The 60,948-nt window shown below is 46.6% G+C and overlaps 1 protein-coding gene across 1 annotated transcript; it reads right to left on the bottom strand.

Annotated features, from left to right (window-relative positions):
- Window positions 1-227: 227 nt before the first annotated feature.
- VWA1 (von Willebrand factor A domain containing 1) lies at window positions 228-29,607 on the bottom strand. The gene is made up of 6 exons (XM_087702271.1): window positions 29,248-29,607; window positions 12,921-13,484; window positions 4,587-4,865; window positions 2,442-2,714; window positions 1,621-1,890; window positions 228-488 (listed from the first exon to the last, which is right to left on the bottom strand). Exons 1-6 carry the CDS (start codon window positions 29,318-29,320, stop codon window positions 448-450), a joined length of 1,500 nt encoding a protein of 499 aa, XP_087558397.1. The 5' UTR covers window positions 29,321-29,607; the 3' UTR covers window positions 228-447.
- Between the last annotated feature and the right edge of the window lie 31,341 nt (window positions 29,608-60,948).

The following is a 60,948-nucleotide window of genomic DNA, read 5'->3' as shown; positions in this document are numbered from 1 at the left end:
CTTTTGAAGCAGAAGGACAGTTCTTAGAATTCAGAATGCAGATTAGAAGGTGAAGGGTCTCACTTGTAGGTGAGAAAGGAACCAAGGTCTTTTGCTTATTCTCCTCCCTCCCATTTCATACAAAACACAAATAAATAACAATGCAAAAGAAGCTGGACTTGAGTCTTTCGCTGCCATTCCAAGGAAAGGAAAGGAAATTCCGTGAGCAAAAAGTCATTTTTTTCCCCTAGCAACATCCAATATCCCTGTGAAGCTGTTTTCTGTAACCGAGCCAAATTGGGGGGGGGGGGGGCTTTTGTAGGCAAGTCAGTTGCAAAAGAGAACAGGGTGGGTAGCCAGAGGTTAAAAAGACTTGGGGCTGTAGCCTCCCTCTTCCTGGTGTCCTGATAACTTTGTCCCAGGCTGTGTCCTTGTCTTCTGACCCACAAAAACTTAGTTCACAAATTCTCACGCTTTCTTCCGGTTCCTGTAGCTACCTGCGGCTGAAGCTGCGAAGAGAAAGAACCAAAGAATCAGCGTCCTATGGACAAATAAAGGTTGCCTCGCAAGTCTCTTATTTGCAGAATAAGCTGAAGCAGGAGAAAAGTTTGCAAGTAGCTATATATATATAAAAAAAAGAAAAGAAAACGCGGGAAGTACGGTAGCATATTTCACGGGGAACTTTCCTGGGACAGCCACCAGGGGGAGCACGTTCCTTGCAAATTCCTTATCTGAATCTGAATTTCTTAATCTGCTCCATGCTGAATTGTGTGGCTGCGTTTGGGATTTAAAAACAAAAAAAAAACTTGTGCCATGTTTCTTCCTCCTGCTTAAAACTGGAAATGAAATTATCGGTTTTCTTCCTGGCACAACTAGAGACCTTCGGAAACAGAAGCCCCAATTTTCTTAGAAGAAAAAACTAAATTTCTCAGGCCACCTTACACTTATTCTAAGGAGCCATGGAAAAACATTGTCCTCACCTCCAAACCATTGTCTTTCTTCCTCTCTGCTCTATTTGGTTAGAATATCTCTTTAAAAAATTCATTCAAATAGGCTCAGCAACCATAGAGCGTGTTTCCCCAAAAATAAGACAGGGTCTTATTTTCTTTTGGCCCCTGAAATAAGCATTTGGCCTTATTTTCGGGGAGGCCTTATTATTTTAGAGGTAGGAGGTCCCTCAAACTTGGCCTGTGGATAAGCTGATCCAGAGAGGGGCAGAGGTTCTCTCTCTGTTTCTGGCGCACACTTGCCAGCCTTACCGTCGCTGGGCTTGCCGTTCTTTTTGTGGCCACCACTAAGAGAAGGGGCATGGTAGCTAGGGTTTGCGGCAGGTGCATGTGGGGCGCATGGGGCCTGTTTCCCCCTTTCCCCCCCAGGAAATGCCAGGGACCAGCTACGTATGCGTTTAAATATTTTAGGGGTGGGCTTATTTTAGCGCATGCACTCAAAAGCCCGATTTGGCTTATTATCCGGGGAGGTCTTATTTTCACGGTACAAGCAATGGTGCATTTAAAAAAATAGCAAGGACCACTCCTCTCTCACATTGCAGCCTGCTTTGTCTACCCTCCCTCAATCCTAGAGATACCAAGGTCAATCAATAGGCAACAGAACCTAAATTACTTCCTTTCCTGTGTCTCTTACCAGGCTGCCGATGGACCATTCGACACAGTCCTTTCCCAGGATGGGTTCTGTAGACAGGCTTCACACACACTTTGTTGTTGCTGCCAGGGGTCAGGTCTGACAGCAGAACGCTGTGGATCTGTGATGAGACGCTGAGGAGGGTTGAAGGGCCAGCTTGCCGCCGACACCGAACACGGTACCCCAACACATCTCCTCCTGCTGAATCCCAGGAGGCCTTTACAGAGCTGGGGCTCAGATCTTCAAAATGGAGGTGCTTTATTTTGTAGTAGTCTGTCCATTGGAGAAAAGGAAAGCAAAAAGAATGAGGATGATGCATGGGCCTTCTCCAGGCCGAAACAGGGAAAAGAAAATCACAGTTGGTGCTGGGATTAGCCAAGCAGGCAACGTAGGAGGAAGTTAGGCGAGGGATGTTGGCAGTTGTAATACTAATCAAAAAAATCCACCAGCTTTATTCTGCAGCTCTTTAGGATCCTGTGTGCCCAGTTCTTCTATCAGAGTGTGCGCAATGTGATTATGTGAGACAACCCAGGAGCAAATACAGTAAACATAGTTTTGTATTTAAATAGTGGTTTTATCTACAAAGGCTATATACATACACATACTTTAGTCAGATCTCAAACAATCAGCAATTACAGCATGAAAGCACACATGGAAGAAGAGATATGCCCCAACAGGGCCTCTTCTTATTACAGGCTCTTAAAGTGATATGAGCCCAAAAACCTTGCTGACTCATTCCTAGCATCACAGCATTGTAGCAGCTGGCCAGCTCTTAAATCATTACCCTGACATCTTCCCTCCCTCCTTCCTTCTTTCCTGCTCACCTTCCCGTGTGCAGGCTTTGGCTGAGAGGGCTTTCTCCTTGCCAGACTTATAAATGGCGGAGACCGTCACCAAGTAGCTGGTGTTGGCCAGGAGGTTTTCCAGGACGGTGCTATTGAGCCTCCCGTCCACCTCTTGCAGCTGGACCAAGTTGTCGTTCAGGGGGCCGTACATGACTTGATAGGCAGCCACGCTCTCGAGGATGGGAGACCAGCTGACACGGAAGCTGTGGGGTTTGGACTCCGAGATAAGAATCTGGGCTGGGCTGACCACATCTGTGGAGAGAAGCAATGCAATAAAGTTAAAAAGGGGACCTGATCAAAGCGATCTGCAAAATAGGCGCTACCTGTATTCTTGTGACAACAATTTTTACTGAAGACATTTTTCACCAGAGAAAAGGAGTACAAATGATAGAAAAGAAATAACACTGAACAGCTAAGAAGGAAAAATGCCTCCTGATCTTTCTGACAGCCGTTACAAATGTGCAGAGTCCTTGACTTACGGCCGCAGTTGAGCCCAACATTTCTGTTGCTAAGTGAGACAGTTGTTAAAGTGAATCTTGCCCCATTTTACAACCTTTCATGCCACCGTTGTTAAGTGGATCACTGCACTTGTTAAGTTAACAGCACGCTTGTTAAGAGAATCTCGCTCAGAAAATCGCAAAAAGTGATCACATGACCCCGGGGCACTGCAACCGTCATAAGCATGAATCAACTGCCAAGCATCTGAGTTTTGATCACATGACTGTAAGGTTGTAGGCAAAAACCGAACACAAGTCGCTTTTATTCAGTGCCGTAACTTTGAATGGTCACTAAATGAACTGTCGTAAGCCGAGGACTGCCTGTATTTATATTTTACTCCGAGTTTTCATCAGAATCATCTCCTCCTTCCATCAGCTACCCTTTCTAATTGCCAGACCCATGAATCCACAAGTTCTTTTTTCTGTTTTTTTCCAGCCAAAAGTCCATATAAGAGATTTCCATTGGGAAACTTGAACATTAGGATGTGGACTGTGGAAAGGCTCACTTCTTGGCACATCCAGCCAAAACAACCAGAAATTAATGCTTCATCCACCACCGGTAACAAGAGCTATCATAATTAACAGTGACGAGGCTGGGCTGAGCCTGTTAATCCTTTGTTGTTGTTAGTCGCGAAGTCGTGTCCGACCCATCATGACCCCATGGACCACGTTCCTCCAGGCCTTCCTGTCCTCTACCATCCTCTGGAGTCCATTCAAGCTCACGCTGACTGCTTGGGTGACTCCATCCAGCCACCTCCTCCTCTGTCGTCCCTTTCTTCTTTTGCCCTCCATCTTTCCCAGCATGAGGCTCTTCTCCAGGGAGTCCTTCTTCCTTCTCATTAGGTGGCCAAAACATTTGAGTTTCTTCTTCAGGATCCGGCCTTCTAAAGAGCAGTCAGGGTTGATCTCCTCTAGGACTGACCGGTTGGATCGTCTTGCAGTCCAAGAGATTCGCAGACTAAAACATATGAAGAACGGTTGCAGGAACTGGGTGTGTCTAGTTTAATGAAAAGAAGGACTAGGGGAGACATGATAGCAGTCTTCCAATGTCTCAGGGGTTGCCACAAAGAAGAGGGAGTCAAACTATTCTCCAAGACACCTGAGTGCAGAACAAGAAGCAATGGGTGGAAACTAATCAAGGAGAGAAGCAACTTAGAACTGAGGATAAATTTCCTCACAGTTAGAACAATTCATCAGTGGAACAGAAGTTGCCTCCAGAAGTTGTGAATGCCCCAACACTGGGAGTCTTTAAGAAGATGTTGGGTAGCCATTTGTCTGGAACGGTATAGGGTTTTCTGCCTGGGCAAGGGGTTGGACTAGAAGACCTCCAAGATCCCTTCCAACTCTGCTATTGTATTGTATGAGTCTTCTCCAGCACCAGAGTTCAAAGGCCTCCATTCTTTGGCGCTCAGCCTTCCTTATGGTCCAACCTTCACAGCCGTCCATTGCAACTGGGAAAACCATCACCTTGAGTAGACACACTTATGTTGGCAGGGTGATGTCTCTGCTTTTTAGGCTTCTGTCTAGATTTGCCATAGCTTCCCTCTCCTAGTTAATGCTAGTCAGATGTATCTTCTTAAAAATTAACACCGCCCCCCACGGGAAAATCCCCCCTCCCTTTTCTTACCTTCCAGAGTGGTGACCCTTGTGGTTTGTGGCGGGATGTATTTCTCATTGGATTCTGGGATGAGGACAACCTCATAGGTGGTTTGCGAGGCTAGCTGAGCCACCACAATGCTGGTGTGGTCGCCAGTGAGTTGTCTGGATACTTTCCGCCGGGGTTCGCCACTCGGGGCGTACTCCAAAATGTAGTAGCCGGTGTCCTGCGTCAGAAGCTGGGGCCAAGTGAGGCGGAAGCTGCTAGCGGAGACATCTGTGGCTCTGAGACGCTTGGCTTGGATGACGGCTGGAAGGAAAAGGAAGAAAACTCTTAGCTGTGTTCCTGCCACACAATTAACTTAGATTAAGGTCTCCATACTTGGCAACTTTATGTTCTGACCGAGGCTTCCCAAGAGCCTGAAGCAAACTCCTTGTCCCGACAAAAAACCCTTTTATTGATTTACTGTGAATTCTGCTCATTCACATCCAGCAAAGTCTTTCAAGGGAGGATTTACGGCCACAGACCTTATCTGGCTTGGAGAGCTGCCAGGCCAATCTCTGCAAAACTTGGCCAGGAGTCTCAAAGAGTCACAAACAACTTAAGTGAACTAATGGTCTCCTGCAAACTCCACTCCCCTTTCTCTACTCTTTTATTTCCTCTGGGAGGGGCTGTTCATCATCCACCAGTGACCTTACTCCCAAGTCCATCCACTCTTGGGTATCTAGTGCTTCCTTCCCTTTCTGAGGTCCGAGGGCCCTATAGCTTCTAGAGAAAGCATGTCCCTTGCGTGCAAACCAACAGAGCTAACTCCAGTTTGGGAACTTGCTGTGAAAAAAAAGGAACAAATTAGGAAGGGCCGAAATGTAATCTGCATTATATGAAATATAGAAAGATGCTTTTAGAAAGCACGTGTTTATCTCTGATCTCGCCAGCAGATGGCAGCAAAGACAGCGGCTGCAAGGATGGGAAGAGTTCCAAACTTCCCTCTTAGCCAAAAAATGTAAACATTAAACAAAATGCTAGAGTCTTACCATCATCTACCGGATTGAAATGTCTCCAAGTCCCAAATTAGATCTCCAAGGAAATGTTTGTTAAGTGTGTAAGTCCCGTATTATGTATGTAGATTTATATAAGGCATGCCATCTGCGTAATCTTTCGTCCTATTTCTGGTTTGTAGTTTTACTTGGTCTGAGTTTTAGACTTCCTTATAAGCCCCTGAGAGCAGATACATACCCCCACAGAGAATTCAGCCGTACAGTGGGGGTTTTAAAAACAGCCACCAGATTCTTTAAGTCTTGTTTAACCTCTTAGCCTTGTTTAAAGTATCAGGTTTGCAAGCAGCCCAACTTTGAGGGTTTGCTACAGAAGCATTGTTTTTATTTAACAAGCTACTTTCAGAAAGATCCATGGCACTCACTTGCAAGGAAGGAAGGAAGGAAAGGAAGGAATGTCCATCCGGGTTCAGCTCCAAGTGGGGAAAAAGACACTGGAAACATGGAGACTGCTTGGAAAGAGTTTAGAGTTTAGAGTTTTTTTTAGAGTTTTATTTCATTTGTATGGAAAGATGGTTTAATGGTGGACAGGATCACATGGCTTGAACAGAAAAGGGGGATCCCATGTTTCCAGATGTTGGGTGAAGAAGAAAAAAATGCTTGCTGAGTTTTTTCTACTCTCTGTTCGGCCCCACCTCTCTGTTTCCTGTTCCTGTGTAAGAAATGTATTCAGATTGGTTGTCAGACTCCCAGGGGTGGTGTGTGTGTGTGTGTGTGTGTGTGTTAGCTAACTTTGTAGGTTGTGTGTCTTTTGAGTCCCAAGCTTGGTTGAGTTTCCAGATGCCACATGGTGAGTTTCTGTAGAAGGCCAATCCTACCTTTGGCATGTAGAGTAGACTAGCCCAGGCTTTAATGGCCCATTGACAAGGGGGGGGGCTTATAAGAGTGAATCTGTTTCCTGCCTAAAAACATGTTTCTCCATTTCTTATCCAGAGAAAATATAATATTATGCCTTTTCAATATTTCCCAGGATATTTCATTTTTCTAGGAGAGGGGTGGGTTTTAACTTCCTACAGAAGGAAGGAAGGAAAACCAAAAATATCTTGTGGCATTTGAAGGAGCCTTATTATCGGTTTACTATCAGATGTGCTTTTCTGTATTGCTATTTATTTATTTGTCAACACGTACACGGTAACAGGTGTTAGTATAGACATGGACATTTTCACATGAGTTTGGTAGAAATGGATGGATATAAATAAGTATAACATGACCACGAACACATAAAATGAGTACATATCAATGGGGACAGTAGGGCAGGGACCTCTTAGGAAACGTGTGAGCTCCACGGTGGACAGTTTAAGGTTAAAGATATGGCATTGACCAAATCGAGTTTGGAGCGGTTTACTTTGAGTTTGTATCTATTGTTTGCCCGTGTATTATTGCGGTTGAAGTTGAAGTAGTCTTTGACAAGTAGGACGTTATAGCAGATAATTATTATAATTATTATAGCAGATAACTCTGCAGTGATTCTCTGGACTAACAGAAACACCACAAAATGAATGGGTTTTTTTCATCCACAGAAGAAGGAGGGGGAAACTTTCCCTCTTGCCAATGAACTGTTGCTTTTGGTTCCCACCAATATCTTTGGCAGCTAACTGCAGGAAAGTTAATGCCAATTAGCCGTGGCCCCCGAAGTCCAAACCATAAAGCCAGTTTGGGGAGCTGGGAGGCCTCTGTGTCTTGAAAGCAAAATTATAGGTTTAGGATGAATTCGAATGACCTGCGTTTGTTTTGGATGAAGCTGTTGCTTCCCATCCTCTTGGCCTTCGCCTGGCCCAGAATATTCTAACCACATCCCCGCAGGCCCTGGATTTGTAAGCTTCCCACCCAAAGAAGCAGGAGGGGCTGAACATTTACTCAGGTCTGGTTGCTGAAAGCTCTCCAGGTCTGCACAGTTTAAAGCTTCAAAGTGCCAGGTTTGGCTCCCACCTCAGAAACAAACTGCGGTGGATCGCAGCACAACACCCATAGCCCAATTCGGTGTGCTGGATGAAGTCGAGTAGGAGATGGATGTTATCAAAGGCAATAGAGGTAGTCCTCGACATACAACAGTTCATTTAGTGACTGCTCAAGGCTACAACAGCACTGGAAAAAACGTGATCAAAATTCAGATGCTTGGCAACTGGTTCATATTTACAACGGTGCTCTGAGCTAAGCTGCCCAAGAGCCCGAAGAAAACTCCTGGTCCCGACAAAAACCCCTTTTATTAATTGACTGTGAATTCTGCTCATTCACATCCAGCAAAGTCTTTCAAGGGAGGATTTATGGTCACAGACCTTCTCTGGCTTGGAGAGCTGCCAGGCCGAGATCTGCAAAACGTGGCAAGGAGCCTCAGAGAGTCACAAATCAATGAAGCGAGCTAATGGTCTCCTGCAAACTCCACTCCCCTTTTGCTCCTCTTTTATTCTCTCTGGGAGAGGCCATTCATCGTCTACCTGTGGCCTTACTCCCAAGTCGACTCCTGTTCTTTAGCTCTTCCCTTCATCTGACAGCTCTGCGCATGCACAGACTGGGAACAGGCTCCAGCTGTTTGTCTGTCTCACTGATGTCTGACTCTGAAGGCAGCTCATAACTGGCATCCGACTCTGGCCCTCTCTCTGCCTCCGACAAAGAGCCCTCATCAGAGCCTTCCCCAGACTCCAGGACTGGCTCTGGTTCCTTCCCACGCCCTCACTCTCCGACTCTGCTGCCAGCTCTACAGGCCGCTGGCAGACAGTTGCCGTGTCCCAGGGAGTCACGTGATCCCCTTTTGCGATCTTCTGACAAGCAAAGTCAATTGGGAAGCCAGATTCACTTAACAACCATGTTACTCACTTAACAACTGCCAAGGATTCCCCTAACAACTGTGGCAAGAAAGATCGTAAAACGGGGGCGGGGGGGGGGGAATAATCGCTTCACAACTGCCTGGGCTTAAGCAACAGAAATTTTGGGCTCCATAAATGGGGAGGACTTCCTAAATTCAACAACATCTGGAAGAGCTTAATGTTTCTTCACTCTGTAATAATGGGGAGAAATAGACTCCTTTTCTTTTCTCAACGTGGTTCTTGAGAAAAAATGGCAAGATCCGTATCTGTGAAATGCTTTGGAGATGCCAAACATACCAACAACATTCCCATTAAACTTTAGCCTAAACGCGCAACGCATCTGTTCGGAGACAAACTACACGTGGCTCAAAGAAATAAAGTACAGCTGAAGAGATGTACTTCCAAAAAAAAAAAGTCATCTCAGAATTACAGAGAAGAAAATAAAAATGTCAAGCCGGAAGGAACTGCAAGAGAGGAAGGCCGAATCTTTTAAAAGAATTTGGATGAAGCCTTGCCAAATGTTTTTTCTTTTTTTTTAACCGAGAGGAAAAAAAAGAATAGAAAGGGAACGACGGTTGAAGAACGTGGAGCAGAAATAAGCTGGGGAAAAAAATACTTAGGAAGGCAGCCTTTCTCTCTTTGGAAGCTGGCATGGTCAGGCCGATTAGGAAAACGAATGGCTGCAAACACCTTCAACTGCAAGCCAGAAGGGTGAGATCACCCAGGGGAGTTACCGTGGCATAGAAAAGAGAACAGAACCCCCCCTCCCCAAAAGAGACCACAAGCTAGTAAGAAAAGGGAGGAGAACAGGGAAAACCCTGGGGAAAGGTTCCAGAAAAATAAACATGAATACTCTGAAGAAAAGATACTACAACCTTAAAAACAGGAAAAAAGAAATTAGGAGAAAGGGGGGGGGAGAAGAAAAATGATTAAAAGTGGAATGTGGGAGCACCCAAGAGAAAATGGATAAAAAGAGGAAGAAAATGGGAGAAAGAGTTAGTAGATTAAAGGGAATAGTAGTATGATTGGTGTTGTGGCCCAGCAGGAGCCGTTGGAGTTGCCACCAGACTCCGACAGTGAGGGGCCCTATGAGTCGGCTCTGGACCCTGGACAGGGTTCTGACTCCAAGCAGGGCGCAGAGAGGCTGGTTGGCCACCAGGAGGCACCTGAGCCTTGGACCAGTGGGGAGGAGAAAAGTGAGAGTGAGCCAGACGACAGTAGTGAGTTGTTCCTGGATGCACGCCATCGAAGAGCTAATAGGCGTCAGGAATAGTTGCGCAGTTACAGGAGGTAATTGCACTCAGCTGGTGGTCATTAGGCTCCTCTCCAGACTATAAAAAGGCTACTTGCGCACATGCCCCTCTTTGCAGAAGTCAACACAGGATCGAATGTCGGAGAACATTGTATGAGCTTGGCAGGCTGGATTGCTGCCAAGCCTTATCTGTGTTTATTGCTGCCCAAGCTTGTCTGTGCCGGGTTGTTGCCAAGGACCTGTTTGTCTGTTAATTAAATGCCGTAATTTATCTCTGGCTCGGAGTGTGTTTTGGTGTGGAACGAGGGGGGTCAGAACAGATTGGTATTGTTATAAAAACTAATAAAGAAATAAAGAAATTATAGTGTATTGTTAATTGTAAAAAACATTGAAAGAAATGCTCTCTGTGTCAAAACGTAACCAGGGGTGGGTTTCAAAATTTTTTACTACCGGTTTGGTGGGCGTGGCATGTGATTGACTGGGAGTGGCCAACTTGATGTCACTCATGCACACTCAGTCACATGACCCCCTCACCAAGCCATGCCCACCGAAACGGTGGTGAGCCATGCCCAGCCTTGCCGGAGCTAAGGGAGTGCCTGCAAACTACCCAGTAAGAAAAACAGTTTTGTCCTCCTTGACCCCCAGGAACATTCTGCAGGCTTCAGCAGGGCTAGGGGAGGGAAAAAGACCCCCGTTTTTCACCCATTTTTTTCAAAAACGGAGGCATTTTTGCCTTTCCCCAGCCCTGCTGAAGCCTGCACAGTGCTTCTGGAGTCTGGGGGAAGGCAAAAACGCCTCCGTTTTTTTTATAAACAGCCCATCTCTGGGACCTCTCTGGGACTGACATGCACACACCATTATTAAAAAAAAAGGGGGGGGGGAATTACATTTTTTCAATGAAGATTGTTCTGCACATGTGCAGAACAGAAAATAAAGATGGTGATGCCCAGGATAGAAACGGTACTGTCATTTGCCCAGCTGAGTTACTACCTATTCAGTCGAACTGGTCCGAAGCGGTAGGAACCCACTTCTGAACGTAACTAGGGGGGAGATTATATATATATATATATATATCTTATAGTAAAATAGACCAATAGAGAAATATGAAGTGATAATTTGGTGTACTTTTTGAAGATACACTTATTAAGAAAAAACGAGTATTAAAAATGGGAAAAAATCTCTCTCTCTCTGTTTCTCTGTCTCCCTCTCTCTCTCTCTCTGTATCTCTCTCTGTGTCTCTGTGTCTCTGTGTCTCTGTGTCTCTCTTTGTGTGTGTCTCTCTGTCTGTCCCTCTGTGTCCCTCTTTCTGTCTGTGTGTCTATGTGTGTGTGTGTCTCTCTGTCTCTCTGTCTCTGTGTCTCTATCTCTCTCTGTCTCCCTCTCTCTCTCTGTCTCTGCCTCTCACTGTGTGTGTGTCTCTCTCTCTGTGTCTCTCCCTCTCTGTCTCTGTCTCTCCCTTCTCCATCTGAGCGCTGCTTTTGGCCCCTAAGCCTTGGTGTGATCAGCCTACCCAACAAGATCCCGCATTCCAGAGGGGATGGGCAGGCGGTTGGGTCTCCACAGTTCCTCCAAAGGCTGCCAGCACTCCATTGGCAGATGTGAGGCATTCAAGAGAAAGACAGAGAAACAATGCCCTTCTGTGCTACTACAAAGGGCGCCTTTGACAAAGATCTCATATGATGTGATATTGCAGGGCCATTTCTGGGCCTCTTCCCGAGTTGCCAAGTTTTCCAGCCCCGGAGCCCAGATTCCAGCCTTCCATCGCTTTGTGCCCTTCAAAATGTACATATGGGAACTGGCTGGAGTCGGGAAAAACCACAGCCTTGGGACAGAAAAGGAGAGTGCTCGGCTGTCTTGGATCCAAGTGGAGAATCCGAGAGGAACCTCCCCGAGGGCCTGTTCCCTGATGCGATGAGAACTATAGTTTTATCTTTTTAAGATAGCTACATCAACTACATAGTGAAAGGGCCTGTTTGGGTTCTAAACTGGGCTCTGAATATGAGACAATGACCAACGCAACATTGGGATTTGTGCTGGCCACGAGGCAGCCGAAAGCTTTTGTGGCTGTGGAACAGCCAAGTGAAAGTCGAGTTTAATGAAAAGAAGGACTAGGGGTTGACACGATAGCAGTAGTCCAATATTTGGGGGGCTGCCCCAAAGAAGAGGGAGTCAAGCTATTCTCCAAAGCACCTCAGGTTAGGACAAGAAGCAATGGATGGAAACTAATCAAGGAGAGAAGCAACCTAGAACTAAGGAGGAATTTCCTGACAGTGAGGACAATTAACCTGTGGAAGGGCTTGCCTTCAGAAGTTGTGTAGGGGCTTCATCACTGGGATAGACTGGACAGCCATTGGTCCAGAATGGTATACAGTGCTCATGGACTCGAAGACCCCCAAGTTCTCTTTCCACTCTGTCATTCTGTAAGCCATGGATTTTAATGGTGGCTGATAAAACCAATAATAACATTCTGTAAAGGTAAAGGTTCTCCTCGCGAATATGTGCTAGTCGTTCCTGAATCTAGGGGGCGGTTCTCATCCCCATTTCAAAGCCAAAGAGCCAGCGCTGGTGGTCATGTAGCTGGCATGACTCAACGCCGAAGGCGCACGGAACGCTGTTCCCTTCCCATCAAAGGTGGTGCCTATTTTTCTACTTGCATTTTTACATTCTTTCGAACTGCTAGGTTGGCAGAAGCTGGGACAAATCACGGGAGCTCCCTCCATTACGCTGCGCTAGGGATTCAAATTGCTGAACCACCGACCTTTCTGACTGACAATCTCAGCGTCTTAGCCACTGGGCCACCTCGTCCCTAACAGCTGCATTCTGTACTCCCATATAAACTTCCCTTGGTCAGGAGGAGAGAATGACATACTGCAGGCTACGTCTGCTGACTGCTGGCTGCCAGCAGTTCGATTCTCATCAGCTCAGGGTTGTCTCAGCCTTCCATCCTTCTTTCTTTTTTTCTATCTATCTATCTATCTACCTACCTACCTACCTACCTACCTACCTACCTACCTACCTAACTCTGGTTAGAGTGCAGTACTGCAGGCTACTTCTGCTGATTGCCAGCTGCCTGCAATTTGGCAGATCAAATCTCACCAGGCTCAAAGTTGACTCAACCTTCCATCTTTCCGAGGTGGGTAAAATGAGGACCCAGATTGTTGAGGGCAAGAGGCTCTAAGCCGCTTAGAGAGGGCTGTGAAGCACTGTGAAGTGGTATATACGTCTAAGGGCTATTGCTATTCCACCCCAATACCTGCGATGGAGTCCTGCAGCTCCTTGGTGATAAGGCCCAGGTCATCCACATCGACAAAGTGCAGATGCTTCTCTGGCGGTTGGCTGGCAGCAGCCGAGAGCTCCAAGTAGTTGCCCCTCCCCGTGCTAACGATGAAGACGGTGACCCCCATGTCTTTCAGAAGCTGCATGGGCTGGGCCGCGTCGTCCTTGGAGAAGCCATCCGTCACCCACACCAGCACTTTGGGGACGTTGGGGCGGGCCCCCGCTTCGGCCGTGAAGAGCTTCTCCTTAGCAAAGGAAATGGTTTGGCCAGTATTGGTGTCCCCCATCCTCTGCTGGATGTTGCGGATGGCATGCTGGACGGCGTCGGTGGAGGAATGCTGGTCAAAGGGGAACTCCAGGATGGGCGTGGTACTGATGTGGACGATGCCGGTCTGGACATCGCGAGGCCCGAAGGCGAACGGGAGAAGCAGCTCAGCAATGAACTCCTTGATCCGGGAGAATTCGTAGGAGGAGACGCTGCCGGAGCTGTCCAACAGGAAGAGGAGATCCCCCTCCAAATCAGGAAGGGTGGGTTGAAGACCTGGGAAACAGGTGGGAAAGAACCAGGAATGTCACTTCATCAGGATGAAAGGAACCTTCTCTTCCCTCCAGGAGGAAGGAGACCTTAATAGGTTCAAGGTAAACGTTCCCCCCCGGACATATGTGCTAGTCGTTCCTGACTCTAGGGGGCAGTGCTCATCTCTGTTTCAAAGCCGAAGAGCCAGCACTGTCCGAAGACGTCTCCGTGATCATGTGGCCGGCATGACTCAACTCCCGAAGGCGCACAGAATGCTGTTCCCTTTCCACCAAAGGTGGTTCCTATTTTTTTACATGCATTTTTACATGCTTTCGAATTGCTAGGTTGGAACAAGTAATGAGAGCTCACTTCGTTATGCGGTGCTAGGGATTCGAACCGCTGAACTGCTGAAATTTCTGATTGACAAGCTCAGCGTCTTAGCCACTGAGCCACCGTGTTCTTATAATAGGTTCAAGGCATAAGTCCAAATCAGGTGGAACCCTAAAATCAATCAACTCCTAAAGTCCACTCAGATAAAACCAAACTGGACATTATACTACCGGGCGAAGGTCACTCAATAAACTGAGCTTGCTTTCGATGTCTTCATAGCTATTTTTGCCACACTCTGAGATTTTATTTCATTTTGGGGGGTTTTGTTTTAACTTAAACAACCTTAGATGTTTCTTTGGAGAGGTCTGTGGAAATTCTCAAAAGGGAAGCGGTGACTCAGTGGCTAAGACACTGAGCTTGTCGATTCGGCGGTTCGAATCCCTAGCACCACGTAACGGAGTGAGCTCCCGTGACTTGTCCCAGCTTCTGCCAACCTAGCAGTTTGAAATCAAAAATGCAAGGAGAAAAAATAGGGACCACCTTTGGTGGGAACAGCGTTCCATGCAGCTTCGGGAGTTGAGTCATGGCGGCCACATGACCACGGAGACGTCTTCGGACGGCGCTGGCTCTTGGGCTTTGAAACGGAGATGAGCACCGCCCCCCTAGAGTCGGGAACGACAATCACATATGTGCAAGGGGAACCTTTCCCTTTTTATGGAGATTCTCAGTCCTCCAGCTCATGGTTGTCCCAAAAGGTGCTTTTTGAAGAGGCAACCGGACTTTCTGATTTTTCTTTGAGAGCTGAAGAAGCTTCTTGGATGAGAAGCGAAAGGTCTTCAAAGCAAAAAAAAAACCTCGGAAAGTCCAGTCTCCTCTTGAAAAAAGCACCTTTGGTTTTTCTTTGGAGACTTCCCCATCCACCTACTGCATTTCTCTTGTTTTCCATTCCTCCCCTGATCCCCTTTCCTTTCCCTGCCTCCTCTTTTTCGGTTCTAAACTCCTCTTCTGGTTCTGATTACGGCGCGTGAGCTACTGTGGGAGCAGCTCCGGATGCTGAAACAAACAAGCCAACTAATGGGTTTGCTTCTGCAAATGCAGAATCTCTGGCAGCGGAAAAAGGGGGAAACGCATCCAAGATGGGACGAGATGTCCCCTTTTCGCCTGCTGAGAATTGGCCTCCCTTATTCTCTGGCCTCCCAAAATGCTAATCTGGGTTTTGGAGATCAGAGAACTCCTCCCCCCCCACCCCCCAGTTTGGACTCTGAATTGGGGGCGGGGAGGCACCGATACTTCAGATCCATGCAGGGTTTACAAATTGCTACCACCAAGAGAATGGAAACCTTCCCAGTAGCACATGATGGAAATCAGATGTTCCCCTGCTAGAGCAGTCTGCTCCCTGCTTGGGGAAATATACCCCCCTCCTCTCAACCACGCTGCCCGGGCCACGTTTTGCCAGTTATATTCAATTTTCCCCAGTTACGGCACACCCTTGGACATCCGGTAAGACATTAAGGTAGCTCTGCCACTGTTCTGACTGAGGCTTCCCGAGAGCATGAAGCAAACTCCTGGTCCCAACAAAAAACCCTTTTATTAATTGACAGTGAATTCTGCTCTTTCACCTCCAGCAAAGTTTTTCAAGGGAGGATTTACAGTCACAGACCTTATCTGGCTAGGAGAGCTGCCAGGCTGATATCTGCAGAATTTGGCCAGGAGTCTCGGAGAGTCATGAGCCAATGAAGTGAACTAATTGCCTCCTGCAAACTCCACTCCCCTTTCGCTCCTCTTTTATTTCCCTTGGGAGGGGCCACTCATCGTCCACCTGTGGTCTTACTCCCAAGTCGATCCTGTTTCCTTCGTCTGGCCACTCTGTGCATGCACACACTGGGAACAGGCTCCAGCTGTTCGTCTGCCTCACTGATGTATGACTCTGAAGGCAGCTGATAACTGTCAGATGGCCCTGGCCCCCTCTCAGCCACCGACACAGAGCCCTCATCAGAGCCTTCCCCAGATTCCAGGACTGGCCCATATTCCTCCCCAACCTCCTCACTGTCCGAATATTCTGGCTGCTGGCGGGCCACAACACCTTGCAGGGGAGTCAGAGAAGGCCGGGAGATAAGACCATGACACATCAGGGAACAGACCGATTAAAGTCTCTTCTCTCTTTTTTTGCACAATGAAGGAAAAGCGCAGGAATGACCAATTTCAATATTTGGCAACACACTTCCCGGTCTGTTTTCACACACTGCCGGAGGCAAGAAATGTGCTGGGTAGGGCTCGGAAGATCATCTGTCAGGAAATGCCAGGCTGAATGTGGTTTTTGGATCCCTTCTGGAATTGGGTGCAAGGCGGGTAAATGTGGGGGGGGGGGAGAACCGAGTACGTGGCCTCCCTACTCCAGCGGCCCCAGCTGAACTGAGCACCCATCCCCTTTATTCTGAGTCTGAACAGTCACGTAAAACGAAGTCGACGTTTTGCAGAACGAGAGGCAGGACAGGCACCCAAAAGGAGGGCTTCTGATTGGACGGTGTGTGTGATGTCTGGCAGGACTCAGGGGTGGAGCTTCAAGAGGGAAACTCGGATCATCCCATCTTTTCTGGCTCTTTCTGAGTGTCATGCCCACCTCCTCAATCCGTTGCCCTCCAAGTATCTGGGATAGATGAAAAGCAATGGATGGAAACTAACCAAGGACTGGTCAAAGTTACAATAGCACTGAAAAAGTGGCCATTTTTAACACTTATATGACCCATGCAGCATCCGCATGGAGTCAAACTATTCTCCAAAGCACCTGAAGGCAGGAGAAGAAGCAATGGGTGGAAACTAATCAAGGAGAGAAGCAACTTAGAACTAAGGAGAAATTTCCTGACAGTGAGGACAATTAATCAGTGGAACAGAAGTTGCCTCCAGAAGTTGTGAATGCCCCAACAATGGAAGTCTTTAAGAAAATGCTGGATAGCCATTTGTCTGAAGTGGTGTAGGGTTTCCTGCCTAGGCAGGGGGTTGGACTAGAAGACCTCCAAGGCCCCTTCCTGCTGCTGTGGCCTAGAGGTGGAGATCTCGCCTCACTATTTGGAGGTTGTGAGTTCGATCCTAGGTAGAGGTGTAGGGCCTCCCACTTGGACAGAGGGTTGACTAGATCACTGATGGCAAACCTTTTTGGCACCGAGTGCCCAAACCAGAACGCACATATATGTGTGTGTCCATGTCCGCGCGCCGGAGTGCTGGAAATTCGAAGACCAGCTGGCCGGGGTGCATGAATGTGCCACCCTGCTGGTTTTCGGGTTTCCGGCACACGCATGCACACTGCCCACCTGGTCTTGGCATGCAGCGTAGAACCCAACAACCAGCTGGCTGGCGCACGCACGCCTGTTTTTTTTGGCCGTTTTTCAGGCTGTTCTCTGGCTGTTTTTTGGTCCAAAAGCGGCCTGAGAATGGCCTGTTTTTGGGGCGTTTTTCAGGCCGTTTTCCGGGACTCCGGTGCCCGCGAAGACCAGCTGACCACACCAGAAATTAGAAGAGCCACTGGCGACGGCGCATGTGCCCACAGAGAGGGCTCTGCATGCCAGAGGTCATCCAGTCCCATGATGCCATAGGTTCCATAAGTGCCATAGGTTTACCATCATGGGACTAGATGACCTTCACAGTCCCCTCCAACTCGGTTCATCTGTTAATATACTTACACAGCAACAAACTCGGATGAAACAACCCACCCACCCACCCCCGAAAGAATGCAGGGATGGAAGGAGGGGAGTTGTGCTGGGTCAACAGAAGGTTGGCCGAAGGCTGGCCATAAAGAAAACCTTTAAACCTCAGTGGGGACCCGCAGCTTAAGTCTTGTTTTGCAACCGTGAAGGAGGAAGAATAAATAGAAGCAGACACAGCGGAAACGTTTCACAAGTGAAAAGCAAAAGAAAAGGGAGGCTCTTGTCTCATCCCATCATTTTGCCGAATTACCCATCTTTTCTAGGCCAGCTACATTGATTACTTTTCGGCTGATGAACTTCATTGGTCTTCCGGCGATAAAATTGTGGTTTTTTTTCCCCACACAGTTAACTTCAAAGCCGCTGCCAAGGAATTACACTTGTTAATGTGGCGGGGGGAGTGGGGGATTCATCCTGATGGCTGGTTTTGTTTTTTTCCATCGCATCATCATCATCGTTGGGATTTTTATTTGGACAGAGGAAGGAAATCAATCCCCTCCCTGCTTGGAAAGGTTTGCTCCTGCTTTTCCTGCTAATAACACAAGGGAAAAGGCAAAGGTTCCCCTCACACATATGTGCTATCCGTTCCCGACTCTAGGGGGCGGTGCTCATCTCTGTTTCAAAGCCAAAGAGCCAGCGCTGTCCGAAGACGTCTCCGTAGTCATGTGGCGGGCATGACTCAACGCCAAAGGAGCACGGAACGTTGTTCCCTTCCCACCAAAGGTGGTTCCTATTTTTCTACTTGCATTTTTTACGTGCTTTCGAACTGCTAGGTTGGCAGAAGCTGGGACAAGTCACGGGAGCTCCCTCCGTTACGCGGCGCTAGGGATTCGAACCACTGAACTACCGCCCTTTCTGATCGACAAGCTCAGCGTCTTAGCCACTGAGCCAACACAAGGAGAGATGCGCAATTCTCCCTCTCCCTGTTGTATCTCCACAGCAAGAACCCCTGTGAAGGTGGGCAGAGAAATGGAGACTAGCCAAAGTTGTCTAAGGTTCCTGACCCAGGATCTAACCACTACACCATCCTGTATAACATGCATTGGACTCTATCCCCAACAGATATACCGGTAGTCCTTGACTTATGACCACCATGGAGCCCAACATTTCTGTTGCTAAGGGAGACGATCGTTGAGCACGTTTTGCTCCGTTTTATTTCTTGCCGCAGTCGTTAAGTCAAATCACCGCAGTTTGTTAAGTCAGCGAATCAAACTTCCCCATCGACGTCGCCTGTCAGAAGGTTTGCAAATGGGAATCATGGGACACCACATCCATCATGTGACCCCAGACACCGCAACTGTCATAAATACATGCCAGTTGCCAAGCCTCTCAATTATAATCAGGCGACTATCAGGATGCTTCCATGGTCGTGCATGTGAAAAATCACATTTTTCAGGGCTGTTGTAACTTTGAAGAGCCGTTATCCAAATAGATGTAATTCGAGGACGATCTGTAACTTTTCTGGGGTGCCACAAGTGTCCTACACTTGAAAACCCCGGTCTGCATTTTCCCTGGAATTCACACCAAAGATGGAGACTTTTTGCCGCCAGAAATAAACAGAAGATGCTTCGTCTATGGAGAGTTGCATCAAAGGAAAGCACTAAACTATGTCATCATCTTCATTTAACAACCCGCCCATAATCCCTTGCGGGGTGGAGCCTGGACAACTGAATGGAGCTAGGAGAGTGCTTTCATGGCCAGATGCCCTTCCTGTCACCGGTGCGGAGTTTTGTTCAGCAGATAAATTCTCAGAAAGATCTGCCTCTACCTAGGATCGAACTCACAGCCCCAGGATTGTGAGGCGAGAGCTCTACCTCTTAGGCTACTGCACCCCTCCAAAGCACTAAACTATGTATTGTTTAATAATTAATCGTCCTTCTGGCCATGTGCTCAATCATGGACGACGAGGAAGAAATGCCAACAACAACCGGATGCAAAATAAACCTTACTCTATTACATCTGTCAATGATTCCCAGCATCAGTTCAAATATCCACAGTGTTTTGACTTGAGTTTCCTTCGTAAGTGAGCTCAGCCTAAAACAGGGCTCTTCACCCTTGGCAACCTTAAGCTTGTCGGACTTCAACTCAAGTCTGCCAGGCGTTGCCAAGGTTGCAGACCCCCTGGCTTAAAGTTGGCTTCCATTCTTCCTTCGGTCCGATTGCCCTAGTTTTATTTTCTTTCACAAAGGAGCCTGTCTTCTTTAGCTTCTTCCATGAAGGTCCTAATAAGGAATAGCTCTCCAATTTTATTTATTTATTTATTTGGTTTGGCATTTTCTTATCCCCCGGAATCCTCCAGCTCTTACTGCTTCCGAAGCGAGGGTGGCCGACAGCCTCCCTTCTCCTTCGTGTCTGCCTTTTCCACAAAGTCAATTCCATTCCCCCCCCCCCACCTCCAGCAAAGCAACCGACCAGCTAATTCTCTCATCACGCCTGCCTGCCTCAATTCCTCAGCTAGCCAAGGTCCGCCTGGGCGAGGGCCAGGCCCGAGTCGTTCCCGTGGAGGAGCTGCTGCCCACGTGTGCCTTGCCTCTTGAGTTCTAGCCACTCCTGCGTGCTGATCAGAAGGTGGCACAGTTAGGGAAGAGAAGCCCAGGTTTTTCTCTAGACCTTCTCATGCTTTTCCTTCCCCCCCGCCCCCGCAGATCCCATGGTTTGGGGGGGAAAGAGAAGAGCTGAGGCTTAATTGAAAGTTGAGATAGAAACGTGGAACCTCCGTGTCCAGGAGGACTATACCACTAAATAGTAGAGCCCAGAAGGCAAATTGGAAGGACTTTGCATCCTGTTTATATGTTTCCTGGAGATTTCCAACTTCCTGTTGTTGAAACAGGATGCTAGGTGGGGTGATGTCACTTGATTAAGGATGTTTTAACAATTTCCAGGAAAACTTACTTTCTCCCTCCCTCCCTCTTTCTTCCTTTCCTTCCTTCCTTCCCTCCTTCCTTCCTTCCTTCCTTCCTTCCTTCCTTCTTTTTCCTCCTTTCCTTCCTTCCTTCTTTCTTTTTCCTCCTTTCCTTCCTTCCTTCTTTCTTTTTCCTTCCTTCCTTCCTTCACAGCCATGATTTTATAGCCCTTAGTGGGAGGTTGGTGAAAATGGAAAGCTGCTTTAAAGAAGAACATAGAATGTAGATTAACAGAGTCGGAAAGGACCTTGGAGGTCTTCTAGTCCAAACCGCTGCTTATGCAGGAAACTCTATATTCCATTTCAGACAATCTCTCTTTAAAAACTTCCAGGGTTGGAGCATTCACAACTTCCTGGAGGCAAGACCTGGAGGAGATGAGGCAATAGGCATCTTAGAGTACCTTGCTATCTTTGGCTTCTGCTCTGGTAGCTAAAGATCCCAAGTTCTGCATCCCATTCTGTTATCTGGAATTAGTCACGTTGGTTGGTGGGCTACTCCAGCTGCAATATTTACAACCTATTTGCCTAAAAATCAAGGAAGACCAAAAAAGAAAAAGGCAGCTTTTGTTTGGAAACCAAAGTTGAGTCCAGAAGAGACAAGGGATGTTTCATCCCCCCATTGGGCTCGGTTAGACATGATGGAGCGTGGGCCAAGATAATTGTGGCTTTCAGTCAGAGCAGGAGCATTTACAATGGAAATGTGGCTTGCGTAGGCAAGGACTCGAATCCTTACCTGGGCCAATTGGAAGACGCCTGACCAGAAGTCATTAAACCTTCGCCAAATCTGGAGACATTTGTGGGAAAGCGGGAATGAAAAACAAATCCCGTTCAACTTTGGAGTGGATGGTTTTCCATCATCCTCTCTTGAGTTATACAGTGGCAGGACACGCAATTAAACTGTCACATTCTTGGTAACCTAAAAGAACGAGAAGCGAGTTTTCCGTCCCCCAAGGGTGTCCGAAGCCATTTGGCTTTCAATTTTGGAGTGCAGAAGACAATGCACACGCACTGCTTGGCTTCCCCGGTGGTTCTGCTCAGGTTTCCCGAAATCCCATCCTCCTCTTCCTTTCTTTTTTTTCTTTTTCCAGATGTGGATCCCTCTGGATTATGTGGCAGCTTCTAGCTGCGTGGGATGTTAGCTTTAGCTAATTCTCAGAACTCTTTATCCTGTGCGATGGAGACAGACTAAACAAATCCCCCCCAAGATGGAGAATGTAGGAGATTGGCTGGAAATCCAGGTAATCTTCGACTTACGACCACAATTGAGTTGCTAAGTGAAACATTCGTTAATAGCAATAGCACTTAGACATATACCGCTTCTTAGCGCTTTTACAGCCCTCTCTAAGCGGTTTACAGAGCCAGCCCTATTGCCCCCAACAATCTGGCTCCTCATTTTACCCACCTCGGAAAGATGGAAGGCTGAGTCGACCATGAGCCAGTCGGTCAGGATCGAACTGCTGGCAGTGGGCAAAGTTAGCGTCAATACTGCATTCTAACCACTGGAAGGAAGGGAAGAAGGAAGGGAGGAAGATAGATAGATAGTAATAGCCCTTAGACTTATATACCTCTTCATAGTGCTTTTACAGCCCTCTCTAAGCGGTTTACAGAGTCAGCCTCTTGCCCCCAACAATCTGGGTCCTCATTTTACCCACCTCGGAATGATGGAAGGCTGAGTCGACCATGAGCCAGTCGGTCAGGATTGAACTGCTGTCAGTGGGCAGAGTTAGCCTGCAATACTGCATTCTAACCGGAAGGAAGGAAGGAAGGAAGGAAGGAAGGAAGGAAGGAAGGAAGGAAGGAAGGAAGGAAGGAAGGAAAGAAGGAAGGAAGCTAGTGAGGTAGCTTAAGACTTATAAACCACTTCACAGTGCTTTTACAGCCCTCGCTAAGCGGTTTACAAAGTCAGCATATTACTCCCAACAATCTGACCTCAGAATGACGGTAGGCTGAGTCAACCTTGAGCCTGGTGAGACTCGAACTGCCAAATTACAGGCAGACAGCAATCAGCAGAAGTAGCCTGTAGTACCGCCCTCTAACCACTGTGCCACCGTGGCTCATGGTTAAGTGGGCTTCGCCCCATTTTATAACTCTTCTAGCCACCGTGGTTAAGTGAAATTGCTGCGGCCGTTAAGACACTAAGATACTTTTTCAGTGTGCGTTGTAACTTCGTACTAAATGAACTGTTGTAAGTTGTGGGCTATCTCTATTTACGCACGGTCCATCCTTCCGCAGTGGTACAAAAAGATAACGTGGGGCCTCGGACGGATGGATCTTTTAGATTCATGTGGGTGTGAGTTTAGTTACAAAACATCGCAACTTCTTCCTCCTCCCCGGGTGACCTTTCGGAACTGTTCTCTATGGGGTTCCCCACCCCCCACCCAGCAAAACAGAACCGAAACGCCCTGCTATCTCAGCAAAACTTTCGCATTTCCATCAAGTGGGTGGCCAATGGTGACGCAATGCGTGTGGGCGCCAGAGACCCAACGGGAGAAATCCTGTCCCGCTGCCAGAACGGGGATGCCATGTCACTGTAATCGGCTGGGATTCAAACGACAAAAAACACCCAAACAACTTATTTATACATCAGTTTGCTGCAGTTTCTCAGAAGTGCCAATTCCCCGCGGGGGTGAAAAATAAAAAGAACCAAAAATAAATTTGGCGTCATGCAGTTTCGGAGGAAGATTGACTCCCAGTTTATAAAAACAGTCCCTTCTTATAACACACCATTACAAACTACGGAACAACGGCCTTTCCATCTGGATCAGAGGTTTAGTGTTCCGAGATTTCGGATTCACACTGGAGCCTCTCTATTCCTAATTGCTTATTTGTACCCTGTGACTATCATTAAGTGTTGTACTTTATGATTCTTGACGGAATGTATCTTGTCTTTTTATATACGCTGAGAGCATCTGCACCAAAGAGAACTTGCTTGTGTGTCCAATCAAACTTGGCCAACAAAGAATTCTAGTCTAGTCGACCAGAATGTGTCTCTTGGGCTGTTCTATGCATTGTATTTATGTGGTTGTGTATAGCAATAGCAATAGCAGTTAGACTTATATACCACTTCATGGGGCTTTCAGCCCTCTCTAAGCAGTTTACAGAGTCAGCTTATCGCCCCCAACAGTCTGGGTGCTCATTTTACCCACCTCAGAAGGATGGAAGGCTGAGTCAGCCCTGAGCCGGTGAGATTTGAACCACCGAACTGCAGATAACAGTCAGATGAAGTAGCCTGCAGTACTGCACTCTACCCACTGCGCCACCTCGGCCTTTTAGTTGTTGATTGGGCCTGTTGATGGCTTTTTCTTTTGGGCAAGTTATCAAGTCGATGGTTGAGTTCACACGACATGCCTAATCCTGATTGCTGAATTAGCCTGTTTTAGGTATTTGTGCAACACAGTGACCTCTAAACCAACCAAAAAGTTGATCTGAAGTCTAACTTAGGTAAAGGTAAAGGTTCCCCTCGCACATATGTGCTAGTCGTTCCCGACTCTAGTGGGCGGTGCTCATCTCCGTTCCAAAGCCGAAGAGCGAGTGCTGTCCGAAGACGTCTCCGTGGTCATGTGTCCGGCATGACTCAACACTGAAGGTGCATAGAAGCGCTCTTCCCCATCCCACCAAAGGCAGTCCCTATTGTTTTCTACTTGCATTGTTTACGTGCTTTCAAACTGCTAGGTTGGCAGACGCTGGGACAAGTAACGGGAGCTCACTCCGTTACGCGGTGCTAGGGATTCAAACCGCTGAACTGCCGACTTTTCTGATCAACAGTGGACCTCAGGGACCACTAAATTCATAATTTTAAATCTCGTGGACCACTAATATGATCTGCCTAATGACCAGCTGGGTGGGCGTGGCTAGGTGGTTATGTGACTGGGTCAGTGGGGCCAACTCGATGTCACTCACATCGATGGGCACCTGGACGGCTTCTACCCACCCCTCCCCTCACAGCTCCTACTCGCCTGCCCTCCCGGGCTCCTTAGGGCCCCAACAGGAAGCAGTTGCTGGAGCTAAGCAGCCACCAGGAGAAAGAGTTGGCAAAACAGCTCAGTTCAAATTGGATCTGACCGAGGAGGAGGCTCAGCAGAAGCACCTCACTGAGGACTAGGAGCATAGGCTTTCCAAGCAGAGGGAAGACCTGCGGGAGTGCAAGGCCAGGTTACCGGCGCCTGGAGGCTCAGCGGGCTGAGATGGTCATCCAGTTCCAGGGCGTGATGCAGTCCCACTGGAATGAGGCCCACCGGCTTTTCTCCACCAGTGGTGCTTCCCTCCAGCCTTCGCTCAAAGCCCCCCACCAGGAGGCTGAAGCAGACCCCAAGTCGGGATTTCTGCCCCCCTCCGACCCCCACAAAAAGACCCGGAAGGGGGAGACCCTCTGCAGCAACACAAGCGTTCATTGCATGTATCCATCCCAGGGGCCGTAGTTTGAGGACCCCTGGATTTAGTGCAATGTAGAAAATGCAAATAATTTTTCTGCAAACCACCAAAATTTTCTTGCTAGATTGTATCAAATCAGTTCCAAGTTTATGAACGTGAACCCATGTTTTGTGGTTGTTTTTTTAATCTTCCGTTCCCATCTCTTTCCGTTTGCAACATGTCTTTGAGGTCTTAAGCCTGTCGGGACATCGATCTTTTCTTTTGATTTTACTCAAATCATTTCTGGAGCTCTTCCAAGTTAAAATCTCTGATTAAACAAAGCGAGAATTTATATTCCTGTCCCGCTAATTGTCCAGTTATGACCAGAGCGACTGTGCCTACAGGAAGAAGGCTGAGTCACAATCAAGCATACCTGGGGGAAAAGGTGCGGCTGAGCTTCTCGCAGGAAAAAGGTTGGAGGTAATTAAAAAAAAACCTTGTTGCTTAAACTGGGAATCGGCTTTCCTGCATAGGTAAAAGTAAAGGCTCCCCTCGCACAAGTGTGCTAGTCCTTCCCGACTCTAGGCGGTGCTGCTCATCTCCGTTTCAAAGCCGAAGAGCCAGCGCTGTCTGAAGAAGTCTCTGTGGTCATGTGGCTGGCATGACTCAACGCCGAATGTGCATGGAACGCTGTTCTCTTCCCACCAAAGGTGGTCCCTATTTTTTCTACTTGCATTTTTTACGGGCTTTCAAACTGCTAGGTTGGCAGAAGCTGGGAGAAATCACGGGAGCTCACTGCGTTACGCGGCGCTGGGGATTTGAACCGCCGAACTGCCAACCTCTCCGATCGACAAGAAGATAATTCTCCCCCTCCCTGTTGTAACTTTACAGCAACAACCCCTATGAAAGTGGGCAGAGAAATGGAGACTAGCCAAAGGCTCCTGACTCAGGATCTAACCACTACACCATCCTAGCACGCTTTGTACTCTGTCCTCAACAGATATATATATATACTGGTAGTCCTCGACCTATGACCACAATGGAGCCCAACATTTCTGTTGCTAGCTGAGGATGGTCGCCAAGTGAATTTTGCTCCATTTTATTTCTTGCCACAGTTGTTACGTCAAATCACTGCAGTTTGCTAAGTGAGCAGCACAGTTGTTAAGCGAATCAAACTTCCCCAGTGACGTTGCTTGTCACGTCACGTGACCCCCGGTCACTAATTTTAAGCATCCTTTAATCACAATCCACTGAGCAAACTGTGAGAAGTCCTCTGAAGATGATAGATAGATAGATAGATAGATAGATAGATAGATAGATAGATAGATAGATAGATAGATAGATGATAGATAGATAGATAGATGATAGATAGATAGATAGATAGATAGATAGATAGATAGATAATATGTAGAGATAGATATATAGAGATGATAGATGGATGGGTGGGTGGGTGGGTGGATGGATAGATGATAGATAGATAGATAGATAGATAGATAGATAGATAGATAGATAGATAGATAGATAGATAGATAGATAGATTTCTCTCTCTCTTTTCCTTTCCCTCCTCCATCCTCCAGGAGAAATGTAATATGGAGGTAATTGGAAGAAGGAACAGGGAAAGCATGTCAACATTTTCCCCCTTCGCCCAGATGTTACAGTTGGTGGAGACTGTAAAATTTATGCAGTCTGCCCTCTCTTGCTGGTACAGTGAAGGAAAACCCACCCCATTCCTGACAGACACACCTACGACGAAATCACTCTTTATCTCAGCTAAGTTCTTCCCCAGCTATAGTCAAGATCCCCTCTCTTGTTGGCGTAGGACCCTCCCTGTCTGGGTAAATAGCAAAAGGAACACTTTGACCCTCTCCACCAACCAGCCAACCAAGCTGTGGGATAAGCTCTTCCCACGCAGCTGAAGATGGCTGATGGGTTGCGAAGCTAGAGAGCCAGGAAGGCGGTCGAAAGAATAATGAAGGTTGTTAGGAGGTTGGATGCTTCTTGATTTTCACTGGAAACTTTTTTTTCCTAATTTCTCTCGTGAGCTTTTTGCAAAGAGACCTTCGATCCTGACTGCCATAACATCGCCCATCTTCCCCAGCCAACACTGATGGGTAACAAAGTGTAAGAAATATACCAAACTAGAAAGAGTGCAGAGAAGAGCAACGAAGATGATTAGGGGACTAGAGGCTAAAACATATGAGGAACAGTTGCAGGAACTGGGTATATGTCTAGTTGAATGAAAAGAAGGACCAGGGGAGACATGACAGCAGTCTTCCAATACCTCAGGGGTTGCCCCAAAGAAAAGAGAATCAAGTTATTCTCCAAGGCACCTGAGGGCAGGACAAGAAGCAATTGGTGGAAACTAATCAAGGAGAGAAGCAACCAAGGACTAAGGAGAAGTTTCCTGACATTTAAAACAATTAATCAGGGGAACAGAAGTTGCCTTCAGAGGTTGTGAATGCCCCAACACTTAAGAAGATGTTGGATAGCCATTTGTCTGAAATGGTATAAGGTTTCCTCCCTAGGCAGGGGGTTGGACTAGAATTCCCCCCAAGGCCCCTTCTAACTCTGTTATTCTATTCCATTCCATTAAATGCATTTTGACTCTGCTATGGGTTATGAGGAGCAGCATCTGAAGCAAGGATGGACGAGAGGAGAGGAAAGGAAAGGAAGAAGAAGAAAGGAGAGGAGAAAGAGGGAGAAAGGAAGAAAGATGGAAAGGAAAAGAAAGGAGGAAGGAGAGAGAGAAAAGAAAGAAGAAAGAAAAAACAAAAGAAAGAAGGAGCAAAAGAAAGAACAAAAGAGAAAAAGGGAGAGAGAGAGAAAGAAAGAAACAGAAAGAAAGAAAGAAAAACTAAGTTCCTTCATTTTGCACCAAAGTTATTTGGAAAATTGGAATTAAACCGCTGACATATAGATTAAGAGGCAGATTTGGCCAAAGTTGATCCCTGCTGAAACTGGACCACACCTTTCGGTTTTGGGACGGAGAACTCTCCAGAAAACATCACCTTCAGAGTGACCACTTATTCTACCTTGATTTGGGGAGCCGAGAAGGATATTGTCCAATTTCCCAGCCAGGCCTCTGCCTTTGCCTGCCCGGAGCTCTAAATTCCATCACCAGCAGCTTCCGTATCACAAAATTAAGAAGACCAGAGAGACCTCAGGGACAATCCTAACTTAAAAGGGATGCCCTGGTCTCACCACACCCCTGACGTGGCTCGGTGTCAGGGCAGCCGCCGTGTGCACAGAAGCTCTTCCCAGCCACTTCCAAATAAATAGGGTCTCCTGTCACTCCGGCAAGCAGCTCGAGATCTCCAAGCGCCGTCAATGACGGCAGCCCCAGACGCGGTTGGACAGACGGATGAATGGATCCGCGTCTGCATCAAAGCGGCCGCATCATTCAGTCTCTGTGGTCCTCAGTTTCCCCCCATCAGATGCCATTTAGCTGCCTTGAGTTGTTTGCCCCCCCCCCCCCGATCATTTCCCCCCAGGCAGCCGGACCTCGAGAAAGGCGGCTCACGATTCTGCGTAATTCTAGGCAGAGGCGTGTTTTCCTAGCTAAACTGAAGCCGGTCTTCTCCAAATCAAGTTCTGCCTGCCTTCCTTCGACGTCTCGCCAACTACCGTCAGACAAAATCCATCCAAAAATAAGATCTATAGAATAAAGAGCCCTAGTGCATCTTCGGAGTTTGTCGGGGCCTGGCGAGGGCTTCAGAGACCTCGTATGGTGTAACTGCCCCTTAAAAGGTAAAGGTTCCCCTCACACATACGTGCTAGTCGTTCCCGACTCTAGGGGGCGGTGCTCATCCCCGTTTCAAAGCCGAAGAGCCAGCGCTGTCCGAAGACGTCTCTGTGGTCGTGTGGCCGGCAGGACTCAACTCCCAAAGGCGCATGGAACGCTGTTCCCTTCCCAACAAAATTAGTGGTTCCTATTTTTCTACTCGCATTTTTTACGTGCTTTCGAACTGCTAGGTTGGCAGAAGCTGGGACAAGTCACGGGAGCTCCCTCCGTTACGCGGCGCTAGGGATTCGAACCGCCGAACTGCTGACCTTTCTGATCGACAAAGCTCAGCGTCTTAGCCCCTGAGCCACTGCCTCTTACAAAGGTTAAAAAAAAACTCCAGTTTTGCAGTTTGCATTCCCCCCAACCCCTCCCACAAAGCAGGGCACTGCAAAACAATTTTCCAAGCAGGGCAAAAATCTCCACCTTCCTTCCCCTGAAAACCCCCTCGATCTAGCAAGATCCCGTTGCCTTCACATCCACCCAAATGTGCCCCCTCTGGCATCCGCGAAACCACCTCTTCAAAACCCAGATTTGAAACCCGAATCTTCCCACAATTGTAGCCTCCCATCATCCCCAGGCAGATGAACTTCTGAGAAAGTTTACTCCATAACCTCCCTGCATAGTTTTGGGTAACCCGAACCAAAGCTTGAACCCTCCTTGGGAAGATCCCAGATCCAAATTCAAACCCCAATCTCCAAAACCCCCAAATTCAAAACCGCTCACCTCTCGGAGGCCTCTGGGCCAGGGCACCCCCCAGTAGGCAGAGAATCCGAAGCCACGCGACTGGGAAACTCATAGCAAGTCCTCTCTGGATTCCTGACGGGCAGCGGCTACCTTAAACCCAACGCCTTGGCATGGGTGAGGAGGCCAAGCCTGTGTCCCGACTCAGGCATATTCTGATGTCTCGCAGCCGGAGAGCGAGAGAGCTGGTGCTTTTATCCTACCCTGGCCTTGACAGAGTTACCCTCCCCAGCGTTGAAACATATACATATTTCTCCCCTCCCCGCAGGGTTGCGAAATCTTTGCAACTTACTTTTCTGTCCCTCTCTGTTTTTTTTTTAATTTCCCTCCCTCTCTCTGTTTCTCTCTCTCTGTCTCTCTCTCTCTCTTTCTCTCTCTCTCCCAAGTCATGAATCCTTTTTGACAGGAGTGGCTGGAGCATACACAGCCCTTTTCCCCTCCCCTTTACCACCACGCTCTGCTCTCCGATGGCTTTTTCCGTGTGGGGAGGGAGGAATTTGGGTTGCGGGCGGCAGAAAGGGAGTGTGCCAACTTCCCCCCATCCTCCCAACTTACCTCCCTGTCTGTCCTCTCAAGAAGTTGGCAGCTGGATGATTGTCAGTTGGTGGGCAAAATTGAGCAAGAAAAGGGAGACCTCTGAAGTGGGGGGGGGGTAGAAAAAATAATCTTTCCGCTGGGTCGAAATGGGCAACGGCAAAAGTTTTGATATATGCAGTGGTTCAGGAGGGAGGTTTGTTTAGATTGCTCCGTCTGTTAAATTATGCAGGGAAGGTGCTGTTTTTTTCGTTGTTTTTTTTTCTTTTTTGAACATACAGTAAATCTTTTTTGCTTGAAACTTGTGTTTGTGTGTGTGTGTGTCACACACACACAAACCTGTATTTATTTTTCTTCTCGGAGATTAATCCCTTTCCTTCCTAGTATCTATCTCTCTCCACTTAGGACTATAGCCATGTTGCTTGTATCTTTCAATTTGTATCGTTTTTACTTGCTTCCTAGTACAAGTTGATAGCTTATTAGTAACCTTGACTATCACTAAGTGTTGTATCTTTTTATTCTTGATGGATGTATTTTTATTCTCCTTATGTACACTGGAAGCATCTGCACCAAGGACAAATTCCTTGTGTGTCCAATCCCACTTGGCCAATAAAAGAATTCTACTCTGCTCTACTCTGCTCTGCTCTACTCTACTCTACTCTACTCTACTCTACTCTACTCTACTCAACTCAACTCAACTCAACTCAACTCAACTCAACTCAACTCAACTCTTCTCTTCTCTATATTCTGTTCTGTTCTATTCTATTTCCGATTCTATTCTATTCCATTCTATAATATTCTATTCTATTCTTCTCTATATTCTATTCTTCTCTGTATTCTGTTCTGTTCTATTCTATTTCCGATTCTATTTCTGATTTTATTTCCGATTCTATTCTATTCTATTCTATTCTATTCTATTCTTCTCTATATTCTGTTCTATTTCCTCTTCTCTTCTCTTCCATGACATGCCATTCTCTATATTCTACTCTACTCTACTCTACACTACACTACACTACACTACACTACACTACACTACACTACACTACACTACACTACACTCTATTCTACTCTACTCTACTCTACTCTATTCCACTCCACTCTACTCCATTTTCTATATACTATATTCTACACTGTTCTATTCCAATGAGGCTTTTTAAAAAGCATCAAATCAACTGTTGGAAGTTGAATGCTTGGAGGTTGCCAACTTCTCACTCCCCCCCCCCAAGGAAAGCTCGTTGGTTTTTAGAAACTTCACAAGCCACTGGTATTCAGCAAGCGAAGTTTTTCCTGGCCTGGAGACCCTGGGCTGGAAAAGGTTTAGGTGGATTAATTTCTCGTGATGTAGCTGACAAGATGCAAAGAAATCTATCAAGAGGGCAAAAAATGGGCAAATCAGTACTTATAATAAGAGATTTATTGATCCACTCAAAGCCAGGATTGGGTATTTATTACATCCCTCTCCCCCCTCAGCAATTCTCCTGTACAGGTAGTCCTTGACTTAGGACCACAAGTGAGGCTAAAACTTCATTTGCTAAGCGATACCATTGTTAAGTGAGTTTTGACTCGTGATTAAGAACTCTCTTGCCACAGTGAGTCACCACTGCCATTTAGTAAATCACACAGTTAAGTGAATCTGGTTTCCCCTTATGCCCGTCAGAAGGTCGCAAAAGGGGATCGCGTGAAACACACACACCCCCGAGGGGGACACTGCGACCGTCGTATTTATGATGGTTGCCAAGTGTCTGAATTTCAATCCCGTGACCATGTGGTTGCCGTAATGGTTGTGTGAAAAACAGTCCTGCCACTTTTTTTTCAGTGCCATTTGTAACTTCGGATGGTCACTACACAAACTGTTGTAAGTCGAGGATTCCCTGTATTTTGATTTTAGAGGTGAGGCCCCTTTTTCGCCTGTGCAGCGTGGTGTTCTTGCGGTTGGGTGAATCGGAAAAATCCAACGCAGACCAATTTTACTAGCGGCCATGCGCAATTCCTTCAAGCCGTCTGAAATGATGGCACTCTTCACACCCGCTCCTTTTATAAAATGCACCAACGCTTTTGCACTCGACTGTATTTGAACTACTGTCCCTGCCAAGGGTGGGAGGAAAGAATCATTTCTTCCACATGCAGACGTCATACTCAAAATTTGTCTTCGTTTTTTTTTGCATGAGGGCCCAGTACAGTATTACCAAATGCTTCCACTTTTTGGAATGTAATTTTAAAGGTTTTATTTTATTCTTCCCCCATCCCAAAGTTCAGATCAATTCCCTCAAAGAGGTTACACTCCACTGTTCTGACCTAGGCTTCCTGAGACAGTAAAAAGCACACACTTAGTCCCCCAAACCCTCTTTTTATTTCAACGGCTGTGGATTTGGGTCATTCATAGCCGTAATGAGTCACAAATAGTTTGTAAAGAGTCCGACAGAAGTCTGCCAAAGTCTTTCTAGATAAGGCTGATAAGCACCCACCTTTATCGCCCTTAAAACGCTGCCAAACACCTAATTGCCAATTAGCTTTGCAAGGCCACACGGAGCACAGAGTCAAAACGGAGCTTCAGAGTTTAAACCAACCAGAACAAACAACGTTGCTACCTGCAAAAGCTCACGTCCATTTGCTCCTCTTTTATGTCTTATGGGAGGGGCCAATCATCTCCAAGCCTTACTCCCGAGTTGTCCCTTTTGTCTTAACTGTTCTTGGCTTCTGGCAGCTCTGTGCATGCGCACAATGGGAACAGGCTCCCCCTGTTCCTCTGCCTCACTGATGTCTGACTCGGAGGCAGCACCTAATTCCCAGATAGCTGTGGCCCCCTCTCTGCCTCTGACACAGAGCCCTCATCAGAGCCTTCCCCAGACTCCAGGACTGGCCTATGTTCCTCCCCAACCTCTTCACTGTCCGACTCCGCTGCCAGCTCTGCAGGCTGGCGGCAGATCACAACACACAGACACAAAGAGAGAGAGAGAGAGAGAGAGAGAGAATCATGATGAGTTTGTGCAGATGCAACTTTGTCCAAACTTCCATCCTCTTTTGGTCACATACCTAGTGACAAATTTCCCAGTGGGGAAAATCGAAAAAACAGAATGCACAGTTTGCTTCCAATCTGAACATTATCTCTCCTGCTACGCTTTGCAGTGGATATAGAAAGTTCTTGTTTTTCCTAGTCAACCTCTTTCAAGAGCCAAGCTGCACGCACACATGTGTGCGGGGTGGAGAAAACCACATCTGGCTGGAGAGAGTTGCCTTTTTTTTTTAAACATATATTTTTTACAGTCCACTGCGGTGCGAACTCGGTCACGCGTAATTCAAAACCTTTGCTTTTTTGCACAATAGCTGGGCTTGGCTCGCACATGGGGGCAAGGACCCTGCAGATAAATTGGCACGCCGGAGATGCCATCTGTAGACGCAGCCCATAGCCTCCGTCTCGTTTGGTTGCCAACGCCAGGCGCATTCTGTCAAGTTGGGTGCTGTTGCGAAGCACAGCTGCAGAGTCCTGGGGCAAAGCTGGCAACTACAGCGCAGACGTCCAAGGGCTTGAAATCTTCCCAGCTTCTCTTGAGTATGCATAGATTGAAGATCAAATCACCCCATTGGGTAACAACAACAGATCAAATTCCTCCTTCAGTATGGTTATTACGATATCAGTCGGTTTGCGAGAGGTAGTGTTTATCCAAGGACTTGCATCTGGCGGCGGCTGCTTGATGGATTTTGAGTAACCCTATCCGGGAGATTCAGCTACTCATGCCTGCTTACTCAGTAGACCCAAAATAATTTTGCAAACGTCACAACCCCCCCCCCCTCGGGTGCCGTAGCATGTTGTGACTGGTGCCTGGGCATGGAATCAAAAGGCGAGAACGTGGATTTTGTTTGAAAAAGCTTTCCCACTGTCATTTATACCGAGGGCCAGGCCTGGTCCGCCATCGTTGTCATCTCAGCAACTCTGCAAAGTAGATCAGAAGTAGCAAGCATCCAATCCCAAGGAGGAATGAGGTTTGGAAACTCCAGTTTCTGGCTGGCGAGGTGGCAACCTGAATGGATGTTAATTGATCTTAGCAAGTCAAATCTAGTTAGACTTGGATTGTTCTCGAATACAGGTTCCAGGACATCGGAAGGCGGTAGATTTGAAAGAGGGGGGCGGGGGGGGGAAACAAATTCTGTCAGCATGTGCACAGCATCACTACTATTTTGGGACAACCCAGGAGCAAAATGCAGGACACAGAGGTTTTGTCTTTCAAACTGTGGTTTATATACAAGACTTACATATACATACATACACATGTTAGGCAAATGCCAATCAATCAATCAATCAATCAATCTTCAACTCTACGTGGGGAGCCACAATGCAGATAGAACACGAGGAGAAATACATGAGTGGAGAGAGAGAGAGACGCCCTCACATGGCCTCCCTTATATATACAGCTTCTTAAAGTGGCAGTAACCCTGCTGACACATCCTCATATCATCACCTCAGTTTGCAGCCTTACAGCAGCTGGTCAGCTATTAAATCGTCATTACCATGACAAATTATCAAGGTGACATGCCCATAAAGTCAGGAGTCAAGCTGGACTTGAAGGAGAGTTTTATTTTTAGACATGTCCTACCTCAATTGTAGCTTAGTAGTTCATCCCATTGGCTCTCAAAGCCCATCCTCTTGTCTTTAATCACACCCACTTAGCAATCCCCTGGCATCCCTCTGGCACAGGAACTGAGTGCCTTCCGTGATCCCGGCCAACAGGAGCATACCTAACGGAACACAATTAAATCAATTTAGTGAGATAGATATCATCCCAGTTGCAGGAATCCACAACAATTGCCATCAAGCTACTGAACAGATAGTCCAATTATTCCCTGTGTTGTTATAACAATATTATTATTATTAGCTTAGTAGTTATCAAGTAGATAGACAAATGGTTATCCAATCTCTTCTTGAAAACCTCCAAGGATGGAGCAGTCACAATGTCTGGAGTCAAGGAGTTCCTCTGCTTAACAGTGGCTAAGACGCTGAGCTTGTCGATCAGAAAAGTCGGCAGTTTGGCAGTTCGAATCCCTAGCGCCGCGTAACGGAGGGAGCTCCCATGACTTTTCCCAGCTTCTGCCAACCTAGCAGTTCGAAAGCATCTAAAAATGCAAGTAGAAAAAGAGGGACCGCTAATTTTGGTGGGAAGGGAACAGTGTTCCGTGTGCCTTTGGCGTTGAGTCATGCCAGCCACATGACCACGGAGATGTCTTCGGACACCACTGGTCCTTCGGCTTTGAAACAGAGATGAGCACTGCCCCCTAGAGCCGGGAACGACTAGCACATATGTGCAAGGGGAACCTTTACCTTTAGTTCCACTGGTTAATTGTTCTTCCTGTCAGGGAATTTCTCCTTAGTTCCAAGTTGATTCTCTCCTTGATTATTTTCCATCCGTTGCTTCTTGTCCTGCCTTCTGGTGCTTTTGGAGAATGTGAGGCAGAATATTCCAGAACAGTTCTAGGAAGGAGGCTTCTATTTGTACAGTTGTATTAGTTGGATATGTCCAAAGTTCATCTTTTTTACTCTCTTTTGATGGGTTAGCGACAGTTCTTCCTTGGTCCCGCGATCGTTTGATGCTTCAAAGCTTTGGGAGGGGGCATCCGAGGAAACCTGTGTGGCTCTGGAGCCGCATGTGGCTCTTTCATCCCTCTGCTGTGGCTTCCTGTTGCCAGTTGGTGCCACAATTTTAAGAGGAGCTTCCAGTTGGTGGAGAGATGGGGGGGAAGCACAGCGTGCCAGGAGGAGACTCTATGGTGGGGAACCGGACTTCCGGTCGGCTCCAGAATTGAATGGAGGGGCTTCCAGTTAGGACCTTTGTGGCTCTTGGAGTGTTTAAGGTTGCTGACCCCTGATTTATATCCTACCTCTAAAAATCCCCATCTCATCCTCAAAGGGGGCTGCTTTACTTGATCAGACCATTGGTCCGACCCGCCCAGTACTGCTGGTTCTGACTGGCGAGGTTGAATGAGGACATGTTTTGGATCCGTAGTTCCTCCCCGTAGTATAAATAGTAGTCACGTAGCATAAATAGTAGACCAGTGAGTCACAGGAGGTCAACAATGAATCAACTGAAGTGTTACCTTTCAACCCGGTGTCCCAATGGAAACAAAGGGCAGGGATCAAGTGGACACATGTGAATGTGACCGTGGATAACCACCCAGACTTCTCCACTGCACTAGAAGAGGTATCTGCTTTTTTAACAGTAACAGAGTTGGAAGGTATCTTGGAGGTCATCTAGTCCAGCCCCCTGCTCACGGAGGAGACCTATACTAGGGATTCGAACTGCCGAACTGCTGACCTTTCTGATCAGCTCAGCGTCTTAGCCACTATTAAGCCACTGTTAAGCAGACGTCGTGACTGCTCCATACTTGGAGGTTTTCAAGAAGAGATTGGATAACCATTTGTCCAAAACGATCTAAGCAAACCTGACTGAGCAGGGGGATGGACTAGAAGACCTCTAATGTCCTTTCCAACTCTGTTACACACACAATCACACACACACTGTTGTGGCACTCGTTTTGATAATGACTGCTTTAAATGGCCTGTGGGATTACGTGCTGCTTTGTCCCATTTGCCTCTGGTGCTGCTTTTCCTTTAAGCAGAGAACACACAGCATGTGTTTCTTGTTTCGTTAGCCTGGTAGCCCTTGAGTGTCTCCTAGACACAGGGGAACCAGTGGGCCACAAAATGCGTACGTGTATGTGTGTTTGCAAGTGTGCGTTTGTGGGTATAAAAGTCTGGCGCTCGCATGCAGGCCCCGATCTCCCGAACGTCCAGGAACTCCGCTTCCCCCACCAGGAAAGTGAGGCTCGTTACGATGCCAGACATGAAGAAATTATTCTTTCAGAAGGAGGATTTGCAGGTTGGATGCACCCCCCCCCGAGGGATTTTTGACAGAGGATGTAGCGGTCCTGATCCATTAGGGGGTTCGCGGCAGCGTCGCTCTGCATCAGCGGGCCTGTCATTTGAGGCTGCCTGAAGAAGAGCCGCCTGTCGCGCCGAACCAGTCATTCATGGCTGATCGCAGAATTCAAAGTGATGTGTTTGGTTGGCTTTACTACGTGCAGGAGAAGAAGGTCTTTTGGGAAGAGAGGAGCGTGGACAGGTGAATCCGTGGTTCCCGAAAAGAGATCTGGATGTTCTTTTTCTGCAGGTTATCCCAGGTGGGTGCTAATGATTGAAGCATGACAGGTAGTCAGGGGAGACATGATAGCAGTCTTCCAATATCTCAGGGGTTGCCACAAAGAAGGGGGAGTCAAGCTATTCTCCAAGGCACCTGAGGGCAGGACAAGAAGCAATGGGTGGAAATTAATCAAAGAGAGAAGCAACCTAGAACTGAGGAGAAATTTACCTGACAGTTTGAACAATTAATCAGTGGATTAAACTTGCCTCCAGAAGTTGTGAAGTTGCTCCAACTCTGGAAGATTTTAAGAAGAGACTGGACAACCCTTTGTCTGAAGTGGTGTAGGGTTTCCTGCCTAAGCGGGGGGGGGGGGGGGGTTGGACTAGAAGACCTCCAAGGTCCCTTCCAACTCTGTTATTCTGTTCTGTTCTACTCTACTCTACTCTACTCTATTCTTCTCTATATTCTATTCTGTTCCATTCCATTCCAACAACTGGAAACTAATCAAGGAGAGAAGCAACCCAGAACTCAAGAGAAATTTACTGACAGTGAGGACAATTAAGCAGTGGAACAACTTGCCACCAGAAGTTGTGAATTCTCCAAGATGTTGGATATCCATTTGTCTGAAGTGGTGTAGGGTTTTCTGCCTAAGCCGGGGATTGGACTAGAAGACCTCCAAGGTCCCTTCCAACTCTGCTATTCTATATACTAGTCCTTCCTTAGCGACCATTCAGAGTTTACAATGGTACTGGGGGGGAAAAGTGACTATTATTATGATCTTTTTTCACACAACTCTTGCAGCATCCCCGTGGTCTGGTGATCAAAACTCAGACATTTGGCAACAGATTCGTCTTTATGACGGTTGCAGTGTCCCGGGATCTCACGATCCCCTTTTCCGACCTTCTTATAAGGAGAGTCAAACGTGGAAGCCAGGCTCACTTCACCACCGTGTGACGGACTTAATAACGCCGGGGATTCACTTAATGATGGTGGCGAGAAAGGTCATAAAATAAGGCAAAGCTCATTTGATCATCTGGCTTAGCAATGGAAATGCTGGGTTCCACTAGGGTCGTAAGTCGAGGGCTACCTGTATCGCCACTCCTGGGCCGATGGAGAAGCTGAAAAGCCTGGCGCAAAGCATTGTGGGAATTGTTGCGCTTATCCAGGGAAGGTGTCTACCAACAGGACATCAATAGCCCATGGCTATAAGCAGACAAACCCAGAACTAACAGGGGGAAAAATGGAGGTAGCGGCAGATTTTATTTTCCTGGGCTCCAAGATCACCGCAGATGGGGACTGCAGCCAAGAAAGTAAAAGAGGCTTGCTCCTGGGGAGGAAAGCTATATGGCAAATCTAAACAGCATATTAAAAAGCAGAGGCATCACCCTGTCAACATAAGTGCGCCTAGCCAAGGCGATGGTTTTCCCAGTTGCAATGGATGGCTGTGAAGGTTGGACCATAAGGGAGGCTGAGCGCCAAAGAATGGAGGCCTTTGAACTCTGGTGCTGGAGAAGAAGACTCCTGCATTGAGTCCCTTGGACTGCAAGGCCATCCAACCGGTCAGTCCTAGAAGAGATCAACCCTGGCTGCTCTTTAGAAGGCCAGATCCTGAAGAGGAAACTCAAAATACTTTGGCCACCTAAGGAGAAGGAAGATGGACTCCCTGGAGAAGAGCCTCACGCTGGGAAAGATGGAGGGTAGAAGAAGAAAGGCAGAGAATGAGGTGGCTGGATGGAGTCACCAAAGCAGTCGGCGTGAGTTTAAAGGAACTCCAGAGGATGGTAGAGGACAGGAAGGCCTGGAGGAACGTTGTCCATGGGGTTGCGATGGGTCGGACACAACTTCGCAATTAACAATAACAACAACAATGGAAAAATCTGTATTTTATTAGCTGCCGTCTCTTTGTCATTCTCAGCTCTTTTTTGTTCTGATATATCCCTTGATTTTTGGTCTCCAATATCTCATTTTTGTCTCCCCACCTCCGCCTGCACAGGAAAGGGATGTGCTATTTTTGCCAGATCCTTTCCAGGGTTCATTTACTGGCCAAAGGTCCATATCCTGCTTTTGCAGGTCAGATTTCAATAGGGAGACACAGCAGGAGATGCCTTTGGGTCTGTGACTGGTGGAACACCGCGCACTTGGATGAAAACCCATGTGAAAAAGGAGGGAAAATCCAAACATTGCTGGAACAGATTGATAACAACTGGGGAGAAAAAAACAACTGAGGGAAGCAAAGCTACCCTTCTGATTGGACCCAGTGGTTGTAAGAGGTGATCTTAAACCCACTGCCTGGATCTGAAAGGAAAGGATCTGATTTGAGCTGCTCCTCAAAGAGAATCTAACTTCTGGGCATCTGTTCTGAGCGAGGCTTCCCAAGAGCACGAAGCAAACTCCTGGTCCAGACAAAAACCCCTTTTATTAATTGACTGTGAATTCTGCTCATTCACTTCCAGCAAAGTCTTTCGAGGGAGGATTTACGGTCACAGACCTTATCTGGCTTGGAGAGTTGCCAGGCCGATATGTGCAAAACGTGGCAAGGAGCCTCGGAGAGTCACGAACTAATGAAGCAAACTAATGGTCTCCTGCAAACTCCACTCCCCTTTCGCTCCCCTTTTATTTCCTCTGGGAGGGGCCATTCACCGTCCACCTGTGGCCTTACTCCCAAGTCGACCCCTGTTCTTCAGCTGTTTCCTTTGTCTGGTAACTCTGTGCATGTGCACACTAGGAACAGGCTCCAGCTATTCTTCTGCCTCACTGATGTCTGACTCTGAAGGCAGCTGATAACTGGCATACGGCTGTGGCCCCCTCTCTGCTTCCAACACAGAGACCTCATCAGAGACTTCCCCAGACTCCAGGACTGGCCCAGGTTCCTCCCCAACCTCCTCACTGTCCGAATCTGCTGGCTGCTAAAGGGACACAACAGCATCAACCAAAAATGTCCAGTCACATTGACAGAGGAAGAGGAGGACACCAGACAGAGACATTTTACAGACTCCTGAGGCCCAACAAGATCCCCGTTGTGGTGCTCCCGAGTTGCGCATGAGTGGAATTATTGGCAAGGTGGACCCCAAGCCCAATAAGACTAATTGGGGCACTGATGGGTGGCATCTCTGTCGTCTGGCGAGGAATTTGGTGCAGAGAGAAACATGTCAAAAGGAGGACCAGGGGTGACATGATAGCAGTGTTCCAATATTCTCCAAACCACCTGAAGGCAGGACAAGGAACGATGGGTGGAAACTAATCAAGGAGAGAAGCAACTTGGAACTCAGGAGAAATTTCCTGACAGTCAGAACAATTAATCAGTGGAACAGCTTGCCTCCAGAAGATGTGGGTGGTCCATCACTGGAGGTTTTCAAGAAGATATTGGACAGTCTGGAATGGTACATAGGGTCTCCTGCTTGAGCAAGGGGGTTGGACTAGAAGACCTCCGAGGTCCCTTCCAACTCGGCTATTCTGTTGTTAAGTCCTTCGGCCATCCTCCCAGTAACCAGGACCTTTGACCAGCAGAGGATGCAGGATTTGCCTCCCTGCCCACCCAAGGCTTTGATCGAAGGAAAACAAAGACCCCCGGGGAAAGATAAATAATCGAGGATGGTCTTCTCTAAGCCTCTCTGGTGAGCCAAACCATTGTTGCCGTCCGGGATTTCCAGAGATTTGGGACTCATTTTTGGGGAACGCTTCAAGAGAAGAAGCTTGTATCCCTGACATCATCCGATGGGACGGAAAAAAGTCTTCTAAACTTTGGAGAAAGAAAACGTTTGTGGTGCCGGTGTGTCGGTTTTCAAATGTGCAATTAATAGGCCATTCAGAAACACCCCAGGACTGTAGATGTGATGGTTTTATTATCTTCCTTCATCATAATCACCATCTTATTCTTCGATGCTCTTGTGGTTTATTCCAAGCACTATCAATGGACGGTTCGTTGTAGCGGAATTGCAGTTATTATCATTAGTGGGTTTTTAAAAGGAGTTGATTTAGAGTTATTCTTTGGAAGTGAGCCCCAAGAAACCAGAATAGAATTCATACCTCTGATCCTTTATCCTAGGCCACTGAGAAATCTGTCCAAGGGAATATAGGAATGGGAAGAGGAAGAGGAAGAGAGGAGGAAGAGGAATAGAATAAGAATAGAATAGAATAGAATAGAACAGAGCAGAATAGAATAAGAATGAATAGGAATAGAATAAGAATAAGCAAAGCATAGCATAGCATAGTATAGAACAAAATAAAAAATAGGAATAGAATAAAAAATAGGGATAGAATAAAAATAGGAATAGAATAGAATAGAAATAGGAATAGAATAGAGTAAGAATGAATAGAATAAGAATAGAATAGAATGAATAGGAATAGCATAGCATAGCATAGAAAATAGGAATAGAATAGAAAATGGGAATAGAATAGAATAAGAATTCTTTATTTGGCCAAGTGTGATTGGACACACAAGGAATTTGTCTTGGGTGCAGAAGCTCTCCTTATACATACAAGTGATAAATCATGATTGTAATCATACCATCATCATAAATTGTAAGATACAAGACTCAGTGATAGCCATTTCGGATACTAAATAAGCAATCAATATCACTCATAATAGGACTCCAAATAAAAGCAATCGACATCAATCATAAGATACAAGCTAAGGAAATAGGAAAGATGAGAAGGATAATTCAGCTCTACTAGGAGATTTGATCTCCCAGGACATAAGAGTCTGTCTGTCTGTCTGTCTCTCCCACTCCCTCCACCCCAGAGGTGGGCTCCTACCAGATTGTATCTGTTCGGTGGAACCGTTAGTAGAAATGGCAACTGGGTCTCCGGTAGGGACGGCATACTCACCACGCCCTCGAACTGGTTCCCTGGTCGCCGCAGCATCTTCATTTGACCTTTAAAAAATGTTCTGCGCTTGCGCAGACCTGATTGTAGGCATCTGCGCACACGCACAGAGCAAAATCGTGTGCACACCGAACCGGCAGTAATGCTGGCAGAACCCCACTCCTGCTCCACCCCCCACCCCACCCCGAAAACACAGACATACACACTTCAGTAGCAGGATAAAGTAGGCATCTGGATAGCCTCCAGTGGGCTGAAAAGGAGGGATTGTGAAACGGGCAAGCAGCCGGACGGATTCCTTGGGAGGAATTCCTCCACCTCGGCCTCCAAATAAATTTTTCCCTGGGATGGTCTCCAGCAGGAGACGGCAGCCAGGTCATCTTGTCATCTTGGATCTGCTGCTGAGAAACGGGGGGTATCCAAGCACGTTCATGGAAGGAAACTTTTCTGGAGGAGGAGGAGGAGGAGGAGGAGGAGGAGGAGGAGGAGGAGGAGGAGGAGGAGGAGGAGGAGGAAGGGCTTCTTGAAAGGAGCATCTTTGCAACCATCGCTGATAGGAAGAATAGCCCCTATAAAAATGAATATTTGGCCGAGATTATTAGATGGTTCGTTTTGTTCCAAACAATCCAGATAAAGCTGGGGGGGGGGAACACTTTGAGGAGTTAAATAAAATAATGTTAAAATATATCTGGCAAAGGGGAAAGAAGCAAGAATAAGTCTGAAAATGTTACAAGATTCTAAAAACAGAGGGTTTTTTTTCAGTTGCCAGACTGGGAGTTATACTAACCAGGCCTCTGTACTTAACATGGGTGAAAGAATGGATAAATTTGAGAGATAGACGGTTTTTGATTTTGGAGGGACATGATTTGCAACTGGGCTTGCACGCCTTCGAATAGAATGGAATAACCAATTTTGTTGTATTTATTTTGTACAATGACAACAAAGACTATACTATACTAATAGAACAGAATATAGAGAAGAATAGAATAGAATACAGAACAGAATATAGAATAGAACAGAACAGAACAGAACAGAACAGAACAGAATTCTTTATTGGCCAAGTGTGATTGGACACACAAGGAATTTGGCTTTGGTGCATATGTACATAAAAGACGAGATACATTTGTCAAGAATCATAAGGTACGACACTTAATGTTAGTCGTAGGTTACTTCTAAGCAATCAAATTATACTAGGAAATAAATAAAACAATATAAATTGTAAAGATACAAGCAACATGGTTATAGTCAACATGGTTATATTCAAAAGCGATAGGTACTAGGAAGGAAGAGAAGAATAATAGTAATACAGTCTTAGTAGATAATTTGACAGTGTTGTGGGGATTAGTTGTTTAGCAGAGTGATGGTGTTTGGGGGGAAACTGTCCCTTTGTCTAGTTGTTCTGGTGTGCAGTGCTCTATAGCGTCGTTTTGAGGGTAGGGGTAGAAACAATTTACGTCCAGGATGCGAGGGGTCTGTAGATATTTTCACAGCCCTCTTTTTGACTCCTGCAGTGTCCAGGTCCTCAACGGAAGGCAGGTTGGCAGCCGTTGTTTTTTCTGCAGTTCTGATTCTCCTCTGAAGTCCGAGTCTGTCTTGTTGGGTTTCAGAGCCAAATCAGACAGTTACGGAGGTGGAGAGGACAAGACTCCATCATTCCTCTGTAGATCAGAATCAGCAGCCCTTTGGGCAGTTTGAGCTTCCTGAGTTGGCGCAGAAAGAACATTCTTCACTGTGCTTTTTTGATGATGTTTTGGACGTTAGGGGTCCATTTTAGATCTTGAGATATAATAGAACCTAGAAACTTGAAGGTTATGGTAGGAGAAAAACAAAATACAGAGATATTCTCAAAAACATTGTATTAGAAATGATTTACTGTTACTGTGGGCAAAAATTAAAGAAAAAAAAAACATATGAAAATACCAAGTTTGGCTTTCCATGATGGAGGCATGGATACATCCGAACGGTGTCAACATGGGGGAATGATTTACAAGCTATCAAGACAGGTTGAATGAAAAAGGGGAGCTTAAAACCAAGGAAGAATTGAAAGATGCTGTCAGGAGGGAAAAGCTGGGAAACTGGCAGCAGTAAGAAACACCTTTCTTGGCGCTGGTTCATTTTGAACCAGCTCAGCAGGGTCCAATGTCAGGGTTCCTAATAGCATCCAGAAATAGTCTGACGCAAAGGATTCCTCAAACTTCCAATTTATTAAGAGAGCCATGTTGGCACATCTGGAAAAAAAAACCGAATCTGAAAACATCTAGGTTTTCCCCAGTTCAAGATCTTGCCCCCACACCCACAAGTTCATCCCATGGTCCAATCTTCCAAGGCAGATTCTTCCCATCTAGTTCCGGCCCAGGTGCAGAGACAAAGTTGGCCTTGAGTTTCTAAGAAGAATGTTGTTATGGCTACCTATTACCCAACTCCCTATAATTCCCCCCTTCCATTTTCCCACAATCGAAAGTAGACAGTAGAAAGTGTGGCAGGCCTGAAGTCCCAAAGAAAAGATGGCTTGCAGGCATGACATCCAATTTGCTTAGAGGCGAAGGAGGGACCACCAGGAGAGCCCAGGAGGTTTAAAAAAAACAACACCCTGGAGGATGCAAGGCAAATTTCTTCCATATTGTTCAGAAAACTAGAAAGGCACGGTTGTGTCATGACAAGAGTTGTTCTCACCCTGAAGGACACTTTTTAAAGAACGGGTTTCCGAGTGAGAAGGATAAACTTATGGATGCTTATGTATTTTCTGAATTCTCCTTTCAAATGGAAAGCAAAGATTCTTTCCGTCAGCATCTGCTGCTTTGTATGTGCTGAGGTTAAAGGGTTTTTCCACCCATCCTCCCTTCTAAGTTCTTATTTTCATACCAAAATTCCCTGGGGCTACTATGTCAAGGGCGACATTATTATCTTCAGGGGTTGTTGTTTTTTTTGCTCTTAAATGGAAGAAGCATCATAATCGGAGGCTTTTCCTGCCAATAAATCAGCAGCATTGTCCTTTCCGCAGATCTGGATATGTACTTTTTCTTCTTGTGGCTGTTGTTGCCAAAATGATATTTAAAGGAGGCCATTGGCCATCCTCTTTAGGAGTTGGTGGGCTCATTGGAGAGGCTGAAACGGAGAGCAGACAAGCTATCCGGCTCAAAAACTGATTCCTGCACTCAGATCCCAGAGGGATCAGCTAGCCAGGTGATTCCTTCCAGGTAACTGGAATGCTGGGATGCTAGATATAAGCTACATATAAGCCAGATTTCTAGAGCAATGTGCTGACCGAGGCTTCCCGAGAGCCTGAAGCAAACTCCTTGTCCCGACAAAAACTCCTTTTATTAATTGACTGTGAATTCTGCTCATTGACAGACAGCAAAATCTTTCGAGGGAGGATTTACAGTCACAGACCTTATCTGGCTTGGAGAGCTGCCAGGCCGATATCTGCAAAACTTGGCAAAGAGTCTCAGAGTTTCACAAACCAATTAAGCGAACAAACTCCACCCCTCTTTCACTCCTGTTTTATTTCCTCTGGGAGGGGGCATTCATCGCCCACCTGTGGTCTTACTCTCAAGTCGAGTCCTGTTCTTTAGCTCTTCCCTTCGTCTGGCAGCTCTGCGCATGCGCACACTGGGAACAGGCTCCAGCTGTTCTTCTGCCTCCCTGATGTCTGACTCTGAAGGCAGCTGATAACTAGCATATGACTCTGCCTCCAACATAGAGCCTTCCTCAGAGCCTTCCCCAGACTCCAGGACTGGCCCTTGTTCCTCCCAACCTCCTCACTGTCCAAATCTGCTGCCAACTCTGCTGACCACTGTCAGGTCATAGCAAGCGCCGAAAAAGAAGAAAAACAGGTTGTGATTGTATGCAACCCAGCTGGCTTTTGCAAGTAGACTCAGAAGGCAAACCCAAGACTGAAGAAGGTGAATTTGGGGACAGCATAAACCATCAGGCTCTTGGTCTCCTTCCCAGATTCCAGGGAATAAACGATGGTACATTCCGGAGATTGTGTCACAGCCAAGCCGGTGTTTTTGCATTGTTTATTCCTTAGGGTGTGCTCCAGTGACACCCGCTCTGCCCTCCACTCTGCCATTAAACAAAGACCCCCTTGGAAGGAGATTTCCTGCTCTAAGGGATCTTCTGCTTTAAGGGGAAGGGGGCTGTGGCAACCCCCGTTTGGGCAGAATGGGACAAGTGGCCACAGCCAACTCGCTCTGGCCAACTCAACATAGCCAACTTGCCGTGGGACAATTTAACAATTCAATTTAATTATTTAAAATAGATAAATAGACATATTTTAACTTTGGTCATTCACATTTCATTCTGTCCTTCCTTCGGCATCCTTTCCTTAATGATTGTATTCCACCATTTCTTTGATATTAGTGTAGCTTTTGTCCTGCAGTGAGTTGTTCTGTGGCAAGTTGGCTGCAGTAAGTTGGCAAGTTAGCCATGGTGAGTTGGCTGTCATGAGTTAGCCATGGTGAGTTGTCCATGACAAGTTGGCCGTAGTGAGTTGGCTGTGATGAGTTGTCCATGGCAAATTGACCATAACGAGTTGGCTGTGGCGAGTTGGCCATGACAAGTTGGCCATGTTGAGTTGGCCATGGCAAGTTGGCTGTAGAAAGTTGGCCATGATGAGTTGGTCGTGGCAAGTTGGCCATAGCAAGTTGGCCATGATGAGTTGCCCATGGCGAGTTGGATGTAATGAGTTGGTCTTGATGAGTTGGCTGTGGCGAGTTGGCTATGATGAGTTGGCCATGGCAAGTTGGCTGTAGCAAGTTGGCCATGATGAGTTGGCTGTGGTGAGTTGGCCATAGCAAGTTGGCCATGATGACTTGGCCATGGCGAGTTGGCTGTAATGAGTTGGTCATGATGAGTTGGCTGTGGCAAGTTAGCCATGATGAGTTGGCTGTGGCGAGTTGGCTGTAATGAGTTGGTTATGATGAGTTAGCCGTGGTGGGTTGGCCATGATGGGTTGGCCGTGGTGGGTTGGCCACAACAAATTGTCCTAGCCCCCATTTGGGAGGGAGGAAAAGGGAGATGAAGCTACCAAAAGGGAAGCTGGAGAAACGTGAACTTTTGCCAATTTTGATGTCAAGTGATTTGATTTATGGCTTCTGGGACTTGGAACGATGATCGTGCCTAGAGAGTTGAGGGAAGAGAAGCAAAATGCATCCAGTTAGGGTGTGTGAACCAAATATGGCTGGGGTGTCACTTTTTTTAGAAACCTCCCTGGTTTCATTGCATGGACAAATAAGGGCCGTGAATGTCCAAGGTCAGAAGGAGAGATTTCGTCAGAAGAAGACCGATCAAAGGACGAATGCCGATGAAGCTAAGTCAAGAAACTTGCACCTTTCCACCTCCTCGTGTTCTTTACGTTTTCTAAAGCCGAGCCAGATTCAATATTTACCCAAGATGCTGGGGGAAAGCCATCTGCAGCTGGTCTCCTCCATTCTTTGGTGAGTGGAATATGCAGGTCACAGCCCTCTTCAGTCCCATTTCACTGAATGTTTTTTGGCAATGATTGTCAGATTATTAAAGGAGCAAACAGGAAGCCCATTGGGAGGTCTCGGAGACAAATTCAGGATGTCGTGGAAGAATTGCGAAAGAAGCAAGAAAGGTCCTTTGTTCTAACCTGGTCCCCTTCTGGTTCCCTTGTTTAAAACACACGTCAGGGCAGATCTTCTAAAGGGAAGACAACGCTCGAAGATTGTTCTTGGGGGAAGGGGAGGGAAGAGAAGAGAGGAATGGAAAGGAAGGAAATAAAGAAACAGAGGGAGGAGAAAGGAAGGATGATAGAGGAAAGGGAAAGAAGGAGGGAAAGAAAGAAACAGGGAGGAGAAAGGAAGGATGATAGAGGAAAGGGAAGGAGAGGGAAGGGAAGGAAGGAAAGGAAGGAAGAAAAAGGAGGGAAATGGAGAAGGAAAGAAAGATGATAGAGGAAAGGGAAGGAGGAGGAAGGGAAGAAAGGAAGGAAGGGAAGGGAAGGAGGGAAGGGAAAGAAGGGATGAAACGGAGGAAACAGGGAGGAAGGATGATAGAGAAAAGGGAAGGAGAGAGAAGGGAAGGAAGGAAAGGAGAGAGAAAATTTGGGAAATGTCATAGATTTTAACTGATCCTCCTCCTCCTCTCTTTGCTCCCTTGTGGCCTAGCGGTAGGTATGATGGTACTTCCTCAGTATGCAAAGCAACCTCTTGCCAATCACAACACAGGTGCAAACAATAGCTTTGACAAAGCAACCCACTCAGGCTCCAGCCCAGCGAAAAACAGCCTTTGACTAACCCAGACAGACAGCTTCATTTGAAAGAGAATGCCACTCGCTGGAATTCTGAGGTTAGGAATTGAGACTTTGGTTTGTGTTCTTGATAAATCTGACTCATGGTTGGATTAGTTGCTACTACTCAGTTTCCAACCTTGGCTGGAGTGTCTCTTTATAAAATTTAACTCTTCATACAGACAATGTTTCCTGCTAAAAATTAGGCCCAGCTGAGCTGGATTTGGGTGCCTCTTATACACTGAATGTAGCACTGCCCGCCCAGCAACCCCCACCCTTGGCCTCTGCCTCCCAGCAACTTGCCTCCTTGCAGCAAACAGCAAACAGCCTGTTTCAGTTTCAGCTTCAGCACAGTCTGATTAGCACAAGCAATTGATTGTTGGTTGGATCGGCCTCCCGACCATCAGCTGTTTCAGGCTGCAGGGATTGCCATTGCCTATTGCCGCTTCCACACGCCCCATTTTCCGCCCATTCCAATCTCGCCACTGCAGAATGGGGCACACAGAGGCCAAAAACAGGGCGTGTGGAGGCTGAAAATGGGGCAACGCTGCAATCCCTGCAGCCTGAAACAGCTGATCCTTGGGAGGCCAATCCAACCGACAATCAGCTGTTTGTGCTAATCAGGCTGTGCTGAAGCTGAAGCTGAAACGGGCCGTTTGCTGCAAGGAGGCAAATTGCTGGGAGGCCGAAGCAGATTTTTTTCCCCCTCCCCAACAGCTAGGTGTGTCTTATACTTCAGAGCATCTTATACTCCGAAAAATACGGTAAATATAAGAGAGAGATTTGTGCTTCCATCCAATTTGTTGTGGAAACTGGGAGCAGTACGATGCCTCTGGGGGAAAGAATCTCCAGTGGTGGGATTTGACCACTGAAACTCGTACAGGAAGTGGAAAGACAACTGGACCGATTTAACACTCTTGAATTCTTTTCCCCTTCGGAGCCAACGCCCAAAATCCTGCCAACTCAAGCCAAGCTTTTGGGGACGGCTGGAGCTTGCCATCTTGAGGTGAAGGTGTCCGTTTTCTGTGTCTCTTTCTTGAAAAAACAACAACTTCCATTCGCACCAACACTTTCCTGTCCTTGGAATACTCCGTGTGGCTGGCAGCGTGAAAAGAACGGAACAACAATGGTAATAATTATAGACGCGGGAAAAACAAGACAATTACAGAAACGGAGGAATAGGAGCATCTGCTGCATCAGAGAAACCATCGCTCTTCGGTTAATATTTGTGCTCTGCCAGGCTGCCAATTGCCGGATCTTTATTTGATGTCTGCAAACAGAGACTTGTAACTAATTAAAAAGATAAACGTCATTGTTCTTCCCCTAGTTTGTTAATAATGGGCATTCAGAAGGACAATGCCACCAACTATGAAGGTTCCAGTTTTCCTTTTGCCTCCCCCAGGAGTTTTCTTCTTGTGCCATCCCTGTTTCAGTTAATTTTGTTTCCCTTCCTTCCTTCTTTCCTTCCTTCCTTCCCTTCTCCTCCTCCTCCTGCTCCTCTCCCTCCTCCTACTCTTCTTCTTCTCTTCCTCCTCCTCTCTCCCTCCTCCACTACTACTACTACTACTACTACTACTACTACTACTACTTCTCCTTCTCCTCCTTCTCCTCCTCCTCCTCTACTTTTCTTCTCCTCCTCCTCTCCCTCCTCTACTTTTCTTCTCCTCTCCCTCCTCCTCTCCTGCTTTTTTCTTCTTTTTTCCTCCTCCTCCTCTCATTCTTCTTCTTTTCCTTCTCCTCCTTCTCCCCCTCGTATCCCTCCTCCCCCTCCTTCCAGAGCTTCTGTCTTTTTTTTCAGCTGTGCTAGGAGAATTTTTAACTAGTGGCAAGAAACAAAGTTGTCAAAAACTCCTCCTTTTCTTTCGGCCAAGATTGAAATTTATCAGAAAAGGAAGGAATCCTGTAGAAGAATTAAAAATAGATAACCTTTGGGCAGGAAAGTGTGATCCCCCCCCCCAATCCTTCCCTTAAATGGGGCTTTTCCTGTATCTCTAGCTATTCGAGGACATCCAATTCAGAAGAAAAATGGCTGTTTAAGGCTAGAAATGACCCCAGAAAATAGAAGTCTCTCCTGCTTATCCTTTTAAAGTGAGCCGTGGTCCAAGTGGGCTTGGAAGGCTATGCATAAAAGGACCCAGCTGGTAAAATATAATCCTGGTTGGTTTATTGTCCTGGCTTTTGGTTGCTTCTGCTGTGAGCTGTTTCTCATGGCGAATGACAAGGCAACCAGCATTTCATTAAATTCAATCAACGCTGTTTCTGCCTCCTTCAAGTGCATTGTAGTTGTGAAGTCGTGTCATACCCATTGCGACCCCATGGACAAAGTTTCCTCCAGGCCTTCCTGTCCTCTACCATCCTCTGGAGTCCATTTAAGCTGACTGCTTTGATGACTCCATACAGTCACTTCCTTCTCTGCCGTCCCCTTCTTCTTTCCCCCTCAATCTTTCCCAGCATGAGGCTCTTCTCCAGGGAGTCCTTCTTCCTTCTCATTAGGTGGCCAAAGTATTTGAGTATCCTCTTCAGGATCTGGCCAGAGGGATAGAGTCAAGATCATGTGAAGTGTTGATACCACTTTATAAAGCCTTGGGAAGGCCACACTTGGAATACGGCATTCAGTTTTGGTCGCCATGATGTAAAAAAGATGTGGAGACTCTAGAAAGAGTGCAGAGAAGAGCAACTGAGATGATTAGTGGACTGGAGGCTAAAACATATGAAGAACGGTTGCAGGAACTGGGTAGGTCTAGTTGAATGAAAAGAAGGACTACGGGAGACATGATAGCAGTCTTCCAATATCTCAGGGGTTGCCACAAAGAAGAGGGAGTCAAGCTATTCTCCAAGGCACCTGAGGGCAGAACAAGAAGTAATGGGTGGAAACTAATCAAGGAGAGAAGTAACTTAGAAGTAAGGAGAAATTTCCTGACAGAACAATTAATCCTGTGGAACAACTTGCCTCCAGAAATTGTGAATGCTCCAACACTGGAAGTTTTTAAGAAGATGTTGGATATCCATTTGTCTGAAGTAGTGTAGGGTTTCCTGCCTCATTGGGGAGTTGGACTAGAGGACCTTCAAAGTCCCTTCCAAGTATTTACCTCTCCGTGTATATTTTTCCTTTGCTTATATTCCAGGGCTGACCCTGAGTCAGAGGAAAAACATTGGGGGGGGGGGGTTGAGATCCATGCTTCTTAAGAAGCAGCTAAATTGGAGATCATTCTTCCATCTTTATCTCACAATCCTTGGCGACCAAAATAACGCCCTTATGATATTCTTCCTTGAAGCCCTTCATTCATAAAACACAGACAGTCCCCATGAACCATCCCGACAACTTGTGGGTGTATCCAACAGATATTCTTTCTGTTGCTTTTGACGAATTTCCCAAAAACCTTTCCCGTCATCTGTGACGGGCATGGAAAATATTTGCCATTCTGTTGGCTCAAAAAGGGGATCATTTTTTTTGGGGGGGGGGTGTCTCCCTGTGGAAAAGCTGAATCATTTTGCTTTTTAAAATTTTTTTGGCTTTTTACAGGGAAGAAAAAAGCATCTGTTCTAGAGTTTATTTGGGTCATAATTTTGGCCTTGAATAGACCGGGCAAGATGCTGTACTGTCCGCCTCCGTTGGGATGATGCAATTAGAGGAGGGGAAGAAATACTTTTTTCACTAGAAAACAGAGCGCTTTCTGCCCAGCCTATAAAAGGAACCTCTGTTTACTTCATAGGACAAACATGGAGCAGGACCTTGGATAAATGCACCCAGTTTGGCGAGGAAAGAGAAGTTCACCTACTCATGGGCTCTGTGTTATTCTCTAAATATTTACTGGACCAAACATTTATCCCATGTTGCCTGGAAACCTTTCCAAAGATGGGAGGGAAAGGGGAAAAGAAAAAATGAGATGATTCTGGGTGATGTGAATGACAGTCGTAACTGACAAGAGTTGGAAGGGACTTTAGAGGTCTTCTAGTCTAACCTCCCTGCTCAAGGAGGAGACCCTGTACCAGTGATGGCAAATCTTTTTGTAAATGCGTGGCAAAAGTGTGCGTGCGCATCAGAGGTGGGTTCCTACCAGTTTGCACCTATTCGGTAGAACCGGTTCGTCAAATCTACCGAACCGGTTAGAAGAGGTTCCACCAGTGGACCCGGAAAGCAGGCCACACCTACAGAAGAGGTCCCAAAAAAATTTGAAACCCACCACTGGCAAGGATCTTGTAACTTGACAGCTTTAAGACTTGCATGCTTCAATGCCAGAGTTTCTGAATAGCTACTTGGACCGACCTAAGTACTAATTCATAATTTCATATCCGGTCATATGGGCAGCAAGCCACTCCCATCCGGTCACATGGGTGGCAAGTCACTCCCACAAAGGAGGCCACACACACAGAGTAGGTTCCAACAATTTTTGAAACCCACCACTGGTGCGCATGTAAAAAAAACCTGCGCCCCATACACAAAATGCAATGCGCCCCGCCCACCTGCACATGCAGGCACAACTCCCTACACATGTGCACATGACACCCCCCCCCCATGCATGCACACACAACCCCCGGATGTTTGGAAACGAACTTCCGGTTGGCCCGTTGGGCCCGTTTTTTGCCCACCCCAGGCTCTGGAGGATTTCTTGAAACCAGGGGAGGGCAAAAATGGTCTCTACTTGCCCACCCGGGAAGTCCAAAAATCAGCTGGCCAGTGCACACATGCGTGCTGAAGCTGACAGCTCGCATGTTGGCAGATATGGCTCCATGTGCCACCTGTGGCAAGCGTGCCATAGGTTCGTCATCAAAGCCGTATTACATTCCAGAGAAGTGGCAGTTCAATCTCTTCTTAAAAGCCTCCAGTGATGGAGCACCTACAATTGAATAGAACAGAACAGAATAGAATAACAGAGTTGGAAGGGACCTTGGAGGTCTTCTAGTCCAACCCCCTGCTTAAGCAGGAAACCCTGCACCACTTCAGACAAAGGGTTGTCCAACCTCTTCTTAAAAACATCCAGTGTTGGAGCATTCACAACTTCTGGAGGCAACTTCTGTTCCACTGATTAATTGTTCTCACTGTCAGGAAATTTCTCCTCAGTTCCAAGTTGCTTCTCTCCTTGATTACTTTTCCATCCAGCTCTTTGGAGAGTAGCTTGACTCCCTCTTCTTTGTGGCATCCTCTCAAATATTGGAAGATTGCTATCATGTCTCCCCTGGTCCTTCACTTCACTAGACTAAACATATCAATTCCTGCAATGTTTTAGCCTCCAGTCCCCTGACAATCTTTCAGAAATGTTGGACTCATTTGTGATCGTAATATAGCAATAGCCCTTAGACTTATATACCGCTTTCCAGCCCTCTCTAAGCGGTTTACAGAGTCAGCTTCTTGCCCCCAACAATCTGGGCCCTCATTTTACCTCACCTTGGAAGGATGGGAGGCTGAATCAACCTTGAGCCACTCAAGTCAGGATTGAACTCCTGGCAGTGGGCAGAGTTAGCTTGCAATACTGCATTTTAACCCGAGGGAGGGAGAGAAGGAAGGAAAGAAGGAAGGAAGGAAGGAAGGAAGGAAGGAAGGAAGGAAGGAAGGAAGGAAGGAAGGAAGGAAAATATCAATAGCACTTAGACTTATATACCGATTCACAGTGCTTCACGGCCCTCTCTAAGCAGTTTACAGAGTCAGCCTCTTGCCCCCAACAATCTGGGTCCTCATTTTACCCCACCTTGGATGGGATGGAAGGCTGAGTCAACCTTGAGCCACTCAGTCAGGATTGAACTGTTGTCAGTGAGCAGAGTTAGCCTGCAATACTGTATTTTAACCCGAGGGAGGGAGGGAGAGAAGGAAGGAAGGAAGGAAGGAAGGAAGGAAGGAAGGAAGGAAGGAAGGAAGGAAGGAAGGAAGGAAGGAAGGAAGGAGGAAGGAGGAAGGAAAATATCAATAGCACTTAGACTTATATACCGCTTCACAGTGCTTCACGGCCTTCTCTAAGCAGTTTACAGAGTCAGCCTCTTGCCCACAACAATCTGGGTCCTCAGTTTACCCCACCTTGGATGGGATGGAAGGCTGAGTCAACCTTGAAACAGAAAGCAAAAAATAAGGAGGTCTAGTCAAGACTTTGGGTGGCATTTTATTTTAAAATTTTCGAATGTGAAGAAGACTTCCATGAAGGAATGACATACCCGCCTCTGTAATATTGGAGAAGCTAATTGCAGGCAGTGAGAGAGAAAGAGAGAAAGAAACCAACGTTGTCTATTTAATTACATGGTCTCCACGTTTCTAATTGTTCTGTCAAGCGATGGGTCGTTTCGGGGAGAGGGGGAAAAAAAGCATCGAAGCCTGTAGAACTTTAATTATTAAGGCAACTGGTTGTTTTTAAGGCTTCGTGAGATCTATTTTGGTCCTTCAGTTAACTCTTGAGGAGGTCCGTTTTAAAACAAATCCCACTAGGAAAAAACCCCAACATTTGTGAATTTTTGTGTTTGTTGTCCTGAGTTGAACTTTGTGGTGCGGGGGAGGGGAGAGAAAGTATTTGGAACCCAGCAATCTTTTTGGGCATGGTGCTTTTGTTTTGCAAACTTACTGGTGGTGTTTTTTGACAAAGTACAGGACCAGATAACAAGGAGGAACTCCCCTACCCCCAAAACAACTTTTTTTTGGAAAACTGATGATTCTGAAATATTATCTGTTGGAAGAAACGTCTGTGGGAAGTTATCATCCAGCCCTCTTCCAGAAAAAATGAAATATCCTAGGAAATATTGAAAAGGGACAATGTTTCTCTGGATGTGAAAAGAAGCATGTTTTAAAAGACAGAATAGTTGCCTGTAGCTTCTTGCCCACCCCCACTTTGTCAATAGGCCCATTAAGACTAGCCAGGCTAGCCCACTTTACATAATAAAGACTTCAGTAGCAGCTACAGAAAGGCATGATTGGCCTTTTACTCAGGTCTCCACATGGCATCTGAGAACTCATACCTGGATTCAAAACAGCCTAAAGAGTAGCCCCCTGCATGGCACCATGGGAGACTGACAACCAATCAGAATACATTTCTTACACAGGAACAGGAAACAGAGAGGTGGGACTAAACAGGGTATAAAAAGCCTAGCAAGCCCCTTCCTCAGCCCTTCTCTTCCTCTCCACCTACATCAAAGCATGTGATCACCTTTTCTGGTCAGGGCTCAAGCCATGTGGCCCTGTCCAACAATAAACCATCTTTCCAAGCAGCCTCCATGTCTCCAGTGTCTTCTTCCCCACTTGGAGCTGAACCCAGAAGGACATTTCTTTCAACACGTCCCTCTGGGTTCAGTTCCAAGTGGGGAAAAAGACACTGGAAACATGGAGGCTGCTTGGAAAGATGGTTTAATGGTGGACAGGATCACATGGCTTGAGCTCCTGAACAGAGAAGGTGGATCACATGCTTCCAGATGTTGGGTGAAAAAGAAAAAAAGGGGAAAGAGGCTTACTGAGAGTTTTTATACTCTCTGATCGGCCCCACCCTCTCTGTTTCCTGTTCCTCTGTAAGAAATGTATTCCGATTGGTTGTCAGGCTCCCAGGGGCAAAGAGGGGGGGGGTCTTAGCTAACTTTGTATGTTTTGTGTCTTTTGAATCCCAAGCTTGGTTGAGTTCCCAGATGCCATGTGGTGAGCTTCTGTTGCAGATGGGTCTGCCTGAAGGAGGTAGATCTTTGTTATGTAGAATCCCCTGGCTCAGGCCTTTAATGGCTCATTGACAAAGGTGGGGGAAGCTGTTAAGAGTGTTTCCTGCCTAAAAACATGTCTCTCTGGATCCGCATTGACAAAAGTGGAGGAGAACGAGTTTCCGCCTCCCTTTTAGGGGGAAATATTCTGCCCTTTTAATATTTCCTAAGATATTTCCATTCCTGGGAGCGAGGTGGGTGCTAACTTCCTACATATTGAAGGGCGGGAAATCCTGAACCTGAAACTTATTTTGCATGTTATGTGCAAAATGCCAAGTCAGGAGACTTCTTGGATTCCAATCAAGATGTGAAAGCAGCCTTTCCCAAAATCTGCTGTCCTCCAGATGTGCTGGGATTATTGTAACGTGCCAGATGCTCAGCCAGCAGGCCAGCAAACAGGCTCACTTCAAAACAAAGGGAAGGATCCAGACGGATGAGGCAACGTGTCTTCGAGAACGGGCAGCCAAAATTTTCTTTGCTGTTCTCCATTTTTGGCCACAAGCCTGGGCGCGCCAGAATCGCAGCAAGCAGCTTTCCGCGGACGGAACTGGGGAAAAAACCTTGCTTGGTCCGTAATTTTATGAGGGAAGAGGGGTGGAATGTGAAGTGACAAGGAAGAAAAGTTGGAAACCGTCACCTCTGGGATTAATGATGCCATTTAAATGCTAAACAAAGGCCGGCTCCCGCTGAGCCAGAATGTAAACTGTTGAGAGAAAGCACTAAAAACAATGAAATAACATCCAGGCTATTCATAACACTTGGAAAAAAAATGCACCTGTCTGGGGAAGATTAGAGACATCCATAAAATCTGGAATTGTAGTTTGCATTCTCCCTGGGCCTTAATCTTTCTCTTTTCAGAGTGTGGGAAGAGAAAGAAATTCTGATTTCCTTGCCTTTCCGTCTAAGTTTTGGGATAATCTCAAAGATTTTGAGAAAAAATAAAAAGGGATAGCAGAATCTCTCTCTCCCCCCCCTCTCTCTCCCTTTTGCTCTCTCTCTCTCAGAAAGAGACACAGAGCAAAAGAGAGAGGAGAGAGAAAGAGACAGAGAGAGGAGAGAGAGAAAGAGGGGAGAGAGAAAGAGAGGAGAGAGAAAGCGAGAGAACAGAGAGACAGAGAAAGAGAGTGTGAAAGAGACAAAGGAGAGAGAAAGAGAGGAGAGAGAGCAAAGGAGAAATAGAGAGAGAAAGAGAGACAGCAAAAGAAAGGAGAGAGAAAGAGACAGGACAGTGAAAGAGAGAGAGGAGAGAAAGAAAAAGAGCGAGAGCGAAAGAGCATGAAAGAGACAGGAGAGAGCAAAAGAGAGAGAACAGACAGAGAGACAGAGACAGAAGAGAGAGAGAAAGAGGAGAGAGAAAGAGAGACAGCGAAAGAAAGGAGAGGGAAAGAGATAGGAGAGCGACAGTGAAAGAGAGAGAGGAGAGAGAGAAAGAGAGAAAGAGCATGAAAGAGAGATAGAGAGGAGAGAGCAAAAGAGAGAGAACAGACAGAGAGAGAAAGAGAGCATGTGAAAGAAACAGGAGAGAAAAAGAGGAGAGCGAAAGGGAGAGAGAGAGAGAGGAGAGAGAGACAGCGAAAGTAAGAGGAGAGAGAAAGAGACAGAGAGGAGAGAGAGTGAAAGAAAGAGAGACAGAGAGGAGAGAGGGAAAGAAAGAGAGAGAGAGCAAAAGAGAGAGAGACAGAGAGATTAGAGAGATATTACCAAGAAGGGCTGTGAATTTGGGGGGGAAAAAGAAGTAGAGACATTCCAGGAAGATATGTGAGTAACTGTGTCTTAGCCAGCAAACTGTTAATTTTGGGCATTCCACTTTAAGATTCTAGATGCATAAGCCGGCATCTTCAACTGGATCTTTCAGCCTTATAAGGTAGACCAGAGAAAAATCCGTGTGGGCCTAATGCTACTTTTATTAGAACAGCTGTAATAACCAAAACTTGCAAAATATGTAGGCTTCTCCTTCTCCTTTCATCTTCATGAGAGAAGATGGGGACGGAGGGCTGTCGGTGATCCTGTACATCTCTCGGCTCAACCCATGTTTATCTAGTTGTTGCCATAGTGAAGGATCTTCCTTCGGTCCATCAAGTTGTATACTCCAGTCTCCTTTAGATGTTTGTCCTCTCCCGCATGCTCCAAACTCTGACCGTTGGTGTGCCCGGTCCTCATTAAATACCTTGGTTTGCCGCTTCCAATGTTGTTGTTTTTTTGAGTAGTGATGGTGGATCTCCTGAGCTCACAGATTCGAAAACAGGCTCTGCCTCCCTTCACGCCCAATCGGTGGAGGAAAGTTTTGTGTTGCTGCCATCTCTAGCAAGGGTAATTTATTTACGACATTCCTTTTTTCCCTCCAGCCAGGTGCTTAGAAAGCGATTCAGAATAGGTAATGATGGAGGATTGAAGAGCTAAGCATCTTTAGATAAAGTCCGCCTGGATCTTTGCATCTTAATGCTTTCTGGACTTGCAAACAAAGGGAAGAAATCTTCTTTGGTGATCTTGCACATCCTCGCATACGTGACAGTCACAAGTACAATAGCAATAGCAGTTAGACTTATATACCGCTTCATAGGGCTTTCAGCCCTCTCTAAGCGGTTTACAGAGTCAGCATATCGCCCCCACAGTCTGGGTCCTCATTTCACCCACCTTGGAAGGATGGAAGGCTGAGTCAACCTTGAGCCGGTGAGATTAGAACCGCTGAACTGCAGATAGCAGTCAGCTGAAGTGGCCTGCAGTACTGCACTCTAACCACTGTGCCACCTCGGCTCTACAACAAGGGCCCTTGGCAAAACCTGGCACATGCTCTGTCTTTCCCTTGCCAGATCTCCTTGAAGCCACCAGACCAGATGGAGAATAGAATGGAATAGAATAGAGCTGGAAGGGACCTTGGAGGTCTTCTAGTCCAGCCCCCTGCTCAAGCAGGAGAACCTATACCATTTCAGATAAGTGACTGTCTAGTCTCTTCTTTAAAATACCCAGGGATGGAGGAGGACCCACGATTTCTGGAGGCAAAGCTGTCCCACAGGTTAATCGCCTTCACTGTTAGGAAGTTTCTCCTTAATTCCAGGTTGCTTCTCTTTTGGGTTAGTTTCCAACTGAAGGAGGGAGGGTGGGAGGGAGCAGGGTGCAAGACGTCACCGTGTGGGAGTTAAGAAGAAAAAAAACAAACATCGAGAGCTCTGGAATGTCAGCATCCATCCTGTTCTTTCCAGTCTGGTCCAGCCTTTATTTCTCTGTCCTTGACTTTCCCACAGGAGCAATAACAGCCACAACAACATTAGCAATAAATCATCATCCATGGAGGAAATTGGGAGAAAAGCTGACTTCTGTTTTCTGGGATGGAGAGGTTATGAAAAGCGAGCCTCAAAGATCTCTTGAGAAACCCCCAACTCCTGACCCTTAGATTCAGCTTGAAGCCTGAAGGTTGAAGGGTTAAAGGGCTTGAAGCAGTAGTGAAATCTATTTTTTTTTTTACTATCGATCCTGTAGGTGTGGCTTGGAGAGCGTGGTTTGGTGGGGGTCATGTGACTGTGTGGGCGTGGCTATGTAGTCATGTAACTGGGGGATCAAAAGACAGAAATCCACTTTAACAATGTCCTGCTGGAGCAGGGTTGGACTAGATGACCTCCAGGTCCCTTCCCTGGATTATCCTCTGAAGCTGTATTGGTATTTGGTATTTATTCGATTTGTAAGCCTCCCTATTCCCCGAAGGGACTCAGGGCGGCTGAACAAAAACCAGGGGAAGGGGAAAACAGATACAGAAAGTAAGACAAACAGGACAGTGATACAACAATTTAAAAACACAGCAAGCACAGCAAATTCAAGTAGCGGAGGGAACTCAACCCCAAGTTTGCTGGGACAGCCAGGCCTTAACGGCTGTCCGAAAGGCCTGGAGAGTGGCGAGAGTCCGAATCTCCACAGGGAGCTCGTTCCAAAGGGCTGGAGCAGCCACAGAGAAGGCCCTCCTCCGGGTGGTCGACAGCCAGCTTTGGCCGGCAGATGGAATTCGGAGGAGGCCTAATCTGTGGGATCTAATGGGTGTATGGGAGGTAATTGGCAGGAGGCGGTCTCTCAAGTACTGTGTCTAGTGCCTGGTTTGTAGTCCTTCCTTCCTCCTTTTTCCCTCCCTCCCTCTCTTTCTTTCTCCCTACTTTCTTCCTTTCTCCTTCCTTCCTTCCTTTCTTCCTTCCTTTCTTTCTCAGCACCCCCACCCCCTGTTTTAGGCCTAGCAGGCTTTAGGGGAGCCTGGTGGGATCAAAAATGAAAAAAAAAAAACCTACCACTCCCACGTTTCCAGAGAACCTGTAGTAAAAAAAAAAATGCTTAATAAGTTTTTTTTTTAAGTTCCGAAGATCAGTTGTGTGACATGTGAACGTCGGAACATTAAAAACCTTTTTTAGTATTTTTTTGCTACCGCTTCAGCTGAACTGGCCCGAACCCGTAGCATTTCACCCTTGGCTTGAAGGGCTGAAATTCACCTTCAGATCCTGATTTATCCCTCTCCTTGGGTTATCTTCCATTAGCGTTACAGCTTCTATCAGGCTGTCATTCCCCAAGCTAATGAGCTAATTTGGAGGCATTTGAAGCCGGTTTTATTTATTCAGCCCTGGCTGATCCGTTTGTTTACTTTGTAGGGGATAATAGCCGGTTATCCACGATAAGTTATCTGCGAAATGTTCAGCCAAGCGCAGCCAAAACAAAATAAAAAAGTAATAACAGATGCAAACAGCCTAGGATGCTGAACTTTAGAGGGGAAAACCATCTCCGATTAAAATGCTTTGCCAGGTCTCTCTTTAAATCAAACAAGTGAAAAGGTAAAAGAAAGGATTGAGAATGCGACTAAGGACCTGGTGTAGAAAAATCCTTCTGGATAGATTTACACCTTGAAAACAAACACAGTACATATTATTTCCCAAGCATATTTAGCAACCAGCCCTTCTGATTCATACATTAGACATAATCCAGGAGATGAATAATCCAGCTGCCAATGAGTTGGAACTTGCAAACTTTACATTGGAGAGAAGATAAGGCAGTTAGGATGACCAGTTGGTAAACTTGGGTTGAACCCGAATCCAGAGCTGGGCAGTCATTGCTCACCTATCACAAACCAGAATATGATAGTTCTTACTCGATGTTTGCTTGTTGGAACAGAAGGCAAACTCGATTAGGAAGGAACCAGTTTCTTGTTTGTTTGTTTACTGTATGGCATATCATATGGACATCACTCTGCCAACAAAAGTGCGTCTAGTCAAGGCTGTGGTTTTCCCAGTTGCAATGGACAGCTGTGAAGGTTGGACC

The sequence above is a fragment of the Thamnophis sirtalis genome, unplaced genomic scaffold (assembly GCF_051295495.1).
Source record: "Thamnophis sirtalis isolate CommonGarterSnake01/CBP01778 unplaced genomic scaffold, rThaSir2_p1.2 scaffold_15, whole genome shotgun sequence".
NCBI classification, from domain to species: domain Eukaryota; kingdom Metazoa; phylum Chordata; class Lepidosauria; order Squamata; family Natricidae; genus Thamnophis; species Thamnophis sirtalis.
This window is presented reverse-complemented; position numbering and strand designations above follow the sequence as displayed.

Bases quoted from the DNA above. Each gene is read 5' to 3' on its own strand.
- VWA1 (XM_087702271.1), bottom strand. From the start codon at position 29,320: ATGAGTTTCCCAGTCGCGTGGCTTCGGATTCTCTGCCTACTGGGGGGT. The intron at 13,485-29,247 runs GTGAGCGGTTTT...CCTGTTTCCCAG, and splicing joins GGCCCAGAGGCCTCCGAGAG to GTCTTCAACCCACCCTTCCT. The intron at 2,715-4,586 runs GTAAGAAAAGGG...TTCTCTCCACAG, and splicing joins AAGGGTCACCACTCTGGAAG to ATGTGGTCAGCCCAGCCCAG.